This window comes from Humulus lupulus, chromosome 9 (genome assembly GCF_963169125.1).
Source record: "Humulus lupulus chromosome 9, drHumLupu1.1, whole genome shotgun sequence".
Taxonomy (NCBI): domain Eukaryota; kingdom Viridiplantae; phylum Streptophyta; class Magnoliopsida; order Rosales; family Cannabaceae; genus Humulus; species Humulus lupulus.
The window spans coordinates 53,037,911-53,109,999 of NC_084801.1; the positions used below are offsets into that span (position 1 = coordinate 53,037,911).

The 72,089-nt window shown below is 37.8% G+C and overlaps 3 protein-coding genes across 3 annotated transcripts in view; 2 read left to right on the forward strand and 1 right to left on the reverse strand.

Annotated features, from left to right (window-relative positions):
* The first annotated feature begins 33,364 nt into the window (after positions 1-33,364).
* On the forward strand, positions 33,365-34,646 carry LOC133799716 (uncharacterized). The gene is made up of 3 exons (XM_062237719.1): positions 33,365-34,110; positions 34,224-34,366; positions 34,597-34,646. Exons 1-3 carry the CDS (start codon positions 33,821-33,823, stop codon positions 34,644-34,646), a joined length of 483 nt encoding a protein of 160 aa, XP_062093703.1. The 5' UTR covers positions 33,365-33,820.
* A 2,939-nt stretch (positions 34,647-37,585) lies between these two features.
* LOC133799717 (T-complex protein 1 subunit theta-like) lies at positions 37,586-39,066 on the forward strand. Its single transcript, XM_062237720.1, has 3 exons — positions 37,586-38,063; positions 38,631-38,764; positions 38,955-39,066. Exons 1-3 carry the CDS (start codon positions 37,959-37,961, stop codon positions 39,064-39,066), a joined length of 351 nt encoding a protein of 116 aa, XP_062093704.1. The 5' UTR covers positions 37,586-37,958.
* Positions 39,067-70,777: 31,711 nt separating this feature from the next.
* The window catches only part of LOC133799718 (lysine-specific demethylase JMJ28-like), a 1,341-nt gene continuing 29 nt past the window's right edge, over positions 70,778-72,089 (reverse strand). The window contains exons 1-4 of the mRNA XM_062237721.1: positions 71,899-72,089; positions 71,659-71,791; positions 71,484-71,559; positions 70,778-70,811 (exon numbers count right to left, since the gene is read on the reverse strand). The exon at positions 71,899-72,089 is cut by the window's right edge and continues 29 nt beyond it. Of these exons, the coding sequence (XP_062093705.1) occupies positions 70,778-70,811; positions 71,484-71,559; positions 71,659-71,791; positions 71,899-72,012 (357 nt within the window). The 5' untranslated portion in view covers positions 72,013-72,089. The remainder of the gene's footprint in view (positions 70,812-71,483; positions 71,560-71,658; positions 71,792-71,898) is intronic.

Consider the following 72,089-nt stretch of genomic DNA (forward strand, 5'->3'; position numbering starts at 1 on the left):
AGGTGAATTAATAGCTGGAGAATCTCGTCAGCAAAATGGGACTTAAAAATCTTCCTTTCTGCTATGAATATATGAAATGTGTAAAGTTTGAAAATGAGTCTGTCGATGTATTCATATGGCATAAATCCACTATTTGATCCAACGGTCCACAATGGGGATCTCGAGATTATCCCCATCCGATGGTCCCGGAAGATGTAGAGGCTTTAATTGGCCTAGGCTTTAATTCATCAATCCACGATCCGCACCTACCTCATCCAACGGTCCATGTTGAAAATCTCAAGGTTATCCCCATACAACGGTTCCAGATCGTGTAGAAGCATCAAACAGCCCACTCGAGTACCCAATAAACTTTTTTTGTACAGACGGGATGCCTTGAGAATTACGTTGAAACCCATCGGTCACTTGGACAATCAAAAGGTTTTTTCCAGATCTTTAAGGCGCGAGTGGCACAGACGCACCATCAACCTGGAGATACGTGTCTGAAACATTGAGACTTTGAAAGGACGGGGATCGCCCAAATGGACCTCAAGTAAATGAACCCGACTTCTGGTAAACAAACCGATATATTTGGATTTGATCTGGGAGAGTAAGGGAAGTCTCCACCATGAAAACACGGATGAAGACTTGGGGGGTAAATGTTATCCTTATTTTCCACTCGTAACATGTGGCATGATCCAATGGGTCCATGGGCTCTCTTAAGGAGGTTCGGGCGCATCTTGAGCCTAATGAATAGAGTAACCCAATCATCATCGAGCCCAACAACGTTCGATGAGCGCGACCATAACGAGGGAACTGGGACTAAGATGCAGGCCTGACTCATCTTCCCGATTCCAACCTACCTGTATCCTCCGGGATGCCAATGAGGTGGCAGACTAACTAGTCGATGGAGATAGACCTTATCAAGAGTCCAGACGAAATATTTAGTGTCACAATGTCCGTCTTGGCAAATGAACTCAAGTCCTGGTGAACGAACGATGACCCCGGTAGGTAAACCGAGACATTATTAAACGAATTAGGACCATACGTCTGGATAGGGAAAACCTGATCTTCCCTGATGCTGACATGTCCCCGAGAAATCTGGAAGTTGGTCTCCTCAACTAACCTGCAGAAGAGGGTACGCATGGAACGCACACTATTCTTAAGAAACAGTATTGCCACTACTCTGACAGATCCTGTCCCCAGGATCCCCTTAGAAGCCCACGCGAACCAGTCTGAGCTAACGTACTATAGGCAGCTGTAAGGCTTGGCCACACCCAAGCCGGCCCAATGGGCCCATATTACTACATTTTATTATATAACATTATTTGTATTATGACTCCATTAGCGAGTAAACCGTGATTATATCCCTATTGAGCCTGGATTAGTCCGGCAAAAGCCCATTGCACTTGACTGCCTATAAATAGAGTCAGTAGTGCAATGTAGCATGGATTCCAAATTTTCTCTTGTAAGCCATTACTCTGCTAAAACTTGCAGAAAACTCTATTGTCAAAAGTTCTCTAAGGTTTAATACAGTAGACTCGTGTACTAAGGCTCAATAACGCCCCAACCTCGTAAAACCTTTGTTTGTTCATATTTTATCCTTTCTTTCCAACTCTTATTTCTTAATCTATTTATAGTTTCCAAAAAACTCGGTAAACATTTATCAATAAAATAAATGATATAAAAATGGTACATCTTAATCATTTTACACAAGGATAAATAAGTAATAAAATTTTCAACAAAAGATGAGTGCATTTATACATTTATAGGGTGCTAATGTAACTCTCCATTGATAATATGCAACGACCATCTCTAATAGATGATGTAAATATAGCATAAAAAATAGCACAAAAAATGATTAAATGTTATATTTGACACAATATTTGTAATTGTGTTCAATATAACAAGATAAAACTATAATTAATATTTATTGAAAAACTTAAATATATATATAACATTATAATTAATTTTGACTCTTAAATAAATATTTAACGGATTAAAAAGTCTCTAATTAATAAATGATATATATATAATTTAGTAATATTAATAACAATAGTATAAATGAAAAAAAATGCTACTTTCTGTTGTACAAAATTTAGCATTAAATTTGACACAAATTTTAATACTGTGTTTTAAAAATAAAATAAAATACTAAAATATAGCATTTAACAATCAATTTGACATCCTATTGGAGCATATTTATAGTGTAGCTATGAACTTCAAATATGAATTGATGATGAAAAATTAGTATTAAAAAAATGTTCAATAAATTTACTTTTATATTATATAATTTTTTTATAATGATAAAATTTTATTATTGAATTATTATATAATTCTAAGAGATTATAAAGACTTAAATTAATAGAGAATTTTTTTTAATTTTAAGAGAATATGTTGTTTTAGTACGTCAGAGTTTCTTTTCGAACTAACATAATACTCTATTATTTAATTAATACTATTTTAGTAACATGTTTATAGTAAATTAGTTCAAAATTACATTCCTACCAATTTTAAGAAATATATTTTTTTATAAAGATTTATAAATATAAAAAGAGTTTAAATTAAAAAATTTAGAGAATATTTATAAATTTTTCATCGAAAATATGTTGACTAAAATTAGTAGGAATTTACAATTTTGAAATAATATTTTAAATATAAGGTATTTAATTAATATTAATAAACCAATAAGATACTAAGTTGGTTCCAACAGAGACAATAAGATACTATATACGTCTATTCTTTCTCTTAACAAAAAAAGTTGTATACTCCTTTATTTTAAGTATAATAAAAATGAAGTGTACTAAGTCTAAAACTTTTATAGATAAAAATAAAGAAACTTAATAATATATTTATAATAATTAAAAAAGTAATCATGCGTGCGTGCACACAAAATATTATACACATTAATATAATGTTATTTTTAAAATATTAAATTATATTTTAAATAAATGTAATTAGTTTATTGAAAAAAAAAAATATTTTCGTACATATTTTGTATAATCCTATGATTGCTATAATTAAAAATAAAGAAAATATTGCATACAGTTTAAACCTTCCGCTACGCTGCTTACGACGGACGGAAAGGGTTCTTTTCACAACTCACATTAAACATTTATTTTATATTTATGTATTAGATTAGTAGGCGGCTTGCATCGTCACAGCCGGCTACTAATCTTGTCAATTAAATTATTATGGACTAATTAAAAATAATAGAACTCTTTATTTTCTGTTTTTTTGGGGACTAATATATATGACAATTTTTGTATAGGAATTTCACTTTAAGCCTTATTAGTGGAGCTCTCAGGGTTTCTCGTCCCGTGAACAGTTTTCGACGTAATTTTTTTTATGACCGTGTATATTATAACTATTTAGAGCATCCTGCAAATTTATAGAAAATTTCGAATGTTTATCGTACCGAAAACTAGGTTCAAACGTATTACTTTCCACGCACATAAAAAAAATTAGTCACGTGTGTAATAACATGTTTGAACTTAATTTTTGGTACTATAAACTATCCGGAATTTTCTGAAAATTTGCAGGATGCTCTAAATAGCTACAATATACACGGTCATAAAAAAAAACCGCGTCGAAAACTATTCATGGTTCGAGAACACTGAGAGCCCCACCGGTAGGGCTTAAAGTGAAGCCCGTATAGGAGAATTTCCCTATAAATATACATATATATATATATAAGGAGCGACTTCAATGCATCCCATTTTTTGCAACATCGGTGCATTTTTTTTTTATTTCGGCACCTGAATAGTTATAATCCCAAAAATTTTATATGATGGTGTATATTATATCTATCTAGAACATCCTACAAATTTTCAAAAAATTCTCAATAAATTATGGTACCAAAACAGGGTCTAAACTCTCTGTTAAACGCGTGCCTGTTTTTTTTTTGTATGCATGTAAAATTTGACAGTTTGAACTTTGTTTTCGGCGTCGCAAACTATTAAGAATTTCTTGAAAATTTGCAGGATATTCTAAATACCTATAATGTACATCGTTATATAAAAAAAAATTAGGATTATATCTATCTAGATACCAAAAATAGAAAAAATATGCGCTGATGTTGCAAAAAAAAAAATGGGTTGTAGTGATTTCATATATATATATATATATATTTATAAATAATCGCAAGTTGCAGGATACATCTAACATAACGTAGCATGTAAATAATCTAAATATGATATGAGGAATTGAGAGGATAATTATAAGGTGAATTATGAGAATATTTCAGGATTGTGTTTGATAAGAGAAAAGTCAACACTGAAATTATTTTTGTTTTCCTCTTGACCGAAATTTGATATTACCAATAGAGGAAGAACGTTGAATACAATTCTCTAAACTAAATACAATCACATAATAATAATAATAATAATAGAGAATTTTTTTTTTTGGTCCTTTATTTGTTTGGATTTTCTGTTTTTAAAACTGTATTTTTAAATTTCAGAATGTTATAACGCACTGAACTCATTCAAAAGGAACCATTCCCAAAGGTGAAAAAGAAACACCTTGTTGAACTCATGATAGGTTACATATGTAGAAACGGTCAAAATGTTAATTTTGTTCAATAAGTATGCGTCACTTCTTCCTCTGTACCTAAAAATGTGAAAGAATCTTGAATGACATGTTTCGATTAAGGCAATGCAAAAATAGTTAAAGCAATTCACTCTTAATGATGTTTTGACTCTTGTATCTAGGTCTAGTCACACAAATGTTATTGATACCAAATAAATTTATAAAAAAAAAGCTGATGAGTTTTGGTACAATAGTAAAAGATAAGACTAGGTTGGTAACACAAAAATATTAATTTTTTATTATATGTGTGTAGCGAAAGCGTCATATCTCATATCATAAAAATTACAAAATATTCTCATTATTTTGTATAAGATAATTCTCACTACAACAACCAGAATGAGAATTTCTCATCCACACGTGAATCTAACAATATAAATACCTCAATAAAGCCTTTGGGCGACATGATGTCATTCTAGAAATTTACCATATGAGACATGTCGCCTGGCCACCTTCAGCAAAGTGTTGATGTTGCAGCAAGACTTGCAACAAGTCACCGGTTTTGTAGCTCACATGCCCTCTTATGTGCCCAATTTTTTTTTTCAAAAATTGCAAAATTTCTTCCAACAAGTTTAAATGTGTTTACACTTTACACCCAATTTTGGTTTTGTTTGACCTAGTGTAGAAAAAGCTATTATCACATGCATGATTTGACAACTTCAAATCCTCTAAAATCTCTATGGCCGGCCACCTTTCATACTTACCCCTTTTTTTATATTTCAAAATAATTGCTAAAACTACAGCTAAAATCATTTACCATAAGTGGCATTTACACACTTTGTCATCCTCACATCAGTATCAGTTGACTCTAAATTAAAATCATACTTCGGTTTCATCCAATCATTTCCACAATTTAGCTTAATATGTGTTTTCTCTCTAAAATGCAAACTAAAACTTTAAGCAATTGTTTTTATCAAATATGCCTATGCCCAAAATAATTTTCGCCATTATTATTAATTTTCCACTTAATTATCCAAGAATTTACCCGACTAAGGTTTTTCAGTTTGGTCTGAGACCGAAAGTCTTAGTTTGACCACAAACCACATTTTTCACACATTGGCTAACACTAACAACATGAAACATGATTCCCAAGTATACATATTATTTATCAAATAATATTCATTACAGAGTTTCAACATCCCGATCTGGTTCCTCGTAGGTGCTCGAAAAGTGGGGCATTACAGTGTTAGGCACACAAATATGTGGGGGCATTTTTTTTTTTTACTTATAGACTACAATAATAAAAAGGGTCCATTGGCAAAATGACTTATTTTTTGAAGTCATTTTGCACTCTGGCCTAGTTTTATAATTTTTTGCAAAATGGCTGCAACGCCCTACTACCCTAGAGCCGTTACCAAGTGGATTTAAAAGTGTGATTAAATTAAATGCAAAGACTCGTTAAATGAAACTTTAATATAAAAGGTTTGGACATTCATTAAGGTCATAAAAGAGTTACAGTGGGATCCAAAAATATTGTTTAAAACATATTTACAACTCAAAAGTCATTGTACAGTCGACCTAGGTGACAAAATCAAACATTTACAAAGCGCTCCTCAAAACTACCCCAATTATGGCAGCCAGGTAGGCCAAACATACGCATTGCTCCATGCCCTCCAACTCATGCTTGGTCGGTCTTACCCTTGCCCTTACATGCACCATAGAGCACCCGTGAGCCAAGGCCCAGCAAGAAAACTCCACAAACATAGCATATAACAATTCATTTGAGTAATACATACCTAAACAAACATAACAGACAATTTACAACAGCGACCTAAGCCGATCCAGGCGCGTTACAAGGCACCAGGTTCACGCTCCTAACCGAGCGGGTGAGTACAACACCCTAGATGGTCGTGCCATGGCGGTCTGCATTCAACATGCTTATTGAAATTTTCGGCCCTTGCCGATCCATCACAAACATATACATGTCATAATAATTAGACACATTCACACATAACAATTACACACATTTACACATAATACTAAGCACATATAATCGGGCCATGCCATGCTCTACGGGCATAAGCAGTTGTGGATGCTCAAATTCCACCAAGGGAAAATATGGGGGTCTATCCTCATGTAGTCTCAAGCGATCCGAGCCACCCGATACCTTTCCCTCGGCCCGTGTCTCATAGGAAGACTTAGTAAAGACGCACCAAGAAATCCGAGGGGTCACGAGAGGCCCTGCCTCGCTCGGACATGCCTAGGCGCGAGGCCCCGCCTCGCTCGGACACGCACAGGCGCGAGGCCCCGCCTCGCTCGGACACGCACAGGCGCGAGGCCCCGCCTCGCTCGGACACGCACAGGCGCGAGGCCCCGCCTCGCTCGGACACGCCCAGGCGCGAGGCCCCGCCTCGCTCGGACACGCCCAGGCGCAAGGCCCCGCCTCGCTCGGACACGCCCCAGGCGTGAGGCCCCGTCTCGCTCGGACATGCCCAGGCGCAAGGCCCCGCCTCGCTCGGACACGCCCCAGGCGCGAGGCCCCCGCCTCGCTCGGACACGCCCAGGCGCAAGGCCCTGCCTCGCTCGGACACGCCCAGGCGCAAGGCCCTGCCTCGCTCGGACACGCCCCAGGCGCGAGGCCCCACCTCGCTCGGACACGCTCAGGCACGCCTCACTCTCAGCACGTCCACGCGAGGCCATGCCTAGGCCGCACGCACCATCTCACGTGCAATGTCTTGGCGCGCCCAGCAGCCTCGCGGGGGGCATCTCGTGATGGCCTCGTCTGAAGGGTTACGCATATATGGTGACCTCGCCCCAATGGGTCACGCCCAAAGGACCCGTGTGCGTGATGCCAATATTCAAGCTGGCCCACAAGAGACAAAAAGAATACGAACAAGGTACCTCTAAAGGGGTACGTACGTGCCTACAAGGATCATGGGACAGGCCTGACACCTGTACCCGACAAATAGTGGCGGTTGGGAATAGTACGAGGAGTGGCTACACCCCCACCACGTCTCTGACACCCGTACAAGGTAAGTAGTGAAGTCATGACCGGGTACAAAAGCTGAGGTGCTCCCACGAACTCTGACCATGTACCAGAGCCGACACCACTACCCCTGGAACCACTCTCCTCTTAGTGTACTCGTGTACCATCTGGTCCCCTGGACCACCATGTACCCAGGGCCATTAGAGCCCACTATAAAATGGACTCTAACTCCACCTGAAGGGGGGTTGGAAAATTTACTGTAGCAAGTGCACCATAGTGAATGAAAACTGATTTCACCATTGTTGTTCTGCAATTGTTCTTACAGTTGATACTTAAATTTCTAAGGCTTTTCTATTGATAATCTTTATTATGCAATTCTTTCCAACTGAACTTAGTTGACGAGTTCTCACCGTCAACAGTTTGGCGCCGTCTGTGGGAACGTAAGTACCAAGCTACTGTTCCACCATTACTTCTGGCAAGAAGAAATGCCAAGACGTTCAAAGCGACTCAAGTAACCACGAGATGTGGAGGTCCACCTTAACGGAGTCCAGTTGAAGGCCTCCATGAAGGATCCCCCTCCACTCAGAGAGGTGGAGCCCCCAAGGGACCCTGAGGTTCACGAGGGTGATAGAGAGGCCTCGTCACCGGCCGTTCCGCCTGGGGAGAGTCCTCCAAGAGCACCACCGGGAAATGCTAACGAGTTCCCTCTCCCTAAACCACCACAAGTACCGAACTCCGGCCGGCAGGACCCGAGCCCCTCTACGCATAGGCATGATAAGCATCCCCGGGTCCATTCCGTGAGCTCGAGTTCGAAATCTTGATTCTATGAAGAAGAAATACGTGAGCTCCATCGTAAGAACCAAAGGTTGGAGACCACCCTGGAGAACATGCAAGAGGTGCTAAATGGCCTGTTGTAGGGTAAGTCAAGCGTGACCTTGCCCAAGAGGAAGGAGAAAGGTCGGGAGGGGGTAGAGACCAGCGTACCAGTAGATGATGGGAAGACTCGACACTCTACCAGTAACACCCCCTGAGCGGAGCAATGCGAACATCCTGAGCCACCGAAGCAGGCCCAGGAACCAGAGCCAAGGACCAACGCTGCCCTTCACAACGAGGACGAGGTCACCTCTAAGAGGGCACCCTCAGATCTACGGGAGGAGCTCAACAAAAAGAGGGCAGGTAAAAGGACCATGCCCCCTATGGCGCCTGAAGAGGGCAAAGGAAAGGGTGATCCTAACCCGTCCACTTTAAAGGACTCCCTAAGCAAGAGATGGCAGGATCTGGACACAGAAATGAGGAGCCTGCGAAGCAAGATCGTCACCGCCTCTGGAGGTCAAATTTTTTAGGAGGAGTTCGACCATGAGTCACCCTTTGTTAGGGAGATCCAGGCCATCAGGCTCCCTGCCAACTTCAAAGAGCCCCACATGACCCCCTATGAAGGAAGCACGAATCCAAAATATCATCTAGATACATTTAACGACTTGATGAAGCTAAGGGGAATTGGCAGCGGGGCGAGATGTCATTGCTTCGCTGTCACATTAAGAGGACCTGCATACAAATGGTTCAAGAGGCTTAGACCGGGGTCCATCTGATCTTGGCAACAACTTTCTGATGAATTCCTCCAGCAGCATCACGCCGTGCGAGACTACACGATGTCAGGCACCAGCCTCGCCAATGTGAAGCAAGGAGAAAACGAGAGTCTGAAGAGCTATATCCACCGGTTCAATATGGAGGCAGCTAAGGTAGGGAGCCTGACCCACCGAGAGCTGAAAATGGCCATCACAGCTGGAGTACGCCCAGGGAGCAAGTTATGGGATAACATGCTCAAGAGAGAGGTCACAGACTTGGATGATTTCTACGAGCGGGCACAAAAGTACATTCGCGTGGAGGATGGTCACGAGAACCTCAAAGCTGGAAAAGGCCCATCGCCCCCGAAACCTTCAGCCCGGGAAAACCAAAGCGGTGCAAAGAAGAAGGGGGTTTATGAGGGGACGAGGGATGATCGACCCCGGAAGCACCAACGCTCTTATGAGCGCATATAGAGCCCATACACCTTTTACACAGACTTCACCCACGTGAGAGAGGATATTTTTGTTACGAACGAAAACTAGGTCCCTTTCAAAAGGCCCCCGCCAATAAAAAAAGATCAGTCTAAAAGAGACCCCAGCAAGTATTGCCAATATTACAAGGATATCGGCCATACCACCGCGGAGTGCAACCATTTGAAGGTGGAAATCGAGGAGCTCATCCGCAGAGGACATTTGGGCAGATATGTGTGCAAGGAGAACCAGAGGCCAATAGAAGGAGTGTCCCCGTCGCGGGCACGAGGGGCGGCCCCAGAAGTGCAGGGAGAGGTCAGGACCATCTTTGGAGGACCAGGATTCGGAGGTGATTCAAGGAAGGGGCGAGAAAAGTACGCCAAGGAGGCTAGACGAAGTCCACCACATTGCGTTTTAAGTTTGGAGCAACGTTCCCCGAAGAGCTTCAAGGGCAAGAATGACTCGATAACTTTCACTGAAGAAGATGCGCAGGGGGTGCATTTCCCTCATAATGACCCCTGGTGCTAACTGCCCAGCTTTCTAACATGAGGGTACATCGGGTCTTGGTGGATAAAGGGAGCTCTGTGGACATCTTGTATCGACCAACGCTGGAAAAGATGGGATTGAGCCTCCGTCACTTAAAGCCTTGCACTACATCTTTGTATGGGTTCACGGGAGATTCAATACATCCCCTGGGGGCAGTCGAATTAGCCCTCACTATGGGGGAGCAACCCAGGCAAACCACCTTAATGGCTAACTTTGTCATGGTGGATTGCACCTCAGCCTTCAATGCGGTATTAGGGAGACCCTCTCTAAGAGAATTCAAGGCGATCACTTCTGTGTATCACCTAGCTATGAAGTTCCCAACCCCGAGGGAGTAGCATGCGTGAAAGGGGAGCAGAAGGAAGCGAGGGAATGCTATAACATGTCCCTCCGCACAGCCACCAAACCATCTGTACCGATGGCAATGGTCGTGTATGAAGGAGTGACCCACACAAGTTAGACCCGCATAAGTTAGATCATCTCGAGAAGTGCTACCAGCGAGACTTCGGCACTCAGTGCAAAAATAACTTATGTTTAGTTTGTTCCTTGTTGTTTTAGCTTAAGCAAGTAAGAATCAAAGAGGCTACCTAGGTAACCTCCTAGTTAGATGTAACCCTTTTATTTACGAGGTTGGATGTAAACCGCATGCTATGAATGAAACTGTTTGCAACTTCATGTGTTACTTTTCTTCGCTACGCGGGCATCAGCCAAAGTGCCTACCGAAATAAATTTCACCAAACACTTAGGGGGCAGGACAGGAGGAAAAAACATGCAGCTAGCAAGGGGGACCTAAAAAGGGCTCCTAAACAGGACCCTCTAACGGAGGATCCTAAAAAGGACCCCTTGCCCTCCTAAAAGGACCCTAAAGAGGACCCTATCCACCAGGAGGATCCTAAAAAGGGCCCTCTATCAGGAGGAAGTGGCCCGTGAAGATAAAGCAAGAAACAAGCAGGAGAATCCAAAGAAGAGGACCCCTTATATCGGGGCCATAGGCGATGTCCTTATATATAGAAAATAGGGAGAGGACCTTGCAAGGCATCCCTTGGGTTCACAAGGATTAGCTACCCTTGTGAACATCAAGGAGGCCAAAGGGTCTTACAAAAATATATATATAGTAACAACACTAATAAGTCTAGAGCGGCCACCAAGCTGTCTAGCCAAAAAGGGTCCTAAAAGAGACCCTTGCAAATATAGTACTATGAATAACGACGAGAAGGACGCTTCTCGCAAAAAATAATAAGCGCGCGCAAGAATATATAAAAGGATAGCTAGGACCCAAGGGGTCAAAATATCCTTATAAAAGTAATCAAGAGGCACCAAAAGAGGTCCCAGTGAACCCTTTCACATGGGCTCCAAAGGACCTCCAGCCTGGTAAATAAAAGAGGGGAACCAACCAAACCCCATCATACAGGCTCAAAAGGACCTCAAATGCAGTGGAATAAGGGATAAATAGCCACACATGTATATATACATTGAAAATGAAAGTTTTGAAGACAGTACAAGATTTACACAAAAAAAAAAAAAAAAAGAGCATACACCCATAGCGGGCTAGCTGACAAAAGTTATGAAATAACAACTTTAGGGCTTCCCACCACGGGCGCTCCACACGGCCGCTCGAGCAACGGCGTGCTCACCGAAAGAAGAAAAATCAAAATTGGGATCCTGCCTCCACACGCTGTCAAGGGAGCGGTCAATGGACCTGTACTCAATGGCAGCCTTCTCCGCCTCCAAGGAAGCATTTCTCTCCTGCAACGAGGCGACATCGGCCCTTGCAGTCTGGAGTTCAACCCCGATAGACTCGACTTCGGCCTCTAAATAAGTAACCCTCTCCTGGGACACTGCCGCGATATCCTTGGTCACCTGGAGTTCGCTCTTCAGGCTGGCAACTTGGTCCTTCAGCTTCTTGGCCTTGGCAACCGCCTTCAGCTTCCTTCTCGACGAGTCAGCAAGTTTGGTCCGGACCCTTTGCAGATCAGCCTGAGTGTTCTCAAGCTCTTTCTCAAGCTCCTGGATCCGGGCCGTGAGGCAGTCCCTCTCAGTAGTAGACGCAGAGAGGTTGCTAGACGAGTCGGCAAACTGCAGAGCCATGGTATAGGCCTGCATAAGAAAGTTAACGACAGCAACAATAAGTAACAAAAAAAAAATAATGCATGTACATCTATACATAATAGGGCCGACGCGAGGTGCGGGAACTCACCCAAGCCATGGTGCGCCTTAGGTTTTCCCCAAGGTCCGGCAAAGCAACATTCCCAAGACCGTTCCAGTCAGATACGGGGAGGCCTGAGGCAAGTTGGATGTACCGCTGCCTGTAAGACGTCGCCATCCGAGTCACCCAGGGCTCCCCATCCGCACCAGAGGCACCTGGCTGGGTGAGGACAGATGACCCGCTCGCCGAAATGGGAGGGGGCGCGGTGAAAGTGGAAAAGTGAGGCCCCGGTAGATCAGAGGGAGGCTCCGGAAGATCGGCGAAATAAGTCCCCGATGGTCCAGGGTCGAGAGGAGCCTGAGTGAAGGCGTCATAGCCATCAGGGTCAGGGCAAACATAACACCCCGGAACGGCCTGCTGGTCTTGAGAATGAGGGTCTATGTCTGGATCATAAGAGGCACATGGAGGGCATCCCCCAGGAGATGGAGGTAGCTGGTGAGATCCCCCGCGGTAAAGGGGGGCTTCCTCCGGCTCTTCCTCATCCTCATCGTCATCTGTGCAAGGCTCGGCCAAGACCCCCTTCATCTTCATGGACCCAGAGATGGTCCACAGCAACTTGGGGTCTGAGATAGGGGACAATTTATGGCAGTTCAGATTCTTCACGATGAATAGGCACACTCCCTTTTTCATAGCGGGGTTAGCGCTGAGGAATGTTCTCATGTCTCTCGCTTCCGACCCGACAACTGTGGGTTCGGCGAATTGCTTTGCATAATACACGCCATGGTCAATATGAACGTAAGTCATGAAGCAATAAGTTGTAAGAAAGTAAAAGAGAGAAAGTCATGCTCAGGGTACTTACTGAGAGTGGCTCGGAAGTCCTCGCGGACAGAGAGGGGGCCTTCCACGAAGAAAAAGTCCTGCTTCCAGGACCCCGAGTTGGACACTGAGCCCTCTATCAAAGAGGCCTCATTGTTGGATTTTTGTAAATAGTAAAAACCCTTGGACTTGGGAAGGGGCATGAGGTTGTAGAGGAAATGCACCTCTGTCGCCGTAGGAGCGCGTTTAAATAGCTTCGTAAATGCAACGAAAAGGCAACTTAAAGTCAGCCAGCCATTGGGAGCCAGCTGAAGCGGGGTAAGGTCGAAGTAGTTGAGGACCGCAATAAAGAACGGGTGTAACGGGATGGTACCACCCACCTTCAGGATATGCTCGCTGAGGGCCACGAAGCCGGGCCTAAGACTGTCAGACCGGCATGTCTCCTGAGGAACATATAACGCGTACTCCGGAGGGATGCGATAGTGATCCACAATGTCCCTCAGTTTGTTTTAGGACACACGCGACACCAGTTCGGTTGCCAGTAAAGGAGCATCGTCCGGTTCATTGGAAGCCACCTGTCGTCATGCCCTCGGCATATCTGCAAAATCAAAAGAAAAATGTGAGGAAGAGGCAGAACACTTGACCCTCCATTTTTTTTTCCTAGCAAGAGTCTTCCATCGAGGGAGCAAATGCGGAAGTGCTGAGCTAGGAAAAACCGAGACTAGGGGCTGAGGAGAAGCGGAGGCATCCCCATGGCAGTCATCAGGCGAGGATGGGCTGGAGGGCTCAGGCGGAAGGTGTCCCTCCATAAACTCCAACTCTCTCTGCAACTCTAAAAGGGTCACCCTAAGGCTCGCTACATGGTCACTAAGGTCTGGGGGGAAAGGTGCTCCGTCTCCTCTCGACACCGAGTCCATTTTGCTCTCCACCACCCAAATTTTACGCCTAAGTTCAGCCATGTGCTCAAGATGGTGGATATGGGCCTGCCTTAAGGAGTCATAGTCCTGGTAAGGGATTTCCTCATGGGACTCTGAGACTGAGGACAGGTCAATAAACTCAACCCCCGGAGGTGTGTCGAACAGACCATCATTAGCCATGAGGCCTCAACTTGAAGGCAAAAAGGGGTTCACATGTAAATGAGGGGATGGCTACAAAACACAAAGGAATGGGCTTAAAACCTCTAGATGTAAACGCCCTAGATGATTCACTACGGGGTATAAAAAAGAGGGGCATGCAAATGGGCAAACTCACTGAAAACTCAGGCCAAGGTACCCCATCCCGAGTAATGCTAATTTGGACTCAATGAATATGAGGAGAAGAGAAATATACCTCAAGCAGATAAGATGGAGCGTTGTCGAGGTTGAAAGGAGGTCGAGGGCCAAAAGCACCAAATGGTCGAATATATGCGTTTGCAAAAATAGACCAAAAGGATGTGTTCGCCTCCAAATAGACACACCAAAAAATTAGCTCATATGTAAAAAAAAAATGGTGAGATGAAAAAATAAAATGAAGGAAACTATGGCAAAAATGAGGGAGTGGGGGATTGAACCCCTTACCTCTTGGAAGGGGAAGGATTCTCAAAACCACTAAGCCAAAGAAGTGAGGTGAAAATAATGAGCCATGCATGAAGGCCTATTTAAAAGAATTAAGGAGAATAGTCTACAAGAGCACCTGAAGGTCCTCTCCTAAACTGGGGGGCAAGTGTGGATGCTCAAATTCCACCAAGGGAAAATATGGGGGTCTGTCCTCATGTAGCCTCAAGCGATCCGAGCCACCTGATACCTTTCCCTCGGCCTGTGTCTCATAGGAAGACTTAGTAAAGACGCACCAAGAAATCTGAGGGGTCACGCAAGGCCCTGCCTCGCTCGGACACGCCTAGGCGCGAGGCCCTGCCTCGCTCGGACACGCCCAGGCGCAAGGCCCCGCCTCGCTCGGACACACCCCAGGCGCGAGGCCCCCACCTCGCTCGGACACGCCCAGGCGCAAGGCCCCGCCTCGCTCGGACACGCCCCAGGCGCGAGGCCCTCACCTCGCTCGGACACGCCCAGGCGCAAGGCCCCGCCTCGCTCGGACACACCCCAGGCGCGAGGCCCTCGCCTCGCTCGGACACGCCCAGGCGCAAGGCCCCGCCTCGCTCGGACACGCCCCAGGCGCAAGGCCCCGCCTCGCTCGGACACGCCCCAGGCGCAAGGCCCCGCCTCACTCGGACATGCCCAGGCACGACTCACTCTTAGCACGTCCATGCGAGGCCATGCCTAGGCCACACGCACCGTCTCGCGTGCAACGTCTTGGCCCGCCCAGTAGCCTCGCGGGGGGCATCTCGTGATGGCCTCATCCGAAGGGTTATGCATATATGGTGACCTCGCCTCAATGGGTCACGCCCAAAGGACCCGCGTGCGTGATGCCAATATTCGAGGTGGCCCACAAGAGACAAAAAGAATACGAACAAGGTACCTCTAAAGGGGTACGTACGTGCCTACAAGGATCATGGGACAGGCCTGACACCTGTACCCGACAAATAGTGGCAGTTGGGAATAGTACGAAGAGTGGCTACACCCCCACCACGTCTCTGACACCCGTACAAGGTAAGTAGTGGAGTCATGACCGGGTACAAAAGGTGAGGTGCTCCCACGAACTCTGACCATGTACCAGAGCCGACACCACTACCCCTGGAACCACTCTCCTCTTAGTGTACTCGTGTACCATCTGGTCCCCTGGACCACCATGTACCCAGGGCCATTAGAGCCCACTATAAAATGGACTCTAACTCCACCTGAAGAGGGGTTGGAAAATTTACTGTAGCAAGTGCACCATAGTGAATGAAAACCGATTTCACCATTGTTGTTCTGCAATTGTTCTTAAAGTTGATACTTAAATTTCTAAGGCATTTCTATTGATAATCTTTATTCTGCAATTCTTTCCAACTTAACTTAGTTGACGAGTTCTCACTGTCAATAGTAGTTTTCTTACCTTGAGTCCCGAGCTAACAGTACAAGGCGAACCCTATCACGATCCCTAATCCCGAGCACGATCCATTCCATGCACACAGGCTGCGACACTTGAAGAACAGCGCTGCGACTCGAGCTCAAAACCCATAACTCCCATGCGTTTTCTCAATCCAATTTCACTAAAATTAATCCTAATCAAGACCCAAACCCTGAATTACGTCTAGAACTCATATCATCACAACATGGGCATCTTAATTACCTTAGAAACTACCCCATACTCTCACCAAAACCCAAAATTAGACTAAGGTTTAAACCTCAAGAAAACCCTTAAACTACAGCAGAAAATCCACCAAAATCAGAGTGAAAATCTTACCTCCACTGAGAATTTCGATCCCCATGAGTTGTTCCAATTAATCCTAGCTTCAATCCCCAATCTTCAAGCTTTTTCTTCTCAAGAAATCAAACTTCCAAAGTCTTATAGAGAGAGAGAAAGAGAGAGGGTTACACGAGAGAGAGAGAAAGTGAGGGAGCTTAGTTTTTGGTTCCTTTTGTATTCCTTCTACAGAGTCCTAATGGTTAAGTCTATCCCTTTTCAAAAGACTAAAATGCCCCTAGGTTAACTCTTATCCCTTTAATGCCTCCAAGGGAAAACCCGTCATTTGCCACATTCCCGCTAATTTCTCGAGTAGTCCTATAAATCCCCAATTAATCCCGACATACTCGGATAACCGCTAAATGAATACTTGTTACCCAATCAACCTCGAATACACATTACATTCCCAAAATACCCCTAGGCTCATCCCAAGCTGGGTATTTGACCCCGTTGTGACTATTCTGCTAATCCGCTCACTAGGACCACCTCGAGCCCAATATCGCAAATACACCAAGATAAAAGTGTGGTCTCAGTCATAACACACACATAATTACATTTATGCCATTAACGAGCCAAAATTATAAATATGCCCTTATTAACAAGAATGAGCCAACATGCATGTTTAATATACCTAAACATGCGTATATATTCATATTGTAATATAACTTAAGTCATCAAATAATGATACACGTATATCATGATTAATTCACCTAATAATACAATTAAATAATTTATTTCCCTCCCGACACACTAATAAAGACACTAAGTCTTATTAGTAAATTTGGGACATTACAACTATCTCCTCCTTATAGAAATTTCGTCCTCGAAATTTACCTAAATTGCACGGGACACTTATCCAACATATCAAACTCAAGCTCCCAAGTTACCTCCTCTACTTTGTTGTTTCTCCACAACACTTTCACTAAGGAAATGGTCTTGTTCTGCAAGACTTTACTTTCTGTCTAGAATCTGGATGGGCTGCTCCGCATAAGATAAATCTTGATCCAATTCCAGGTTTTCATAACTCATCACATGTGCAGGATTTGATACATACTTCCGGAGCATAGACACATGAAACACATTGTGAACCCCTGATAAATCTGGAGGCATAGCTAATCGGTAAGCCACCTCTCCAACCCTTTCCAGAATCTCAAAAGGGCCAAAAAACTTGGGACTAAATTTGACTTTCACTCCTCTCAAAGGAGAAGCTCTGAGGAACACATGATCGCCTACTTGAAACTCTACAGTTCTACGTTTCAAGTATGAGTAACTCTTATGTCTACTCTAGGAGGCGAGCATTCGAGCTCTAATCTTCTCAATTGCCTCATTAGTCCTTTGAACTGCCTCAGGACCTACATGCGCCCACCAATCTCATCCTAATGAATAAGCGATCTGCACTTCCTCCCATACAACATTTCATATAAAGCCACTCTGATAGTTGCCTGATAACTGTTATTATAAGAAAATTCAATCAAACAGAGATACTTACTCCAAGATCCCCCAAAGTCCAACTTGAATGCCCGCAACAAATCTTCTAGTATTTTGATCGTCCTCCCAGATTGTCCATCCGCCTGAGGATGATAGGCTATACTGAATCTCAACTGTGTGCCCATAGCCTTCTGCAAGCTCTCCCAAAACATAGAGGTGAAGGTGGGGTCCTTGTTGGACACTATCAATTTTGGAGCCCCGTGGAGACGCACGATCTCCTTTACATACAACTCAGCATACTGCTCCACCGTATAATTTTTTTTAATAAGCAAAAGGTGGGCTGATTTGGTGTACCTATCCACAATCACCCACACTGAATCATGTTTCCCCACTGTTCTCGACAATCCAACCACGAAGTCTATGGTAATATCTTTCCACTTCCACTCTAGAATCCCTAAAGGCTGCAGCAACCCTACTGGCCTTTGGTGTTCAACCTTCACCTGTTGACAGGTTAAGCACTTGGCCACATAATCCACCACGTCCTTAATTCTTGGCCACCAATACAGAGTCTTTAGATCTTGTTACATCTTCGTCGTACCCGGATGTAGAGAATAAGGAGTGGTATGAGACTCATCCAGAATCTCTCGCCTAATACCAAAATCCATCGAAACGCAAATCCGATTTTTATACCTCAACAAACCTACCTACGAAATAGAAAAGTATTTAGCAAATCTAGCTAAGACATTATCCATTTGCTTCCTCAACCGAGGATCCTCCTTCTACGCCTCTCTGATTCTCTCAATGAGTGTGGACTGAAGAGTACTGTTGGCTAGCTGACCAACTACTAGTTCAATTCCCGCTTTCGTCATTTCTTCAGCTAGCTTTTCTGATATCTGTATCAAACTGACCAACTACCCTGGACCCCTCCGGCTCAATGTGTCGGCCACCACATTGTCCTTTTCTGGATGGTACAAAATCTCACAATCATAATATTTTACCAACTCCAGCCAACGCCTTTGGCGCATATTCAAATCCTTTTGAGTGAATAAATACTTCAAACTTTTTATGGTCAATGTATATTTTGCACTTTTCTCCATACAGGTAATGCCTCCACACCTTTAGTGCAAATACCACCGCTGCCAGTTCCAAATCGTGAGTGGGATACCTCTGTTCATAATCCTTCAACTGTCTAGACGCGTAGGCTATTACTTTTTTAGCTTGCATCAACAAACAACCCAAACCCTTTTGCGAAGCGTCGTAGTACACCACAAACGTTTCCCTATCTGATGGAAGACTCAATACCGGTGCGGTGATTAGTCGCCACTTCAACTCCTTGAAACTGTTCTCACATCTTTTCGTCCAGATAAAATTTTTCTTCTTACACGTCAGCTCAGTCAATGATGTTGCTATTATGAAGAATCCCTCAACGAATCTTCTATAGTACCTTGTTAATCCAAGGAAGCTTCTAACCTCTGGTACACTAATCGGTCTCAGTTATTCTCTCTCTGCCTCTGTCTTGGTTGGGTCTACCAGAATCCCCTACTTACTCACAACATGGCCCAGAAATGTTACTTGGGGTAACCAAAATTCACACTTACTAAACTTAGACTACAGCTTGTGCTCCCTCAACCTCTGTAGTACCAAAAAGAAATGTTGCTCATGTTCTTTTTCTGATTGGGAGCACACCAGTATATCATCAATGAATACTTTTACAAACTTATCCAAAATAATCCATGAATACCCTATTCATTAAATTCATGAAGGCTGCTGGGGCATTGGTTAACCCAAAAGACATGACCAAGTATTCATAATGTCCATACCTCTTACGGAATGCAGTCTTTCATATGTCCTCCTCCTTAATCCTCAGCTAATGGTAGCTAGACCGAAGGTCAATCTTAGAAAATATTGTCTTCCCTTGTAACTAGTCAAAAAAATCGTCAATCCTGGGCAGTGGGTACTTATTCTTAATAGTCAACTTATTCAGCTCTCGGCAATCGATGCACATTCTTACAGACCCATCCTTCTTCTTGACAAACAGCACTGGAGCACCCACAGTGAAAATCTGGGTCTAATGAATCCTAGATCTAGTAATTCCTGCAACTGAATCTGCAGTTCCTTTAACTCTGCTGGAGCCATTCTATAAGTTGTCCTCGATACTGGTTCTACTATTGTTGCTAATTCTATGACTGTAGCGCCCTACTTCCCTATAGTCGTTACCATGTGATGTTAAGATGTGTCACTAGATTGCTAATCGAGGTGTTTGACCAAAAAGTGTGGTTAATTAAAATGTAAACTCGTTTAAATAAGATTTTGTGGTAAAAGGTCGGTCATTCCTTTAAATCATGACATGGTTACATTGAGATCCCAAAAATACTATTTAGAAACATATTTACAACTCAAAAAGTTACTTTACAGTCGGCCTAAGTGACAAAATCAACATTTATAACCCGCTCCTCAAAATGCCCCAGCCGTGGCGGCCAGGTAGGCCAAACATGTACGCACCGCTCCATGCCCTCTAACTCTTGGTTGATCGATATTATCCTTGCCCTTACCTGTACCACAGAGTACCCGTGAGCCGAGGCCCAGCAAGAGAATCTCAAAGCACAACATACTACAATTTATCTCAACAAATAAATACTTAATCAAAGGCAATAAACATTCTACAAACTTTTATTAAAATACGCAATGGCACGACAACACAACAACATCACATCATGTCAGCATAAAAGCACATAAATACATCAACATAGCATCATAGCAGTATATCAACACATAAGCACAATAGCATAACATCTTAGTAATACAATATCACAACAACAGTCTCCTCCACTCGGGGTGCGCTTTCAGGCATCAAGTATGCGGTCTTAACTGAGCGGGTATGTACAACACCCTTAGAGGGTCTCCCCCTAACGACCTCCATTCAACATGCTTAACACCGATCCCAGCCCCTTGTCGCTTTTGACTCTTGCCGCTCCTGTCTCTTGCTGCTCCCGGCTCTTGCCGATTAGACACAACCACATGTTTGACATAACAGTTATAAGCAACACATACAACACAACACACCACGTAGCTCTACGGGTACAAATAGTTCTCTTACCTGTGTCCCGAGCTATTTTAGTCAATGTGATCCCGAGAACAGTCCTCTAATCCGAGCTTCATTGAAAACCTAATCACAACGCATTCAAAATAATCATCCATCAAGTCCTAAACCAATAAATAACTTTGGAATATTAACCTAGCCTCCGGAACCTTGGATTCTACCAAACTGAGTAATAGAACCCTTCCCAAGCCTTAACATTTGGGTTTCTAAGATTAAAACCCTCAAACGACCCTTATTTGCATTTGAGATGTGGCTCGCCCCCTTAAGGGTCGCAGCGCGCTTAAGTTAGAGGCAAAATGCCTATCAACTGAGGGACATGTGTCGCGGCGCGCCTAGGCAGACAGAGGCTTTCCAGCCTCCTCGAATCACACGGGCCGCAGCGCCTAAAGAACAGGGTCGCGAACCGAGCCCCCAAACCCATAAATCTTAGCTATTTTCTGTGTTTTTCCTCGAGCCTAAACCCAATTTCATACCTCAAAAACCAATTCAACCCAGAACCAAGCCTAGACTTCCCTTACACATAACCTAAACATCATAACACAACAACAAACAACTCCACACACTCATCAACACCCAAAATCAAACTCGGAATTGAACTCTCATGCAAACCTCTAATCCTAGAAGAATTCAGCAAGAAGATCAAGTCTAAGAGCTTACCTTTGAATTGTATTCAACCCTGAGCTGATTTCAATTGCCACAAAATTCAGATTTCCTAAAGCTTCAGCCTCAAATCCATAGCCTCAACCACTTGAATTTTCCCAAAAGCTTGCTTAAGTTCCAAGAGAAAGAGAGGTGGAACCGAGAGAGAGAAAGCTAGAGAAATTGGTTGTTTTGTTTTCTTTTGACTTCCAAGATGATGTGGTAACTTAGTGTAATCCCCCAACTGCCTATGTCCCAAAATGCCCCTAAACCTATCCTCAACCGTTTAATGCCACTGAGGACAATCCCGTCATTTGCCACATCCCGTTAAGTCCTCGAGTGTTCCTATAAATCCCCGTTAATCTCAACATGTCCATAAATTACTGAATTATTACCCACTACCCGGTAAATCCTGAACACCAACTGTGTTCCCAAAATACCCCTAGGCTCCTCCCGAGCTGAGTATTCGTCCCCTTTGTGACTATTTAGCTAAACTGCTCCCTAGGACCGTCTCAGAACATGCATCACAAATATATCACCATTCACTCGGGGTATCAAACACAATATCCACATTTATCACATTTATGCCCTCAATTGGTTAAAATTACAAATATGCCCCTTGTTGACCCTTGATTTGGCCAACGACACGGAGTCAAATGTACAACAAAAGATAAAACAACAATTAAGAAAGATAATCCAATGGAAAAGAAGAAAACACCAAGGATTTATAGTGCTTCGGCCCCAAAGAATGGTAATGACCTACGTCCACTTAGTGCTATTATTATTATTGAATCTCAAAGCCATGATCAAAGAAGTAGGGTTCTTGAGTTTCACAAACCTTGGAAGAAATACAATGAAACGATGGATAATTGCACTATATCTCTCTTTCTCTCTCTATCTTCACAAAGAAATTCAGGGATCAAAAGTCCCTTCCTTGAGCTATTTTATGCATATTTATAGGCTCAAGGAGGGTTACATGGGCCAACGGGTCATATCTTTCCTTAATAACTGCGTATCAAGGTAATAATGAGGAAATATTCAATGCAATTATTATAAGATTACAATCTTAGAAGGAAACAAATCAAATTATACGACCAGCCTAGTCATATCTAAAAGTTAAGCCTTTATGAAGCAATGTGCCTCTGGTCGATAGTCGAACATCACATCTGTCACGTGTCAAGTCATCAGTAGCCATTTTTTGGGTAAAAATTTGTCCCCAAGTTTATTTATTGCGACCAGCAATAACTAAACTTAGGAAACTGACCCTTCGAATACCCCACAAAATCTGTCAGAGCTGCCCGTGCTTTCTTCAAAAAAGTGATCAATCATATCCAATCAAGTCTTTTTGGTTTCCCAATAACTTGTCTGACGGCCATTACACTTCCCCATGCTTTTAAAAAGGTAATTCATGATACTTCTTCTACCATGTCGCAGTCACTATAAGTAATACCCCAAACTCACATTTTTACTTTTCACTTGCCATCTGCTCTCCAAGAACTTCGAAGAACTTCCATCTTCAGAGCCCATAAATTCTCAGGAACTCACAACCAGACACTCGAAAGCTTTTGCATTCAAACTCCGTGTTTAGACTCCGTTCTTCATCTAAGTAAGTTTCATGAACTTCTTAGTAGTTTGAGTTGACATGAAAAACTGTTTCATACTTATTTTTATCTCTGAACCTTTGCATGTTCTTGGCTGAAACTGTTATGGGGATTGTGCGTAGATCAATAGATGTTTGATAGGGTAGTGAAGTAATGTTTTGTAGGAGTTAGGAGCCAGTTTGGTAGTCGAGATTGTAGATTTAGGGCGTAAAATCAAAGTAAAAATTCAATTTTTAGGCTAGTTGAAAAACTGGGTTTTTCCCGCCCCTTCGGAGTCGAAAAAACTTTTTTCCTGAAAAGCTTTTTACTTCCGTTTTTCAATCTGTTTTTCAAACTGCTCGTATAAAACTTAGTGTTTTCGCTAGAATGCTGCTGGCCGTATAAAAGATTAACTTTTATACGCGAGCAACGTTATTCTAACTCTCAACACAAATTTTTAGGTTTTATGTTCTCACCTCCCCCTTTCTCTATTCGCAGCTTTTCATGCAAGGTCCGTGGGGAGATGAAAGGCCTATCGATGATGACTTGCTTGCCCAATTACTTGAAGACAAGGAGAAATTGTCGCTGTTGATACCATAAATTCCTTTTTCTCGAACCCCACCCAATAGACCTCAGTCAAACCTTCCAGCCATGGGTAGAGTAAAATCCACTGCCCAGAAAAAGAAACCTTCCAACCCTTCAAATCAGCCTGCTCCTCAGGCTGGAATTCCCTCGACCAGTGGTCGGGAAAGAAATATCCCTGACCCAAACATTCAAACTCGCCCTCAGCCTCGAAACTTCGTTCAACCAGACGTTGAATGGTACGTCGTCCCTTCTAGTCGAGTAACGATCAGGATGACCGCTAATTATATTAAATAATATGGACTTCCTGGGGTGACACTAGTCCAACCCACTCAAGACCAATGGGCGAACTTGCTTGGAGGCGCTTTCAGCGCCTGGTCGAGGTACCACATCGAGGCAAGAACGATCCTGCCTCTTCATCCTTTTTTCTAGGGGTGGCCAATTACTTCGGGGTCGCCCCTTTTCGAATAACTCCCAACGGATATAGAGCTGCACTCTTTATCCTATATAGCCATAAGAAATGGCCCGTCCCCATGCCACATGATGTCAACTATCTGTTCGACCTTAAATCCAACCCCAACCCGGAAAACACGGGGTTTTTCCACTTCTGTCACCAGGAAACAGGTCGCACTTTCCTGATTGACACCACTTATATCTCGAATGTGGGGAAGTACCATCTGAAGAACTTCCTGAGGACTGACATGGTCGCGAACAATTTGGCCTTCACACAAGGAGGTAAAGTCTTTGTACCACTGGTCGTTTATCTTTCTTCAATTTTTTGCTGCATGTCCCTTAGAAATTTAGTGCGTTTCAGGCCCACGGTTGCGACCAGATCCTACTCCAGACATGGAGATCCGATCAGCCCTCCTGGCCAGCATGACCGACATAGAGAAAAGTGTCAAATAGCTGGTCACAGAGGCCAATCTGAGACTGGTCGGCCTTTTGACCCCTCACCAGGATGTGAGGGAGTCAACAGCGTGAAGTTCCACTGGTGGAGAGGTTCCCGAGTAGCACCCAGATGTGTCACAACCCCTTCCAAGGAGGGTGACTAGAGTGACAATCAGGGAACCCTCCAGCACCCCGCAGGCTACTGCTCCCCCCGCCCCAACAAGAAAGGGAAAAAAGAAAGTCATCGAACCTCTCGAGCCCCTCGATGAATCTTCAGATGAGAACGATAGTGATCTCTTGCTCTTAGATAGTTTGCCAATTCCCTGTCACTTATTTGACGGGGACGTCAATTTTAAGTACGCTCCCAATTTAGATTCAGACTTCTTCATGCCAAAGAGTGAGTGTAACACTAGTAGAGTATATAATGTAGCGACTAGTAATGATAGCTCGGGTATTTCACTTACAATTTTCTTTGTTTCATTTCCTAACATAACATTCTCAATCGTTTATACTATCTCACTGTTCGTGTATTTTCTTTTCTTACAGACATGGACTTCGAGAATGTGTTCGACATATACAGTGCCCTCGAGGCTCTTGAAGCTCCCTCGAGCAAGAAGAAAACGAGCAAGCGGCATCCTGGGGAAATCAATAAAGCGCCTCAGGCCAAGAAAACCTGTACTGCAGGACCTCCGGTAGACGGACCTTCAACAAATGTAACACCACCTCCTTCTCCTCTCGAGCAACAAACTCCTCCTGCTCTTGTCAGGTTGACACCTTCTCCACCGGCCCCAACCGACCAGACTAAGCAGGCTGCTCCTGCTTCCACAGGGGGCGACATATAGAGTCGCGCCTTAAAATCGGTCAAAGACAGGGTGGCCAAAATTTTGAAGCACGAACGTTGCCGAGAGGCGATGGATTCGACGGAGACGATGAACATCGACCAGATCTTAACCTGCGCATTAAATGAGTTTGCCAGTGTAAGTTATCTTTTCCTGTAGAGACAACCCTTTTATACTCTATAGTCAGTTTAACTTTCGCTCTGATCGCAGGCAATGATGACCCTTACTACCGGCCGACTCTGCTCGGGTGCTATCACTGAGCAGTCCAGGCCTTTGGAGAAACGACTTGTTGAAGAACTCAAAGTTGTCGAAGCAAAATATGCTGAATAGCTTGAGGCAGTGCTTGAGGAGAAGAACAAACTGGCTGAGGAGTTAAGGGAGAAGCAGACTGCTCTAGATAAGGCCATCGAGCAAAGAGACAAGTTCAAGGAGTCTAACCACGTCAACTACCATGAGGCTAAAATGCTCGAGGAGGAATTGACCGAGAGCAGACAAGAGAATACAATGTTGGAGGGCCGGATCGAGAAGCTTGAAAAAGCTAATGCCAACAATTTGGAAAGGTACAAGAGTGCCATGGTTAAGTGTTTCTATGACTTCAAGAAACACAACCAAGAGGCTAGTTTCAGCTATCTTCCCGAGCACGCAAGGCATGCTGAGCTAGCCCGCTGCATTGCTCGATTGGTGGAAGAAGAGAGAGCAAGGGTACCTGCCTCGCCCGAAATCTCCTTGGCCACTGGCGTGGACGGGGCGGACAATGAAGCTACAACTGTCGTCGATCAGGGCACCCCTCAAGATCCTCTAGCATCGTAGTTTGCTATTTTTCTTTCTCTTTAATCTTTTAAGTACATGGCCTACGGGTTGTGATGTAAAGACACTTTTATTTTCTAGTTGAATATTTATTGCTGCACGGGTAGCTTTTACATTAAATTGAACAATTACATCCGAGCAGCGACTGCTCGCGGTGTAAAAGGATCCATTTTGATATTATAATATATTTTCATCTTATTATAACATTTGTTCGCATGACCGAACTTAGCATAGTACTTTGGTTTGATTTAACAAAATACAAAATTTTGAAAAATACTCTAAGTACCCTAGCATGCTTTCACTTATTTTGCTCATGTGTTTACATACCATTCGATATGCTTTGCTTACTAAATACCTTATGTGCCCCCCAAGTGATCAAGGAGCTTTAGGTCCTTGGTCACTTGGCTTGACCAAAACCTATTAAAAAAATACTGCTCGGAGCAAAATAATTAAAATTGTAATACAGCAAAACAACACACGTAATGAGCAAATACTTGTATAAAATACAATAATTGGCAAGAATGACTGGCTGCGCATAGTCCCTTATATTTCTCGTAATAAATGGACAAAATGTGTCTATACGAGTGATAAAAAAGATCTTACACTTATAAGCGATTAGTCACATAAAATAACCTACCCTTTTTCATAACTTGTAAAAAGTAAAATTAATACAAGCCAATCCTTTAAGAATGATTGTTCATTGATAGTACTTGCACAGGTGTTCTCCATTCCAATAGCGAGGAATGAGATCTCCATTTAGGTGAGCAAGTTTGTAGGTGCCTGGATGGAGGACTTCTTCAATCTGGTAAGGCCCTTCCCAATTAGGTCTGAGTACTCCAGTAGCTTGGTCGCGGGTGTTTAGGAAAACTCTTCGAAGTACTAGATATCTAACATTGAATTTCCTTTCTTGCACTTTAGAATTGAAATACCGGGTGACTTTTTGCTGGTACGCAGCTCCTCGGAGTTAGGCTTGCTCACGTTTCTCATCAACTAAGTATAGGGATTCCATCAGTAGTTGGTTGTTCGAGCCTTGATCGTACGTTATTCTGTGATGCGAATGCGGATCTAACTCAACCGACAACATAGCTTCATACCCATAAGCCAGGGAAAATGGGGTATGACCTGTCGCTGTTCGGTGGGAAGTTATGTCGACCAAAGGACTTCAGGCAATTGTTTTTGCCATGCCCCCTTAGCTTCTTCCAGTATTTTCTTCAGAGTATCCTTTAGCATTTTATTGACTGCTTTGACTTATCCATTTTCTTGGGGATGAGTGACTGAAGAAAAGCTCTTGATAATCCCATGCCGTTCGCAAAAGTCCATGAATAAATCACTATCGAACTGGGTGCCGTTATCCGAGACAATTTTCCTTGGCAATCCATAGTGACAAACGATGTTTTTGATCACAAAATCTAGCACCTTCTTGGTCGTTATGGTTGCAAGCAGCTCGACTTCGGCCCATTTAGTGAAGTAGTCGACGGCAACCACAGCATACTTAACGCCGCCCCAAACTGCAAACAGCCACAAACTTTGCATCTGTTTAAGCTCATTAGGGGCTGCTCGTGGGATTTTGGAGAACCTCTGACACTTGTCGCACCTCCATACAAACTCCATCGAGTCTTCATTCATCGTAGGCCAGAAGTATCCTTGCCTCAGGATCTTCTTTGACAAGCTTTGCCCCCCAGCGTGGTCTCCACAAAAGCCTTCGTGTACCTCTTTCATCAATTCTTTGGCCTTCTATTTTGAAATACATCTGAGGAGTGACATTGAGTATCCCCTTCGGTACAAGATTCCATCAACCAAGATATACCTAGCAGCTTGCCGCTGAAGGGTCCTAGCTTTGTTTATGTCCGTTGCTAACACGCCTTGCGTTAGATACTCTATATATGGCGCCATCCTTGTATCTGCCATTTGGATCACCATAGTGGTCTCCTCTGCTCAAATGCTTCGAATAGACAGCCGCTCAACCAGTACTATATTCAGAGTATCAGCATCCTTCGCACTTGCTAACTTGGCCAAAGCATCAGCATTGGAATTCTGGTCACGAGGTACTTGTTGGAGGGTGTATTTATCGAACTGAGCCAATAGATCATTTGTTTTGTTTAAATAGGCAACCATCTTTAAACCTCGCGCCTGGTATTCTCCCATGACATGATTCACCACCAGCTAAGAATCACTGTAGATGTCGAGCACCTTTATATTCATGTCCCTGGCTAACCGCAACCCAGCGAGTAATGCTTCATACTCGACCTCATTGTTAGAAGCAATGAAGTCAAACCTGATTGCGCAGTGAAATTGATGCCCTTTTGATGTTATCAATATCACTCCTGCTCCGGCATGGCACTCGTTAGAAGAACCATCTGTAAATAATTTCCACAAGGGAGCTTTGTTTTGAGACTCAGGCTCATTAGACTCTTTAGTCTGCTCACGATCTGGAAGTTCAATGAACTCTGCAATGAAGTCAGCCAAGGCTTGCCCTTTTATTGTTGCTCATGGCAAGTAAGATATATCGAACTGCCCTAGTTTGACTGCCAATTTTAACAATCTACTGCAGCCTCTGGTTTTTGCAGGACTTGCCGTAGAGTCTGGTTGGTCAAAACTGCGATTGGGTGAGCTTGAAAGTAAGGCCGCAACTTCCTAGAGGCCAAAATTAAGCAATAGGCTAACTTTTCAATAGGTGGGTACCACAGCTCCGCCCCAATTAGCCTCTTGCTTACATAATAAACAACATTCAGCACGCCTCCTTCCTCCTTTACTAAAACGGTACTAGCAGCATATTCCGTGATCGCCAGGTAGATGAACAAAGTTTCCTTATCGACCGTCTTTGACAAGATGGGTGGTTGCGCCATATGAGTTTTCAATGCTTGAAAAGCCTACTCACACTCCTCCGTCCATTCAAACTTTTTGTTGCCTCTAAGTAGATTAAAAAATGGAACACACTTGTCCGTTGACTTCGAAATGAATCTACTGAGAGCGGCAATTCTTCCGGTTAAACTTTGAACGTCCTTAATCTTTGCTAGCGATTTCATATCGATCGGGGCTTTAATTTTCTCGGGATTGGCTTCAAGTCCTCTTGAGTTAACTATAAATCCCAAGAACTTCCCTGATCCTACTCCGAAGGAGCATTTAAGGAGATTCAACTTCATTTTATATTTGTTCAAGACGTTGAAGCACTCCTACAAATCCTTTATATGCCCTTCTGACTTTTTCGACTTGACTAGGATGTCGTCGACGTAGACCTCCATGTTTGTGCCGATCAGGTCTTTAAACATGTGGTTGACTAGTCGCTAGTAAGTCGAACCAGTGTTTTTCAAACCAAAAGGCATTACTTTGTAATAGTAAAGCCCCATATCAGTCTGAAATCTAGTGTGATCCTCATCAGGGGGATGCATGCTAATCTAATTATACCCGGAGTATGCATCCATGAATGAGAGAATCTCATGCCCTGCAGTGGCATCGACCAGCTGGTCAATTCTTGGGAGTGGGAAAGAATCTTTGGGGCAGGCTTTATTAAGGTCTATGAAATCCACGCACGTGCACCACTTTCCATTTGGCTTGGGAACTAGTACGGGATTAGAGACCCACGATGGATAAAACGCCACCCCAATGAATACATTCTCCTTCAGCTTTTTGACTTCTTCTTTTAATGCCTTTGATCTATCTTTGTCGAGCAGCCTTCTTTTTTGTTGCACCGTTGGAAAACTCTTGTCGATGTTTAGGACATGACTTATGACTGCAGGGTCTATTCCGACCATGTCTTTGTGCGACCAGGCAAAGACTTCCTGGTTCCTCCTTAAAAACTCCACCAGTGCTTGTTTTGTTGTTGTCTCTAAGATTTTACTGACTTTCACAAGCCTGGTCGGATTTTCTTCATCGAGTTGGACCTCTTCAAGGTCCTCGATGGGTCCTATTTCTTCATCATAATCCCCAAAGTGAGGATCCAAGTCTCTATCCTCACTTTGGGCAACGCCCTATTTGGTGACATTATCACCTGAGTGGGCCTGAGCATCAATTGCCACTTGCAACTCTTTTCTGGGAACATCTCTCGATACACCCTTCTTTGCCTTGGTGATCGAGGCGTTGTAGCACTCCCTTGCTTCCCATTGATTTTCCAATACGCATCCTACCCCTGTGTCTATTGGGAATTTCATGGCAAGGTGCCATTTTGAAGTGACGGCCCGTAGGTCAACCAGAATTGGCCTCCCAATTACAGCATTGTATGCTAAAGGACAATCAACTACTATGAAAGTAGTGAGTAATGAACTATTATCAGGTGTGGTACCTGCTGTAACTGGAAGCCTAATCGACCTTGTTGGGGCGAGCCCTTCACCGAAAAAACCATAAATGGTTTGGTTGCATGGCTCTAGGTCTTTGATGAACAACTTCACTCTTTCCAGTGAAGACTTGTACAGGATGTTGACCGAACTTCCTATGTCGACCAACACCCTCTTCACCATCATGTTGGAAATTTGTACATCTACGACCAGCGAATCGGAGTGTGGGAATCGCATGTGCTGGGCGTCGTCTTCAGAGAAGGTTATCAATTCCTCCTCTATTCGAGCCTTTTTCGGTGCTTAATCCTCCACACTCATCATCTCGATGTCATATTCGTGGCGTAGGGTTCTAGCGTATTGTTCCCTTGCCTTCCCACTGTCTCCTGCAAGATGTGGGCCTCCGCAGATGGTGAATAAAGTGCCTGCCATAGGAGCTGGTTATAGAGGTGGCTAGCATTGGAGTGCAGGTGCCTGCTCGTTGCCACCTTGAGCCTCTCACTAAGACCCTCCTACGGCTCGCACATATCTTCTTAAATGTCCCTGCCTGATCAGGAACTCAATCTCATCTTTCAACTGGTTACATTCATTGGTGCCATGCCCGTAGTCGTTGTGAAAACGATAGAACTTTGTCGTATCTCTCTTGGAGATATCTTTCCTTATAGATGTGGGTCGTTTGTAAGGCACGCTTGAGCTGGTCGCCTGGTTGACTTTAGCTCGGCTTTCGACAAGGGTCATGTAGTTGGTGAATCTTGGCTCGTATCGATTGCCTTTGGGGCGTTTACTCTCATAAGCTGAGGGTTCATTGTTCGCCCGCTTTCCACCATTCCTACCACTGCCATTCCCATTACCGTTGCCGTTGCCATTGGGCTTTTTCGACCCGTTGGCGACTTTGGCGAGTTCTTCCTTGGGCCCCTTGTCTTTTGTTTGCGATTTCCCTTCGTTGGAAATCCTGTCTTCGAGCTTGATATATTGATCAGCCCGATCCAAAAGCTCTTGGGTACTTCTTACCCCATTCTTTCTGAGGCTACTCTAGATGGTTGAATGGCGCCTAACCCCAGCAGTTAGAGCCATCATCTTACCTTCATCGCCCACTGTCTTAGCTCCAGCTGCTGCTCGCATGAAGCGTTGGACATATTCTTTTAAGGGCTCTCCTTCTTTCTAGCGTATCTTGACCAGCTGGTTGGCCTCTGTGGGGTGTACACGACCCGCGTAGAACTGTTTGTAAAATTCCTTCATGAAAATTTCCCAAGATACTATACTAGCAGGAGGGAACTTGGAGAACCACTCTTGGGTGGTGTCAGACAGTGTCAATGGAAAGATCCGACAGCGGGCATCTTCCAACACTTTCTGTATATCCATTTGTATCTCAAACTTATTAACGTGAGATACCGGGTCTCGGTACCCATCAAAGTTCGACAATGTTGGCATCTTGAACTTACTGGGGGTTTCAGCCACAACAATCCTTTGTACAAAGGGAGTGCCCCTCCTCCTATCGTACTCGATATGGGACGTTCGTCCCCCGACCAGTTACTATACCGCCTGGTTCAGAGCATCAATCTGAGCCTGAACAACTTCTGGGACTGCTGGGGCCACTGGTGCCGGGGGAGCGTACTCGTCGTGCCTCTCACGGCAGTCGTTAAGTACGTCCCTTAAATCATCGTCTCTACGTCTCTGCTCGCTAGCTCCTAGCCGACTAAAGACATTCTGCTGCCTGGGTTGCCCCCCAGCGTTGTGGCTAGCTGGCCTATTTTCTATAGGTGGGGGCTTCTGCCTCCACCTCTTTCCTCATTTCTCCAACCAACATTTCTTCTGCCGGAATCAGCTTCATTATAGTCATGGTCATCTCTGAATTGTGGCTGACTACGGCGTGACCGGCTGTTCACGCTATTTCCTCCTCAGGCTGGAATTTCCCGAGCGTCAGGGGGAGGCCTGGACTGGTCGTTGGGGCCCCGTACATTGTTATGCCGTTGGGGGCCCCTGACTCGGTGTTCCTCCTGTTTGTAGAAGGACACACTACACCAAATACCCATTTCCATAACACATGAATATAATAGAAATGAAAAAGTATTATGGTAAATGTTATATATGTAGCAAATGAAAAAGGCAGTAATATTTTGGGAGCCTGCCACTTGTACATTTTTTTTCAGAAAAAATCACACCAATTTCGGACTCACCATTTTGTTCTTCGGCTAAGCAAAGTTTGAACTCTATCTTCGGTTTCATCATCCCTGCTTCAAATCTGAGCTCACATCTTCTCCATCCCTCAAATCTCAGCCTCCATCCCTCATATCTCCTCCATCTCTCTCTCATCTTTCTCTATCTCTCTGTCAGTAGGGTTCCATTCGTTGGGTTGTTTCACTCCTCTTCGGTCTTGGCATGCTAGGTAAGAATATATAGTTTTAGGTGTTATTGATTTGGGTCATTGGTTTTTTATGCTAATCGAGCTTAATTTGGGAATAAATCTAATGGGGTTGTTTGATTTTCTGTTTCCCTCTCGTGTCTTTCTCTCTACCTCCGGCCTCCCCCGACCTCTGGTCTCACACTCTCTCCATATTTCTCGGCAACAGACAGTCCAGCAAGCCGAGCAGCGGAGGAAGCAGAGCACCCACCGACGGCGACTTCTCGAACAGGCTCTCACCTCGCTCTCTCTGACTAGCAGCAGCACAGGAAGGGACTCCTCCAACAGGTTCTGTCAGCTCTCTTCTTTCTTTGTATTCAACTTTTTAATTGTTATTATCGAAATGATTGAAAGCTGAAATAGTTATTATTGAGAAGATTGAATGCCGAAATAGATAATATAGAATTGAGCAGTGGGTTTATACTTTATATTTTTGTGAGTAATTGATGTGGTTACTGGTTTATATATTTCTTAATATCTTGTTTCCACTTGAGAAGATTCATTTGGACATTTGGTTTCAAATCTTTTATTTTGCTCAGCTTTTCATTTTTAAAGCACACAAGTGTTTGGCAAAATGTGTCAGAGAATATTAAGAATATTTGATGTTTTGAACTTATTGTTTGTTTCACAAAATGTCTCAGAGAATTATAAGCATATTTTAAATGATTGTTTGTTGGAATAGTAAGAATGTCTCAGAGAATATATATATATATATGTCATGATCTTTGTAATCAATCTCATTTTTACACACTAGAAAAAACTAAGATCAGTTGGGCAGTTTACAATTGGATTTTTGCCACCCGAAATATACATTGGTTTGGTTGAACACTATAATATACATGTGTACCTATAAGATACAAAATAAACATATAAGAATCTGATCTCACTTGGCTAGTGGTTGCTCACTTTTTTGTTCTGTTACCAGAAAAAATATTTGGACATGGAAGTAGTGTGTTCGAAAGTTTCAAACTTTGGATTCTTTTGGCTTTTATTGATTATTGCTTTTACTAGTAGGCAGAAGTTAGGCCATGTAGATATTGTTGGGGGCTGCTATTTGGTCAGAAGGCACAGACAATGTTTCAATCCGTTGGTGACCCATAGTAGAAAGAATTGTTTCCCCGTGGTCAATAGTCAGAGGAGTTCAGATAGTGGCGCCAGTTCATCTGAGATTGATGAAAGATTGGTTTTTAAAGATGAGAGTTCTCTTGACGGTGGAGGCAATGGTGCTTCGTAAGACTACTACTTGATGTGTTATATGTTTTTATTTTTATGAAATTTTCAAGTCTGCTGCATTTTATACACATTTTCTTGACTCATCAATGGTTCTCGTCTCTTTATGATAGTGAATTGGCAGAAGTTCCTAGCGTTGTATTACATTCTCCGGATGTCAAGCGTGAGATAATGATGCTTTCTATACCTGCTATTGCAGGGCAAGCACTTGATCCTTTAGCACAGCTTATGGAGACTATTTACATTGGTAGATTAGGTATGATTCATTGATTCGTTTAAGATTCTCACTACCTCTAGATTGCTTGAGATTTTGATTTCATCTGACTGTTTTTCTTCTCCTCTATGGTTTTGGAATTTTGTTCTTAATTCTTTGTAGTAAAATTCTTAATGCTTTTAGTCTCAAGAGTGAATTTATAGATATCCTTAGGTCTACTCTAGGTGATATCTTGACTATTCCTTATGTTCTGCATTTTCCTTTTTTCTTAGGCTCTCTGGAGTTGGGTTCAGCTGGTGTTTCTGTGAACATCTTTAAATAGATTTCAAAGCTATTTAATATTCCTCTTCTCAGTGTTGACACTTCTTTTGTTGCTGAAGACATTTCAAGAAGTGAAAATAATTCTTCTGCTTCAGGTAAATTCAATGCCCTTGTAATTTATTATTTTATAGAAAAGTATTGTTCCAAATTAAAGATTGAGATAGAAATAACTATCCTTCTATTTTTTGAACTGATTGCTATGCAGAGACGCACTTTCTAAACAACAGTAGCAATGGTAGTAGACCTTTTGATGTAATAGCAGAAAGAAAACAATTACCATCTGTGTCCACAACTTTACTGCTAGCTGTTATGATTGGTACTTTTGAGGCTTTAGCCTTGTCTTTGAGATCTGGCTTGTTTCTAAATATCATGGGAATATCATCAGTAAGGCCCTAAACACTCAGCATACTTGGCATATCGGCTAATAATCTGGTTTCTTTTATCTCTGCAAGAAGATATACGCATAAATGCATATTTGTTAGTATTATTAGGTACTCCATATACTTTTGGTTGCCGTAATATACTTGTATTTTGTTTAATTGGGTAATGTCATTCTTGTAACGGCGGGGATAATTTTGCTTGCTTTTGGAGGCCTTTCAGGCATTTTTTAGTTTTCTTTTTTCAAGTATATAAATTTCAATTTAAGTGAAGGAAGAGGAGTTTTACAATTTAAAACTGGATTGATGTCTGTCGTTAAGGTGTGTGCTTAGTTTGAAATGGATAAACTTCACTTCCAGATTTTTAGTCTGTTTGTTTTGCATTCTATACACTTCGACAATAATATTATATTTGCCATATATTTACTTTTTATTGTTTCCAAAATTTTAGCAAAAACTTGCAAAAAAGGAGGGAGGAGTTATAGATAGAAGCCAAGACATTGCTCTTTTGCAAGATTTCTACAAACTCTATCGAGAGCAGAATGACGTGGAAAAGTTACAAGAAGAAGAGTTGAATTTAAGGGAGACTGGGGCTTTCAGTGGAGACTTGGGCGAGTAAGTATTTCACCCATTTGAACTCAAATAGATGGCACTTTTATTTATTTGCTTTTTTTTCTGTTTATGCTAATACTGTAGTTTTATTTTCTAATCTACCTATAAGGAGAAAAACATAATTATGTGAATGTGACTTTCAATTTTCTCCTTTTGTTTATTTTTGTCCCTTGGTTTATTACTAATTTGAAAACCTTCCTTTAACTATTAGGAAAAGTTTGATTTGTATATTCCTCTATTTTTTTGGCCAGCCCTTTATCTTTGGTGTTAAAGGTATTTTCTCAGTTTTTCTTTCATGGCCATCATATTGATCTATTTATTGATTACTTTTTCCAGGTTGGAGAGAAAGACAGTTAAGAGGAAAAGAGTTTTTGCTCAAACATATTGTTCACCTTCTTGCCAATGAGCAATCACAACTTCGTGTTCTTGAAGAAGTTGAACCCGTAAGTTTAATCTCTTTAATGTTCATGAATGTTTGATATATTTTGCTATGTGAGTATGTCATTGTATTGTCTTTAGATTGCCATTAATCATTATGTGGTGCACCTAAATATTTTATACTAAATTGTCTTATTCTGAAATTCTGAAGTGAGATTTGTGAAATGTATTTGAGATTATGTTGATTTGGTTTCACAACTAGCTATGTAGAGTTTTTCTTTTTCTTTTAAAGCTGTTGCTTAGTTTATTATTTGCATAAACTTGTGAGGATGAGTTCTATGTAGAGGTAGAATTGCGTATTTTATTGAAATTTTATGTAATGTTCATGTAATTTGTTGGTAATAGTGTAAACTATTAAACACTTGACATAAGGTAGAGTAGATTATATATACATTTAAAGTGACTGGTAGATTATATATATTTAATGTTCATGATCATGACTATACGTTTAATAGGCCCTCTCTTATGCATTTCAGAAATAGTGACTTTTGGTAGTCTAAACTGTTGCTTGGAATATCAAACTTCTTCTGATGTGGCCCCCAGGTTAGCAAGAATATATACAGAAAATTCGGATTGTATTTTACCGTTCAAAACATATATATTTCACATGGAAAAAGTAAACTATTTCTTACTTTTGAACTTGGGAGTGGTACAAAAATACACACATATGTTTAGACAGTTCAGAACATATATATTTCACACAAAAATAGATAATATGATTTTGTGATTTCTTATATTCATGATTTTCGATTACTACTCCAGACCTCTTTGATTTGATTAAGTCTTTCTCATTAATATTGCATTCCAAATCCTTAAACTTGTTCTTGGATAGTGAATTACAAGAGGTATATATACACATAAAGAGGTTGATAATAGTGAATCATTCTCTTCTGCTGTTGCTGCTTCTTCTGGTTTGAGCTAGAATTACAATAGGTATATATACACATAAAGAGGCTGATAAAGAGGCTTATTTTTATTACTACTTTGTAGGTTTTTGCTGTTTAGTTCTGTTGATGTTTAGCTCTCTGTTTGGTGATGTTTTGTTGTTTAGGTTTTTGTGTAGCTGCTACAAACGCTAAGTTTGGTGAGCATGTTTCTAACACTACTTCAGAACTTGGATTGATGGTATGTGAGACTAATAGCAACAATGTTGAATAGCTGATACATTTTATTGAATTTTTTTATGTGAAATCTGATATTTATGATATTGATTGGGTGGGGATGTTTGTGTTATTATTACTTAGTATGTAATGGATTATATTGCAGAGAAGATATAATATATCTAATACAGATTGTGTCTCATAAGATATAATAGCTAATTATGTATTAAATTCCAAGTAAGATCAAAGGTATTTAAGATAACCTCTTACCCCATTTCACGTTTCCTTGTCTAGTGCCTCATAATTGTCATATATAGAGTGTCTTCAATTCTATTATTTGAAAATTAGATTAGCTAAATTTTATACAATTTTGGTTGTATTACTAAAAGGGGATCTTGTTTCCCACTCTTTAGGATTCCATAATCTGGTTTGTTGAAAATTTAAAAATTGCATTAAGAAATGGTGGGGAGTTTATTTTCATGTTAAATGATGCTGAGAAGGCTATTTCATCCTATGCTTGCAATTTTTTTTCCTTTGATTAAAATTGTCTCAATAGATTTTTTTTAGATTTTTGCTGATTTTTGGTACAACATTCAGAAGTAGGGTCTTATGTACTGCTTTTTAAGCTACTTTTTTTTTCTTTTTTTTACAAGTATATTGGTAGCTACTTATTATTAATATTCCTTTCGGACTTCTATAGTAATTAGTAGCTTTTTAACCCAACAATTTTTTTTAATACTTGTATTTTTTTTATGTGAAATAGCATGTCTACCTTTTTAAGCTTGTATGTTCTATTATACCTACTTCATTCAAGTTGCTGTATTTGTTGGTGGTGTGGATACCTCTACAACTGAGACAAAAGGAATAGTTCTAATTCATAGTGCTGACCAGGTAAAATTCTGAAATGGATATTTTTTGCTTGTTGTTATATGAACGTTTCTCTTCTTATTCTGGCTTGCTTATTCACGAGGTAGCCAATATACTTAGCAGTTATTTTCTGTTTTATTTTCTTTATTTCTTGCTTTTTATTTGCATGCACTTGCAGTTGCCTGTCTGTCAATGCCTTTGTTGTTGTGCCTAATTTTGATCCTCCACGTAACTAATGTATTGTGCAAAATTTTCCTTCATCTCATATTAATGTTTTGTGGCATCCATTTTTCTGGGTTCTTTTGGTTGTTTAGTTCATATTTTCTCCTTAATGAATGATGAATTAAAAAAGAAAAGCTTTTCTTGCTGGACAGTTTTGGGCTTGCAATTCTATTCTTTCCCATGATATTGGTGGGTATTCCTGACTCAGGAATGCCAAATGACACCATCGTGAGAATACTGTTCTGCTTTGTTCTTGCTCCAGTTGATATAAAATTGCTTCTTAATATCTTGGCTTGTTATGTTATCCTTGACATTTTTATGTATTATGTGCCTTTAAGTAGTTCTCATAGTTTTTTTAATATCTTGTAGCTAGAAAATTATGCGAAAACTGAAGAAGCTAAAGTTGAGGAGCTTATAAAGGCAGTTGTTGATTCCGGTGCCAAAGTAATTGTTAGTGGAGCAGCATTTGGGGAGATGGCACTTCATTTCTATGAGCGCTACAAGTATAACACCTTCTATTGTGTTTTTTTATTAATTAACTTACTAATTTTCAAAACATACTTGTGACTGTTATACATATCTAAATGCTTTTGATCTTTTATGAAATCTGTCAAAAAATTTCAAGTTTTTATTATTCTATTAAGATTTTTCTTAGCATATCTGATAATTTAATTTGGGACTTTTTCCTTGCAGGCTTATGGTTTTGAAAATTAGTTCAAAATTTGAATTAAGACGATTTTGCCGCACTACTGGTGCTGTTGCTATGGTAAGTCAGCTAGCATTTAATAGTACTCAATTTTTTTGAATTTTTTCCAAAACTCTCTAACAATATTCTTATTTGTGTTACAGTTAAAGCTTAGCAAGCCAAACCCAGATGACCTGGGACATGTTGATTCAGTTTCAGTAGAAGAAATTGGTGGTGCTAGGGTGCATAAATATTTTGTGGATCAGGAAACGATAACAATTGCAATATAAGTATCCGGGTGTGACTCGAACTTCAGACTTTGTGTGAGCAAACCAAAGGCTAATTGTTTGAGCTACCACCCTTGGGTATTTTGTTCCTGTTGTTTTTATTATTTATTTTTCCTTTTAATCTCATTAACATTTCCCATAATGTAAATATAGGTCATTGTTGTGAAGAATGAAGAAGGTGGGAACTCCGTAACCACTGTTTTATTGCGAGGAAGCACAGATAGCATTTTAGATGACATTGAAAGAGCAGTTGATGATGGAGTAAATACTTACAAGGTAATTTGGACTAGTTTTTCTTTGTGTATCGATCTTTATTTAGAAGCAACATTTGTCTTTGTATGGTTCAGATTAATAAGACGGATTATATTCATTCCTATTGCTCTTTGTAATTAGTTGGTCAATCCACATTTTCCCATTAGTGCCACCTAGAATTGAAACCATGTCATTGATATTACTTTTTACTACTCAATTTCTCTATCAGTAGTAATTTCTCTATCAAACTAGGATTTAAGAAATATTGTGGGACTAAAAAATAATATAAACCCTTGTTTTAATAAGGAGTTACATTTTGCAATGGTCTAGCTTTAAACTTGTTTATAGTGGATGTATTAGTGGCCAGAGAAGTGTTCTTCAGAAGAAACTATAATTAGTGAGAATCACAATAGGCAATAGTCACAACTAGCCATTTATTGGTCTCTTTCTGGGCTACTTTTAATGTGATTGATCAAGATAATACAGATGACGATGGATTGGTAGGACTCTAGATATCGGAAAAATTTGGTACTTTTAATTTGATATTATTGTTTTCCATGCGAGAAATCAAAGCAACACACATGTTAATCAATCACGAGAATACGTAGTGTGTACTTTGTAGTTTTTTCCTTCTTAAACTTTTGAAGTTCTTGTACTTGCTTCTTCTGCTTTTTGATACTTTTTTACTTGTTTATAAGAGAAAAATGGAAAAGAAAAGAAAGTAAAAGTTAACGTTTTGATATATTTAATATGCTAATTTAAACTTATCTCATACCGAAAAGGTGGACCAAATATATTCAGTAGTAGTGGTCCAGACTAATGTCATTACTAACATCATCTTTATAACAATTTGAAATCCACATTAACAAAACTAGCTAAGACAAGACAATTTGAATTAATAATGCCACAATCTTGGCAAATTTCAGCTTCAAATTCAACAATTTCATAGAGATACTCAATTTCTACAAGGCATGCATGCATTAATATAACGCTCTAGAGGCACATGCATTAATGTGTGTATATATTTTTTCCCCAAATTTTAAGATCGAATTAGATAAATTTTGGATTTCAAAGGCTGTTTTAATATCTATTGACAAATTTTAATTTTGTATTAATCTTTTAGGTATAGATTATATTCTTTCGGTTGTGGATCGAATTGGCAAGGAGCATTGCAAAGTTAATTTGCAAGAGGTACGGAATTTGTTCTTTTAAATCTTATTATTAATATCTTAAAAATGTTAGAGGAGTTTGAATATCTTAAATATTCATCCATAGAGAAGTAGGTTCTGAGATTAAAATTGTGTGCTGCGGTGATAACGGAAGGTTGAAAACTTGTGTGTATTAGAGAAGTAGGTTCTCGAAAATTTGTTTGTGTGCTGCGGTGATATAAGGAAGAAAACTTATTGTGTGTTGTTTGAATTTTTTGACTTGGTATTGATAGATGGTTAGGTAAGCTTTTATATGTATAGATTAGATTTTCATTATATGTATAGATTAGATTTTGCATTTAGTCATATTGTTTTCATTATTTCCATATGTATATATTAGATTTAATTGCCATAACCCAAGTTAAAATCTTGTCTTTGATCCAAACCCAAATAGTTAGTGGCTACCATTTTAGAATCTGATTTTTAAATTAAAAAAAAAAAACACTAGAATCTCTTGAGTAGATATTGTAGACTTGTGTTAAGAGTTGTCTGGGCTGTTAGGTTGGGAAGATATTGTAGATAGAGAGTGAGATTTACTTAGAGAAGAATTTGGCAATCTTTGGGAAAGGGGATCCCCTCAATCTAACTCAACCTTGTAATGTTTAAGGTTTTGGTCTATACCAGCACTGGCTATTAATTAATAATGAGGAATTTCAGTAGTTCTCTCTAGATTTTGGTTCCTAAAAAACTACTATAAGGTTTTCAAACAAAGGAAATTCTATCTAAAATAAGTGAAACTGACTCTGCCTTACTGATTTCAACATAAATCTCCATAATAAAATGCAAACAAGCTTTTCAAGCCACAAAAACAAAAGTAATTTACACATTCAGACATTGTACACAATATTTTACTATTTATTATCATTAATATTGATCTCAAAATGAATCCTTCTCTAATTCTTTAGTGCAGCTGAAGGAGAGCATTAACTAAACTATTTGTATAGTTTTTAGTTAAAAGAAACTGAATACAGAACTAAGACATAGAGCAGGATTCATTCTGAGATCAATACTACAAAACTTGCATAATAAGAAGACCAAAATCATCAGCAATCCCTTACAATCGTGTATAGACAGAGAATATAATATAAAATCTTACTCAAAATTACAAATCTATGAAACAAGTATTAGATAGTGTACCCCACAGAACCCCTTTGCTAGCTTGAAAATCTTACCCTTGTTCATTGTTGAAACTTCCTTTTACTGCAGAATCAAACACACAAGCACTTCCTACAAATTAAAAACAGTCAAAAAGTCTGAAGTTCCTTAAGTAAGAACTTTGAGGCAGTTTCGCAATAGACTGCTAAACCAAACCAAAATATATTCCTAAAAATCAACATTCATGCTCATTCCATAAGAAACAGGGGCTGATATGATTAGTATAACAGAAAATAGAAAGCCATAATTTAAAAGAAAACCAAGAAATGAAATGCTTTTATATATTCAAGAGAGTAATTAGCTCGTAGAGGGAAAACTGCCAAGACTAGAGGGAAAAAAAACTGGTAAGAATATGATGGTATGGTGGAATAAAATTACAACTAAAAAGTGTAATTTCTTCAATTAATTATAACCCAAATCTGAAAGTACTTAGCCATATGATGGTATGGTGTATTATGATTATCTATATAGCCTATAAGTAGGTCCAAACAAAGTGAGTACAATAGATTGAATTTATAATGTATACTAACAGAAAATGGTCACATTAACAAACAGATGGCTATGTATGCTTCTTAAATTGGCCCTGAATTGTGAGATATATGACACTTGTTTTGTTAAAAATGATGTTTAAATGCATGCTCATTTGGTAATGTTTTGTTAAAAACAATATATCTTTGAAATTTTTTGTATTTAAAAGCAGTCCAATATTTGGTAATGTTTAGGGTCAGGGAACGTTTATCTTTTTCTAAAGATTGCTTCTTATTCATTGAAAGGAAAATGATTTCAACAACAAGTTTCTGGGTCAGCCATTTCTTTTTATTTGAAACAAGTAAATAATAATATGCTAAAATTAGTACATATGTAAGAAAATAGGTTCACCATAATCCAAGTAAAACTTTACCACCATTTATATTCTTGCTCATAAAAATAAAAAATAGGAAGAGAAATCAGAGATCATAGATGGAATATTATACAAAGACAAAAATCTAAGTCTGACCATTGATGATACTGAAAGGTTAAATATTTTTGTTTATAACAGAAAAGATGGTGATGAGGCTAACATTCTCATTCTTCATGTGATCTATTCTATCATACAAAAATAGTCCACACTCCACACTACACACTCCACAAGCTGCTAACATGGCAATGGAATTTTGGAGGGGACCACTCTAAATACTAAGAAATATAATAATAATCTTGAGCAAAAATATAATAACAAAAAAAACAAAAGAGATCAATGTCTTTTCATTTTGGTTGGTTACCACCATTTGGATCATATAACCAATTATTTTTACAGATTTAAAAGACTGAATTAATCATATTATACTCTCAAGGAACAAGTTCTTAAGAGCACATGATGTAGAGTCTGCTGCCCACTAGACATAATATCCTTTTTTTTCTTAATCAAATTAAAAGGGCCAGTGCCCACTAGGCCTTTCAATTGATATATTTACAACCCACAAAACAATTGAGGTCGAAAATAACAATATGGTCAACTTCTCTATTAAACAACATTGACTTAATGACCTTTCTTTTCTTCTTCTTTTTCTGCAACTAACCCCAAAACAATAAAGGAATTCTTCCATTTTTAATCATTCATAGGATAAATAGCAAATATAGGATATTTAGCTGAAGAAAAGGATCTTTTTAACTGGTATGACCTGAAATTCTCTTTTAAGATGACCTAAAATTCAACCAAGGCATGTTTTTTTTAAAAGCATGTGTGTTAATGACCTTGTCATGACCCTGAAATTACAACCGCAAATAATGTGATTGTCTTGTGTAATAGTTGTTAAACCCAGAAAAAAAACAAGATTTTATAAAGAGAACAACATCAAATTCAAATTCATTGGAGATGGATAAAAGATGGATCCAAAGATAACTGTACATGGAAAGCCTCTTGGACGAGACTTTATGTGAGTAAGGGTTGATGTTGATATTGTACCAGAATCTTACTTATTTCGTCCTAATCATGCGATGCTTACAATACAAGAAGCAGTTGGTTCCACAGTTGCATGGCCTTCTAAAAAAGTTATTCCAAGAGGTACATTTTCATACTAAAAAAATAACCAATGTCTTATAATTTAGTGTTTGGTTTCTTTGTTTGCTTTGGTGTAGTTGTGAATTCATTATTTTGTATGTGGTGTCCTTTCTTGGATATAATTTCCATAGCATTTTTCTTGAAGTAATTTGTGATGCTAGATAATAACAATAAAATATTTCTTTGTTTATTTTGCAGATGTGACAAGCGAAGTAGAAAAGGATACTTAAGACCCCTTGAAAGTAGTAATTTTGTTTATTTCTTTGTGTTGAAAGTAGTAACTTTTAGATTCCTTGAATACTTAAAGAACATTTTGTTGTTGATGACAGTGTTGAATGTTTTAAACTAATTTGTAGATTGTTAATACAATGTTGAATGTTCTTACTTTTTGTTATTTGAAAATCAAGTTCATTTGATGATGCTAGTATATATTAGACAACTAATTTTAATTATATAAAAAAAAATTAAAATATAATAGAATAAATTAGTGTTATATAAATAAAATATATAATGAGAATTTAAACATATCTAAATATAACAATAATACGAAAATTGTGTTATAATATCTATTACAATAACACTTTTTATGCAAAGAATTGTGTTATGCAAACTTCATTATATAACACAAATAATGTGTTATACTAAAGTGTAGTATAACACAAAAAATGTGTTATACTAAAGTGTAGTATAACACAAATTTATAAGTATTGAAATGTGTTATATAATCGACTATAAATAACATAATTAAACACTTATCTACATATTAAAATAACACAGAAAGTGTGTTATCGTTGACAGTATAATAACACATCTGTATAACAATGATAAAGTGTTATGTAAAGTACCCTGACCTACGATAACATAGTCGATCTTATCCAAAAGTGTTATGGTATGTTTTGATAACACATTTCGGTGTTATTAAAAGATTTTTTTTTTGTAGTGACGCTGCCCCCTGCTCGGTAGATTTGGCTCTTCATCCCCGGGGCGTCTAGGGCTGCGGGGCAGTTACCTGGCCCTAGTCTGCCTCGGGCGCTGGGGATTGCCTCGACTAGCCTGAGATGGAGGCTGCTGCTCAGGATCCTTAGGTAGGACATCATCCTGAGCCACAGGCGGTTACTCCAGCCTTTGAGGGCTTGCTAGCTGGAGCGGAGGGCTTGGATTGGGACCTCTTTGAGGTGGCGCATTCGGTGGCTGATCTGGCTGGGAGGTTGCCACAGCCTGAATCCTAGCCAATTAGATGGCTGCTTCAAGGGTGACCATGGCATCCCTCTGCCGACGATCCATTTCCGCCAGCCACTCACTTAGCTCCTAGCGCTGGCGTTCTAATTCTCTTTGCTGCAGCGCCATCGTCTCCGCAGCACTCTCTTGATTGGACCTCAGATTAGCCAACACATCTTACAGCACTCCTAGCGTTGCCCTCAGTGCTTCAGAATCTAACTCCTCCTCATCAAACTCCAAATATGGTTCATTCTCGGCCACATTTGGGGAGGAGGTTGGGATGGTGCAGCGCCAGCGGCCTGTCCAGTCTTCTTGGATGTTTTCGTCATTAGATTTTCTCACAGTTTTTTGTCAAACTCTCAATGAAAGCACCAGAATGTTGACCCTTGATTTGGCCAACGACACTGAGTCAAATGTACGACAAAAGATAAAACGACAATTAAGAAAGATAATCCAATGGAAAAGAAGAAAACACCAAGGATTTATAGTGGTTCGGCCCCAAAGAATGGTAATGACCTACGTCCACTTAGTGCTATTATTAATATTGAATCTCAAGGTTTGGGTAAACACCCCTAATAGCCACGTCATGCATATTTATAGGCTCAAGGAGGGTTACATGGGCAAATGGGCCATATCTTTTCTTAATAACCGCGTATCAAGGTAATAATGAGGAAATATTCAATGCAATTATTATAAGATTACATTCTTAGAAGGAAACAAATCAAATTATACGACTAGCCTGGTCGTATCTAAAAGTTAAGCCCTGACGAAGCAATGTGCCTCTGGTCAATAGTCGAACAACACTTCTGCCACGTGTCAATCACGTGTGAGAAATCATTGCCACGTCATCAGCAGCCGCTTTTTGGGTAAACACCCCTAATAGCCAGATGGGGCCCACATGCATATGTAATTCACCTAAACATGCATTTCTAATCACATAATCATTAAATTCACATATTAGCACAATTAAATCAATTATTTCCCTCTCGACATGCTAATCAAGGCCCTAAGCCTTATTAGCAAATTTGGGACGCTACAATGAAAAATTCGATCTCTTGATGTGGTGGCAACCCTGGCAAGTCTTCTAGAAACACATCAGGTAACTCACACACTAACCTAGTCTCTCCGGGGCCAACTGAAACAACCTTAAACGTATCTACGATGTTTTCTAGGAATCTTATGCAACCTTCTTGCAATAGGTCTCTAGCTCTCAATGTAGATATCATAGCTCTATTCACTGTACCCACAAACACAAATGGTTCCTCCCCTTCCAGCTCAAAATTTACCATCCTTCGCTTGCAGTCTATCGTCACCCCATACTTTTCCAACCAATCCATTCGCAAGATCATATAAAAATCATCCATCACCAGTTCGATCAGATCCACAGACAACTCCCTACTGTCTATCTCCACTTGTAACGCTCTAACCCACCTCCTAGAGACTACCACTTCCCTAGTTGGCAACAAAGTTCTAAATCCCCTAGTATATAGATCACAAGGTCTACATAGATGGTCTATCACTCTAGTAGATACAAATGAATGAGTAACTCCTGAATCAATCAATGCAATAAACGATGAACCATCACTAGAAATCTGACCTGTCACGACCGAGGGACTAGCCTTAGCTTCGGTCTAAGTCAGGGTATACACTATGGCTGATGTGAGGTTGTCGCTCCTCTTTGGTTCCTCTTTCTTGACTTGTGGGTAGTCTATCCTCAAATGACTGACACTCCCATAGACAAATCATGCTTTGACTCTGCACTCTCCCATATAGCATCGCCTACACTGTGCACACTCTAGGTAGCTTCTCCAGTTCTCTCCCTCTCCCTGACGGCCACCAAAGGCACCCTGTGCCCTCCTATCTGGACCAGGAGGAACAAAAGAATCTGGGGCCTTTCTCTTATGCTCACTGGGGCCACAACCTCGGTTAGATACAGTGAAGGAAAATACCATCCTCCGAGCATCATGCCTTGCGACACCTTTATTTCATATCTGATCTTCAACACCCTCAGCAGTGAGGGCTTTTTCCACCATCTGAGCATAGGTAGTAGTCGTTGGATCCAGTGTTATCTTGACATCCTGGGCTATCATTACATTCAACCCCCATACAAAATGATCTCTCCTTGCCATGACAGTAGACACCAAATCTTGTGCGAACTTAGCCAGCCGGTCGAACTTCAGAGCATACTCTATTACAATGATTCTATTTTGAGTTAGGTTAGTGAATTCATCCGCCTTTACAGTTCGAACTGCAACAATGTATTACTTCTCATTAAAAACATTCATGAATTCATCCCAAGTCATAGTAGTCACATCTCTCCTCTGAGTACAACTTCCCACCAGATGCGAGCATCATCCCTCAAGTAGAACTGGCACAAGCCACCCTCTCGTTTCCTTCCACCCTTATAAAATCTAGTATGGAAGAAATCATGTTTATCCACTGCTCTGCCCGCAGTGGGTCTGGACCGCACTCAAAGGTGGGAGGGTGCTGCTTCGTAAACCTCTCATACAGAGGCTCCAACCTATTCTCCAACACAGGCTGGGCTGGCACTAGTGCCACAGCCTGTGGTGCCTGTAATCCAACATCCCGAGGAGGAGCCTGCAGTCTCAGCTCTCGAAGTTCATCTTTAGTTCTTTGAAGTCTAGCTTGCATTTGTGCAAACATTTGTTGCTAGTTATGTGGGGTAGGTGGAGGGTCCTGACCCTGGTTGTTATCTTCAACCATATTGCCGCAAAATCTATTTGATCGCCGAGGCATAACTTCAATATGCCTGCAATCAATGGCGTTGCACATCAGGCACGATAACAACATCCAAAGAAACCACCTCCCGTTCAACCGATCAAACACAAATAACAAACCAACACAATGCACACACAATATAATCATATAACAATCAAAGGGGACATACCCTAGCATTATAGACACATCGTGCTTTATATATATCAACAGGCAGATAAGAAATTAAACAAATATTTCACTTAATACCGCCCAACCCTAAGTCGAGCTTGTCTCTGGCAGCGAGCGTACATATTCGGTCAATCTCAGGAACCATAAACCTTGGCACGCTTTGATACCAAGTTGTAACGCCCTAGTACCCTAGATTCGTTACCATGTGATTTTAAAATGTATATTTGACTCACTAATCGAGATATTAGACTCAAAACTGTGATTAAATTAAATGCAAAGAATCGTTTAATGAAACTTTAATATAAAAGGTATGGATGTTCATTAATGTCATAAAGAGTTTCATTAGGATCCCAAAATATTGTTTAAAACATATTTACAACTCAAAAGTCATTATACAGTTGACCTAGGCAAAAAACTTAGACATTTACATAGCATTCCTTAAAACTACCCCAGTCGTGGAGGCCAGGTAGGCCAAACATGTACACACTGCTCCATGCCTTCCAACTCATGCTTGGTCGATCTTACCCTTGCGCTTACATGCACCATAGAACACCCGTGAGTCAAGGCCCAGAAAGAAAACTCCACAAACATAGGAATATAACAATTCATTTTAGTAAATGCATAACCAAACAAACACAACAAAAAATTCAAAACATCGACCCAAGTCGATCCAGGCGCGTTACCAGGCATTGGGTTCACGTTCCTAATCAAGCGGGTGAGTACAACACCCTAGATGGCCATGCCATGGCGGCCTGCATTAAGCATGCTTATTGTCGTTTTCGGCCCTTGCCGATCCGTCACAAACATATACATGTCATAACAATTACAAACATTCAAACATAACACTAAGCACAGATAATCGAGTCATGCCCTACTCCACGGGCACATACATTTTTCTTACCTTGAGTCCTGAGCTGACAGTACAAGGAGATCCCGAGCACGATCCCTAATCCCAAGCCTTAGCGGTAAAACCTAGTCAAAACGTAATAATAAATAACCATCCCAATCTAAACCAATTAAAAGCTTCAGAATAATATACTAGCCTTCGGGAACCCGAATTCTAATCAACCGGGTAGTAGAATCCTTCCCGAGCCCTTACGTTTGAGTTCCCGAGCTTAAAATCCTATTTAGGCTATTTTCTTTAATTAATGTTGCGGCCTAGCCCATAGGGCTGCAGCGTGCTACAAGTCAGAGAGCCCAAGCCTCTTTCCTGGGGGACATGGGCCGTGGCGCGCCCCAACCTGTGCCGCGATGCTTGTGCAATTTTAGAGAATCGCCAAGCTCCTTCAACGCACATGGGCTGCGGCGCATGAAGAACAACGCCGCGACTGGAGCTCGAACCCAGAACTCCCTTGCGTTTTCTCAAGCCAATTTCACTAAAATTCATCCTAATCAATACCTAAACCCAGAATTACGTCTAGAACTCATATCAACACAACATGGGCATCTTAATTACCCCATAAACTACCCCATACTCTCACCAAAACCAAAAATCAAACTAAGGTTTAAATCTCAAGAAAACCCTTAAACTACAGCAGAAAATCCATTAAAATCATAGTGAAAACCTTACCTTCACTAAGAATTTCTATCCCCCTGAGCTATTCCACTTAATCCTAGCTTCAATTCCCAATCTTCAAGCTTCTTCCTCTCCAGAAATCAAACTTCCTTTTGTATTCCTTCTACAGAGTCCTAATGATTGAGTCTATCCCTTTTTAAAAGACTAAAATGCCCCTAGGTCAACTCTTAGTCCTTTAATGCCTCCAAGGGCAAACCCGTCATTTGCCACATTCTCGCTAATTCCTTGAGTAGTCCTATAAATCCCCAATTAATCCTGGCGTACCCAGATAATCGATAAATGACTACATGTTACCCAATCAACCACGAATACACAATATGTTCCCAAAATACCCCTAGGCTCACCCCGACCTGGGTATTTGACCCCGTTGTGACCATTCCGCTAATCCGATCACTAGGACCGCCTCGAGCCCAATATCGAAAATACACTCACATAAAAGTGTGGTCTCAGTCATAACACACACAGAATTATATTTATGCCCTTAACAAGCAAAAATGACAAATATACCCTTATTAACAAGAACGGGCTCACAAGCATGTTTAATATACCTAAATATGCATATGTTCATATTATAATATAACTCAAGCCATCAAATAAAGATACACATATATCATGATTAATTCACCTAATAATACAATTAAAACGACACACTAATCAAGGAACTAAGCCTTATTTACAAATTTGGTACGTTACAATGGCCTTCGACACTCTAGACATCTGGTCAAAATTTTAGAGAGAAACTATTTTGCAAAACATTATCAAAACTAGGCTAGAATGCAAAATATCTTCAAAGAGATACAATTATTACCAATTATTCTAATAAAAATGACACAATAATAATATCGCTAATTTTATATACTTTAAGATATACAAAATATATCACATTCTAAAATTAATCAACCATAATCAAAGGTGTTGAATATTGACTTTCCATTTATATAATGATATCCTTTTGATGATGGACACCAATTGTTTAAGATTTGATTAACATAAATATATTAAAAATGACACAAAAACATTATTACAATCTCCCATCACTTTTACAATCAACCATTACCCCAAAAAAAAATGAAACCAGCCATTACTAGCTGCATAACGTTACACGAACACAGAAAAAAAAAAAAAAAAAGAATTCTCTTCATATCAACAAAAAAGTATAATTTTGTTGGGTTCTCTATACAGATATATTTATATATATATATATAAGTAACGTGTAAAAATTATTATTTTTTATTATCATTTAAATTTTAAACAAATAAACAATGTCATATATTATAAAAAAATAATATAAATATTTTTTTTTTAAAAATTAAGCTAAAACATTATCTATAGTCTTAAAAGAAATAAATAATATCATAATTTTTATTTAAAAATATAGTTAAACCAAAAATCTGTTAGATACACAATATACATATAAAAATATGATCTAATTTTAAAGTAAATTATTTGATGTTGTTTAATAGTTTAAATTTAGTGTTCAAAATCATTTAAATTTTGGTATTTTTTTTATGTTTGCATTTATATATTATATATGGTAATTTTAATTTTAAAATTAAATAATTTTTTTTCTAATTTTCATTTAGAAAAAATAGTCAATATAATAAAATATTAAGAAATTCTAAATTAAAAGTATGAATTTAAAATTTTTATTTTATCAAATTTTAATTATTTAATTAAAAAATTGATGCGAACAAAAATTTATATACAAATATATATTATTTAATTAATGGCTAGAACAATTAAAATAAGTAACTTCTCATTAAAAATGTAAAGGACAAAATAAGAAATATGCATTTATGTCTTATGTCATTATTACATATATGTTTGGATAAACAAAATATATTAAGTGACAAAATGAATAATTAAGAAAAGAAAGAAAAAAAATAAATTTAAACACATATATTTTTTAAAACATAATTGATAAGTAGTAATTTAAATATTTTAAAATATATGATGATAAATTATTATGGCTTATTTATTATTTTCAATTTATTTACCTTATTTAGATAACTTTATTATTATTATTTATTTTTTAATCAATTTACATTATTTACATGGCTTTAAAACTAATAGTGTTAAAAAATAATAAAAAAAAGTGTTAAATCTAACAAAAACCAACAATTTCCATTAAACTCATATTTATAACTGTTGTACCCCAAAAATACGGGTTGAATTACTCAAGGTGGGGTACAACTGGCAGACAAGCGCATGAAGAAAATATACATATAGAGAGTATTTTATTTTAACCCTGGAGTGATTAGTTTGAGCTTACTTGACAGCCTATGACAACCAAAGTCTCCAGATCGCCTCTTACGCCAACAACTTAGTTCGAGCTACACATCGTCCAGATCGTCCTCGTGAAACTCCAAACATGACCCACGTCAGTTCACATTGGTCCTGCAACACCCAGCTCGAGGAGTGCGTTTAGCTCATGGAATCTTAACTATGACACATAGTGAAGGATCCCAAAAGACTCGAAGATTCCTTATACACCTAATAAATGCCCAGATTTTGTTATGTATTTATTACCCGATATAACATGTATATAATTAATAGACAATCATGTATTTATGTAACTGGGAAATTACCCAAACTTTTAAGTTACCATATTAATGTACGATTACCCTAAACTGTCAATGATGATCTCCTATAAATACAAGGGGATTGGACAGAAAGAGAAATCGACTCTTTGTATGCCAAAACTCTGCTGAAATTGTCATAAACAATTTCATTAAGTGTCCAAAACACATCAATAAGAGTGACTCGTGGAATATGTGGATTTTAACCACTGAACCACGTTAAATCATGTGAGTATTTTGTGTTCTTGTTTTTTAGTCATTTCTTTCTATTCGGTTTATTAAAAGTCTAGTCGCTCTATGGCCGGATTTCTAAATCCTCTATTGCCGAAAAACTGCGTCAACAAATTGGTGCTTTCATTGAGAGCAGATTAGGCTTGAATTCTCACACAAGTTTCAACCCAACAATCATCATGGTGGTCATCCGCTCTACGCACGACAACAAAATGGAGCAGCTGATGATCAGGGAGGTCATTGTACGACCATCCCCACTGGAGAAGGTACATGTGCACAATGTCGCCCTGGAAAACAGCATGTGCATTAGGACGATGCTAGAAGTTTGGCTTCACGCCCACCAAATCCCAATCCTGGATACCCAACTTCCATTGAAATGGAGAATGCTCAGCTAAGGAGCCACCTTGCTCTAGCTAATAGGCTAATTGAGGAGATTTTAGCTCGATTACCCCCTCCTAAACCGATGCTAAGGTCAGAAGGAGGAAAAGTGGGTCCCACAGGAATAATCGACCTATTTCTGTCGTTCTGTCTGAACTGCGACCTCGAGTTCCGTACCTTCTAAACGAATTCTGCGAAATACTCAACTTTCCAATCCTCATAGGAATAATCGACCTAACGTCGGTTGTTTTGTCCGAACTGCGTCCTCGAGTTCCGTACCTTCTGAACGAACTCCACAAAATACTCAACCTGCCAATCCTCACTGGAATAATAATTTAATTCACACTCCCGGAAATCAGCTTGGCCAGACAGGGCATGTTGAAACCAACTCAAGGAGAGGAGACATCCCAACAAATCAACTTGTGCCTCGACCAATAGCTCAGGCACGAAGGAATGAGTCTGCATTGCCTCCAACCTGGGAAATTGGAGTAGATCAAGGGAGAGCTAATCTAGTGCGTCTCCATGGAACAAGGATAGCCTCATCAATAAGGCATCCTCCTTTGCCAATTCGACATTTGACTCCACCTGGCCCACAGAGGAATGCTCCAACTCGAGTGGACAGCAGGGGAAATCCTGCGCCCTCAGAAGACGCTTATGTCCCGTGATCTCGTGCCAATAATCTAGATCCTCGACTCCAACCACGAAATGTAAACTTCGCCGAGGGGCGCTATTGGACAGAGAGCCAGCATAGGGTCAAGTCCAGGAATGCTCATAATACAAACTTCCATAGGCACGAGAGCGACCTTAGGAATCAATTAAGCTCCTGTAAAATGCCCTAAACTACTACTTTGCAAAACGTCTCCATACTCATAAATTTACAGAAGAAAACCAGTTAACATATGAAATCCAGTAGGGCCTTGATAAAACATGCAAATTGGTCCCAATAGTTTAAAATAAAAATAAGAGTAATTATGCAACGTTTAAAATAAAGAAAGTTTAAGTCCCAATGATAGTTTTAAAACCTAAGTCCATAATATCATTGTTAAAAAAATTCGATGTTTAAATTGATCGTTTATTCGTCCATAGGATACCCCCACGCCATACACACTCTGACATCGAAACTCCTCACATCACAACGTGTGCCAAGAGAAACCCTATTTATTACTTGAAAGGGGGAAGTGAGGGGGTGAGCTTAAAGCCCCGTAAGGAAGTACAAGCAGCATACAAAGAAAACACAACAAAAACATAATCATATCGTAAGACTCATACAACATCATATCCATACATTATCATACATCATACTTAAACGTTATCATCATACATTATACTTAAACGTCATCATTACAATTGACATCATTATCATATTCACGCATCATCAGCATATTTAAACATCATCATCATATTCTTTGTGAAAATGGTCCCTCTATTGTCCATGTAACATCTTGAGGTAAACAGGAGGCTCTGGTCCTTGAATAACCTCGGCGCGTCCGCTCTATGAGTTATGTCATACCTTAGTAACTCGGGTTATGTCTTATATCCTTAGTAACCCCTTTGTTATGTCGTGTTCAACATGCTAACAACCATCTGCTTTTTCATACAACATACAAAACACATGATATCCATTTCATATGAAGACAAAGGAAAATACATGTTGCACACACATTCATTGTAGCGTTTCATAATAGATTTCAATACTTCATATTTCATAGTCCATCATCATACATAGCATATCATTATTCTCATAACAGACCATTCTTACCATTTCATAGCATAAACATAGAAATTCTATCTAACTTCCTTACCTCAGGTCCAAGCAAAGCAAAAATGAGAAAAAATTCACAACGAGCCCATAATCATAATAAAATAGTTCTCTTTAGAATCACATGAGATTTCTTATGCTCAACACTTATACCCCATGTGTTCATTTGCCATGCACACATGGTGCAAATTTATCATAAATTTTAAACATGCACATTTTTCACATAAAATCACAAAAGAATAATGTCAATTCTACCTATTATCCATGCATGGTTACAAAGTATACGTGGGTAGCGTTGTTAAAAAGTGATGTCTAAAACGATAATTTTTTTTAAATTCAAGGCGAGGGCCTACATGTGCAACTTCCATTTATGCCACTCGAGGTCGGAAGGATCCCAGAAGCACTTCGTGGGCCCCTCAGTGAAATGGAAAATCACTTGATGGACCACGCCAATAAATTTAACATCAAGGACCTAAGATCTATAAAGGAACATCCCTCAGAGAATGTCTTGGACTATAAAGCACACCCTAATTCTAGTCTTTTATAAAAACGTCACTTAAGTCATAATTATTAGGAAAATACCACTTAAAGGAAAAACTCAGTGGGGCCTTGATAAACACATGCAAGTTTGGGCCCAATAGTTTAAAAAAAATAAAAATAATGTATCTTTATGCAATATACAGAAATGAAATAGAATTTTACGTCCCACTGATGTAATTGAAATAAAAATCATAACATAGGTTCTTTCATTATTGATGCTCAACTTGATTGTTGTTCATTCATAGGACACCCCAAGCCATACATACTTAGACATCGGAACTCCCCATGTCACTGTGCGTGCCAAAGAGAAACCCTATTGTTTACTTGAAAGGAGGAAAGTAAAGGGGTGATCTAAAATCTCAGTAAGGAAGTACAACAATTACAACAATATCAAAGAAAATGCAAGAAGAGCATATATCGTAACTCAGGGCAAAACATATCATCTTCATAATCATAGTTTATAATCATAAACGTAATCATAGTCATACATCACAATCTGACAACATAACCATACTATTTGTGAACATGACACCCTATTGTTCATGTCACATCTTGAGGTAACCAGTAAAACTATAAACTGGTAAGATCTCCTCTATGAGGTAAACTAGAGCTGTAGATATGGGTCGGGCTTTCTAGCACGACATGCAACCAGCACGAGCACGACACGGCACGAAAAAATATGGGCTTGGGCCAAACACGACACGAATTGAAAATTGGCATGACACGGCACAACACAACATGGGCCTAACCACGACACAACATGAAAGCACAAACAAACTAACCTGAAAGTACGACACGGTAAAAAGCCCGATATTTTGACATTAATATTGATAATAAATTTTTATTTGTCAATTATCTATAAATTAAAATGATAATAAAAGTCTATTATTTTTCTCAATGTTTATATTTTTATAATTATATTAATTTATTTTAAGATTTGTTAGTTAAAATTTTTAGCATTTATTAGTAGGTATTCAAATTCTAATAATTATCTTTGATATGATTTTGGGTAAAGTATTGTTAAAAAGTATATAAAAATATCTAAACCTATAATTTTAAAAAATAAATGTATTTGGATTGGTGGTGAGTCCATTGATTGTTAAAGATGAGGTGGAGGCTCCAATTCTCCATCCTCACATTTTTTGGCAATAATAAAATGAGCCGAAATAAGGAAAGTGGACTAGCCCAAATAAGGAAAGTGGTCCGACCCGACTTGGGCCTGACACGATACGAGCACTGCATGACATGGGTCGGGCCTATGGATCGTGCTGGGCTTACTCTTTCAAATATGGGTTGACCCAGCCCGACACGAATTGAAATACGGGCCCGACCCGACCTAAATTATTTTGAGGCACGAAAATGTGGATCGGGTTGGCCCACATTTACAGCTCTAAGGTAAACATGATCTCAGGTCCTTGAATAACCTTAGCGAGTCCGCCCTTTGAGTTACGTTATATTCTTAGTAACTCCTTTGTTGTGTCGTGTTCAACACGCTAGCAACTTTTTCTTTTAATTCATCATACAAGTGCATATGTCACAGTTTACGTCAAACATAGAAATTACAAATTCCATAGCACTTGACTTATCATAACATAGAAATTTCACATTCCATAGCACTAGACTTATCATGACATATCAAACATAGAATATCCACTTTCCATAGCACTTTATTTCTTGCAACATAACAATTCATACATTTCATAGCCTAATATATAGAAAATTCTATCTAACTTCCTTACCTCAAGTCCGAGCAAAGTAAAGTGCGAATACGTTATAACAAGCCTATAATCATAATAAAACATTCATCTTTAAAATCACGTAAGAATACACACGCCCAACATACATACCCCACGTGTGCACGGGACCCATGGCACAAGTTGCACTACAATTGTAAACATACCATAATTCCACATAAAATCTTAAAAGAATAATGTTAATTCTACCAATCAATTCTTCATGGTTACAAAATAAAAATCATATGTTTGAATAATATGCGCATGTTTGAACATAAAAATAAATTTGCATGTGACATGCATACGTGGGAGTATTTTAAAATTTAACGTTTAAAGTCGATAATTTCTACATGCTCATTTCATTGTCTTTTCTTAAAAATTCTGTAAGCATAAATAATTTACCACTTAATTATTACCTCATCATTTCTTTGAACCACATATTTGTCATTCAAAAACTTTATTACAAAATTTTAATTTACTAAAATAATTTATTTGCTTTTAATTTCTCATAAAATAATAATCTCATTTATTATTAAATAACAATTAAAATAATGTGACAAAATTTGTAGTTACCTATAATTACTAAATGGCTTTCTTGATCACCTTTAGAAAAAGAATTTTACTTATCATAAAAAAAATCCGCATAATTAAAGTGTGGAAAAATAACATTTATCATATATAAAATCTAGGACTTAATTTATTTGAGCACATGATTTACTTATCTTATTTAAAAGACATTTTCTCTTAATAAACCAAACATTCCAGCAAGCATATTATTTGATTAAAATCACTTTATTGAATTAAAACCATATTTCTCTCACAAAATATATAAAAAAACTACATGTGCTTATTTTGAATAAAAGTCTATTATCATGTGAAATAAAATGTCTCTTATTTATATAAATCAAAACATCATTTTGAGGCTTCTCTTATGCATTTTAAAAATATTTATTTACCATTACCATCACAAAAAAAAAAAAAATCATAAAATCACCTAACATGTTTAAACAATGCTTATAATTCTTTTTTATCAATTTAACATTTTACCTAACATGTTTTCTACATTTTGGACACCTTATAGTACAATTAGCATGCAAAGTTAACAACAACAAAAATCAAAACAACTCCAAACCACAATAAACACTTATGGCCAAAATCTATATAGCATAATAACATGAAAATACTACAATCACCCACATGCTTATTACTCAATGATTTAAAATAAAATAAAGAACCAAAAAAAAACACTAAAACCCATTTTAATACCCTTGGTCGAACCATACTCTTAACAAATTAAGAAAAAAATTTCCAAATTTTATCATGCTTTTATCCAACACATCAAAAGAGAGTTTTAAAAAAATAAGACAACAATTAGAACCCAAAACCTATATAGCATGGTTAACCAACTCAAATCTCTTTGCATGCTTACAAGAATATAAAAGAAAACAACATAAACCCTAAAACATGCATTTAAGTAGAAACACACATCAAATTTCAAAATAAAATACAACATCAAATAATTCTCACATGCTTTCTATGAACAAGATTAAACCAAGATACAACAACAATATAAATGACCATCTCCCTTGCCGAAACCCATAGGAAATTAGAACCCCAAAGAAATATTCCAAACTTATAACAACATTCTAAGCATGCATCTAAATAGATATCACCATAATTCCATCAATTCCATAAATCTTGTAACCAAAACAACAACTTACCATTATCAACATATATTGACCAACCTTCAAATATTACACAGCCATAAACAAGAATCAATTAATCCAACAAACATAGATTGAGAGAAATCCATTACCTTCATTGGTAGAAATCAAAGACTCAAAATAGCCACCACTTTTGATTTACCTAGGGTTTCGAAACCCAAATCAAGAAAGAGAAGAAAAGAAAAAAAAAATGTTCTTAGAAGAAGAAGAAGAAGAAAATACAAGAAATCATCATGAACCAAGGCTTACCCCTAGGAATTTTTGAATTTCCTATTCCTTTCTTCTTCCTTTTTCCTGGTTCCTTTCTTTATCTCATTCTCTCTCTACCACACGAGCTCTCTCTCTCCCCCTTGTTCCTCAATGCAGTAGACCACATTCCTCAAATGAGCTGGAGGTTTCTTCTTCTATTCTTTTATCACTTATAGTTGAAACCCTAGGGGATTATTCTGTAGCGCACCAATTTTTTTTTAATGTTATTAAATTTTGTGATTTTTTTTATTAAATTGTTAAGTGTTGTGAATTTTTTTTATTTTATTTGTTTAAATTAATTATTATAATTGTTTGGTAGAATTTTGTGAATTTAATTGTTAATTGTTATTTAACTATTTATTTTAAAAATGTGAATATTTGAGTTTTGGTTGAATGCACTAAGGTGCATGGTAGATAGTGATGCACCCTAGTTATTGAGTGTGTGCATGTGCATGGTTGCATGGTGCACATGTGTAGAATTTTCTACACACTTTATAGTTTCTTTTATTAGATTTATTTATTAAATTAATTAAACAAAATAAAGGAAAGGGAAACAAGGGGAGTGGACGACATAGGTGGGAATGTGGAGGATTTGATTTTTCATTTTTTTTTGTCAATCAAATAAATTAGAGTAAAGGAAAAATAGCAAGAAGAGGAAACTTACCATTATGTTTATTAGGTTCTTTTTGGCCAAATTAGAATAAAAAGGGAAGAGAGAAAAGAAGAGGCCATTTGGATACTTGGAGCCATCGGCCTAGAGAGAAGGCGAGAGAGAGTGGGCGAGCTAGAGATAGAAAGGGAGAGAGGGGCTGCCATTTTCTAGAGAGAAGGAGGAGAAAGCAAGGAGAAAACGTGAAGGAAGAAGAAGAGGAGGAAGAAGGGATCGAGGTCTCTAATGTATGGGTTTAGATTGTGATTTTCTTTTTTCCTTCTTCTTGGTTCTAATCTAATGGAAGTCCTTGGTGGTGCTAGGTTCTAATCTCACAATTGGTTAGGGTTTATTGTTAGGGTTTCGGCCAACAAGAGGGTAAGGGTGTTTTAATTTCCTAATATTGATATATGTGAGATTTTGGTTGTTTGATCTAATGTTTTGGTGGTAACAATATGGTGTTGGAGGCTAGCAAACAAGGTGGTGACTCTAGTTTTGGTTCTTGATTATTATCAAGAGAGGTATTGGAATTCCTCCCTCAATCTATGGTTGTTGTTGTTTTATTTTTTATTTTATTTTGGAGAGATCATGGCTGAATGTGGATTGGTGTTTTGGGTAAGGATATTATGTTTGTGTCGCTTTGATATTGATGGATGTTTTCAAAAATCATGTTTTGAGAGAAAGCTATTGTTTTGATTATTTTGGCCTTGGTGTATGTCTTGCACTATTGTTATGATGGCTTGATGCGAAACATGTTAGGTGGTTATATATTTTTGGATTCAAGAGTATAAATCTCATATAGGTCTCACCCAAGGCATATGTAGATAATACATGTGAAGTTTTGCTTATGTTTCTTTTGATGTTTATATGAATTTGGTCATGTTATTTGGGAAATAGGAACATGCTAGGTTTCATGTGAAGGCATATACGGATATTGGTATTTTATGTTATTGATGCATGTTTGACATTCTTATTTCATTTGATGTCATGTATATACTCATTAGAAACATGATAGGGTGTTTGTAAGATTTTAAATGGGTATATGTTAGTTGTGTTTTCTTTTGGATTACTTGAATGATAGAGGCATGCTAGGGTTTGTGTTTAATTATGTTAATTAAAGATGCATGAGTAATGTGTGAATTTTGTAAGGCATGATGAAAGTGATGAATTTCATGATTTGAATTACTTGCTGATTTTATATATAAATGGTGTCAAATATGATGAGAATAATGTTTTTAAATGCTTAAATAATTTTTGCAAGTGCTATGATGTTTTAAGAAATTAAATGAAACTTTAATATGCATTAAAATGATATTTTTACTCAAATAAATACCTACAGATTTTTTTTATATTTTTAGAGAAAATATGAGTTTTAAAAAAAATCAAAATGGTGATTTTCAGGGTATATATTGTTGTTGGAATTTTGGTAAAAATGAGAAGTTATATTTTTAAATAAAAGGAATTTTGTGTGTATGTTGAAATAAATTAATACCCTAAACTATGTATATAGTAAAAATGGTATTTTTAAATATAATCATGAGTGTTCATTTTAATAGATATGATTTTTCTTTATTTTAATTAAGAAAATGTTGAGATTAATTTACTTGTGATTTTTAAATAAATTAAATAGTGGCAGAAAGTTTAGTTAAAATATTTTAAAAAAATAATTATTGGATTATCACTTATGAATGTATTCTACTTAAAATTAAGTCTTAAAATAATACAAATAAAAATGTATTTTTCTCACACCTAAAAATTATATTTTTCTCACACCAAGTTTGTAATTTTATTAAATTGGATTAAATTGTTATTTTCTAAGGAAACATGCTAGTAATAAGTATTTTAAATAATTTCTAGCCTTTATTATTTCTATGTGATTTAAAAATAAATAATGGAATTATTATATTTTTAAATGGCTAAATAAATTATTTTATGAAATAAAAATAACGTTTTAGAGGTTTAATCAACTTAGCGATTTTAAATAAAAAAATAATGGTAAGAAAAGTATGTTACTAAATCATTATTTTCAAAACAATAGAAATAAGTGCGTATGAATTATCGTTTTTAATGTCACTTTTTAACAACGTTCCCATATATGCATGTCGCATGCAAATGCACTTATACGTTAAAAAATATGTCTAATATTCAACCATATGATTTTTATTTAAAAACCATGCATGTAACATAGGTATAATTTGCATTATTCTTTTGGTGATTTCATGTGTAATTATGCCTATTTGGAAATTATGAGTAGTTTTCACCATGTGTGCATGGCCCATGCACACATGGGATATATGAGTTGGGCACAAGAAAGTCTTATGTGATGCTAAAGGATGTTATTTGATTATGGTATAAGCTCGTTGTGAAGTTTGTCAGTTTCGCTTTGCTTGGACCTGAGATGAAGAAGTTAGATAGAATTTTGGTTATTTATGTTGTGAATGGTAAGGTTGGCATGTATGAATAAGAATGTTATGTATGATGATACCTTTTGCGATAAGAATTATGATATGCTATTTTGTGTTGATATGACTGGATTGTAGCAATGTTGTATGTTATGTAATGGTTGTTAGCATGATGAATGCGACACAAAAAAAAGGGGTTACTAAGGATGTGAAGACGTATCCCGAGTTACTAAGGATATGAAGACGTAACTCATAGGGCGGACGCGCCGAGGTTATTCAAGGACCAGAGATCATGTTTACCTCAAGATGTGACATGGACAAGTTAGCGGGCCATGTTCACAAAGATATGATGTTATGTTTATGATGACTATGTATATGATGTTATGTTTATGATGACTATGTATATGATGTTTGTGTTATGATGATTATGTTTATGTGTATGATGATGATGGTTACGATAATGACGCTTATGATGTATGACGATGTATGAATATGAATATGTTTTGTTGTGTTTTACTTGTCTGTTATTTGTACTTCCTTACTGGGCTTTTAGCTCACCCCGTTACTTTCCCTTCCAGGTAGCAAATAGGTTTTCTCTTTGGCACGTGTGGTGATGTGGGGAGTTCCAACGTCAGGGTGTGTATGGCATGGAGGCATCCTATGGACGAGAAAACAATCTGTTTAACGCCAATTTCTAAAGAATAATGTTATGTTTATTTTTAATTTTCAGAACTTATAAGTGGGACTTGAACTTTAATTATTTTTATAACGTTGCATGAAAACTATTATTTTCTTTTAAACTATTGGGCCCAACTTGCATGTTTTAGCCACTACAAGAACAAATGCTTTTAATAACACCAAAAATGTGTTATCAAAACATACCATAGCACTTTTTGATGTGGTAAGACCGACTATGTTATCGTAGGTCAAGGTACTTTACATAACACTTTATCATTGTTATACAGATGTATTATTATACTGTCAACGATAAAACACTTTCTGTGTTATTTTAATAAATAGATACGTGTTTAATTATATTATTTATAGTCGATTATATAACACATTTCAATACTTATAAATTTGTGTTATGCTACACATTAGTATAACACATTATTTGTGTTATATAATGAAGTTTGCATAACAAAATTCTTTACATAAAAAGTGTTATTGTAATAGATATTATAACACAATTTTCATATTATTTTAATATTTAGATAAGTTTAAACTCTCATTATATATTCATTTATATAACACTAATTTATTCTATTGTATTTTAATTTTTTTATATAATTAAAATTAGCTTTCTAATATATACTAGCATCATCAAATGAACTTGGTTTTCAAATAACAAAAAGTAAAAACATTCAACATTGTCATCAACAACAAAATGTTCTTTAAGTATTCAAGTAGTCTTAAATATTCAACATATTGAAAAGTTACTACTTTCAGCACAAAATATTATACAGCTGCCCAGCACAAAGCCTTCAAAATTAAGTATCCTTTTCTCCTCCAATTGATGGAGAAAGAGATATTTTTCTCCTGCAATAGTAGATAAAAGGTAAGGTATATGCTTAAAAAAATTAAATAATATCAATCAAATAATAAAACTGTATACAATATAAGACCTAGCAAGCAATACCAGGTGAACATACTTCAAAATTCAAAATATTGCTATCACACAGTGAATAGATACATATTACAGTAAACAAACATTAACATTTTCAGGTTAAAGGGGCCTCAATTTCACCCTAAAGACATCTCTGGTTCAGGTGCTTAATTACTGAGACAACATGTTAAAAGTTTGGGAGATTTGAGTTACAAAAGCATTTAGAATGATACTATTATTTCTAGGGAAGATCCATCGAATCTCATATCTCATTTAAAGGAGAGGTGTAATAGAATATGGAGCTCAAACAGGTACTAAACTCTAGACCATAAGTTATTTGGGCACTAACAAGTAATTACAAAATAGTGATACATATTCGCAGTCAATTACGCTGATATAGTACAGTGTAGTGTTTACAAACGTACAGAAATTACTATAGAATCCTCAACCCAATACAAAGAAATAAAGAAACTTACACACATTCTACTAGCTAAGTTCCTTCAGATAGGGATGATAAGAGGCGAATAAGTTCCACAGTCCCGAAGGGAAATTCACCTTCTAGGTTACAAAGAAGACACCGAATAAGACCATCAACAAAACTTTCTCTGTCCCAAAACTGACTGCGAAGTGATTCCTAAAAATTTTAAAGCAATAAATCCAATCAAAAAACTTCGAAGGAAAAGAAAAATGTCAACTTTAAAAGAACCACGAATGAAAAATCAACAAAATAATCAATAAATGACCCTGAAAGACAATCATTATGCAGCCAAACCTCTCCCCGATAAACTTTGCAAAGAATATCCAATATCAAATTAAGGGTACTGTCTTCCAGCTGCAACATAGACAAAACATAAAATATTAATATAAATAAAATAAACAACTTGAAGTCATTCAATATACTTAATCTAATTACTTGAATATTGATCTCATAAGATGTAATAAATGCATAAATAAAAGTTCTCAATACACTTCGATAACCAGCAACACGACCCTAAGGAACCAAACAAATTGAAAAAAGATCACGGACTTGGAACTAATATTAAACTGATAAAGTGATGGAAAAAAAAAAGAATTCGCATATTAGGTAACTAACATAGCTCAACTTATTACATAGGAACCTAGATAAACTAAAATAACTTACATCTGATTCATTTAATAAGTCACTCTCGAGGATCTCAAGAAAAAAATCTCAAAGATGCAGCTTCAAAAGCTTGACGAACATAGCTAATATACAACGTTAATTAAATACTATAACAATATAGTGCAGGGGGGAAAAGAAAAAGCCAAACTGAAATGCATCCCATTAGAACATTGTTTTCTTCTTTTCTCGGAAGTGATGAAATTAGACAAAGAAACACTGCCCATGTTATAATTAGTGGGCCTGCTTCCTTCGTTTCAAAAGCATTAAAACTTGACACTATTGCATCCATCTCTTGGACATCAATTAAGGAAAAATGAGAAGAAACCTACCTGAAGAATAGTGCAAGTGTTTTGCAATAACGAAAGGCAAGGTAAAAAGAATAGTGCAAGTGTTTTACAATAATAAGAAAAACAAGAAGAATTAGTCTGACCCTTCTGTTACATAGAGGATGATATTGAAAGTGATTGAACCCTTTAATAACCTGCCAAGAACACCAACAAAACGAACTAGATAAAAGAACAAACACAAACAAGAAATAATGCCAGAAACAGAAACAAATCACAAACTTTAATGAATGATGGAAACAGTAGTCAAAAGAACACCACAATATACATGGTTCAGTGGAATTGGCCTACATGAGTTTTCACTATGATCAATCTAGAATAATTACAAGGCTTCAGTACAAAGAGAAAAGTTCTCAGTTTTAGCTTTCTTTGAACAAGCTTCTCACAAGAACTCCAACCTCTATAACTCACTGAACTCTCTCTTTCTCTCTTCTTTTTCTCTTAGTGCTCTCTAAATCTGTGTACATAAATAATGATGCAAGGTTCACTTATATACGTGCACCAAAATATGGATATTTTGATTAACAAACAATCACTTTTTCACAGAATAGTTGCAGCTGTGAAATTTGAATTTTTTTTGCATGAACTCAACAAATGTAACCAGTCTAGGATAGAGAAAAAAGAGCTAAGCTGAGTGTAATGGGATGAGACAAAAACACAATAAAACAAAAAGTAATGAGAAAAAATACTTGCCCAAAAAGGAGCAACTCAAACCATATTTTAAACAACTCAAATATTAAGAAACAAAAACTGGGAATAAGAAACTATTATGCAGGCACCACATTACTTCAAAAACATAAAGCATGCATAAAGTACAACATAGTATTATTGTCTCATGAGCAGTCTCCTGAAATAAACCATCAAAATAACTTATAGGGGCAAAGGATATAGAAAAATTGTTGACAACATAGTATTACTGTCTCTAATTCTCTACTCATACAGTAATAAGAAAGGAAAAAGAAAATTTTGGATAGCTAAATTATTTCATCACTGATGTTACATAAGATTATATTTAAAACAATTGATATTTTTTCTAATGGGGAAAAAAGAAATGAGGCATTTCTAACGTGAGGAATATATTTGATGACTGTCATAAAGACTTGGATTGAGCTGAAAACGGAAAGAATCAGTTCCAAGTCAGAAAGTGAATCAATAATATATTTTATAGCAAATGGAATTTAGAAACCTGAAGCTAATTATGATAAAGCGATTAAGCCAATAAATTGAAGCAAACAAATGCTTTTATCATCTAGCTTTCCAATGTTTTTTAATCGAAATGAATTGTTTGAAACTCAAAATTCAGAACAAAAGAAAAGGAAAGGTAACTAAAGAATGAATCTTACTTAAAAATGTTAATCAACCAAAGCCAGGAATGGTTTGGAAAAGCAGTGAAAAAGCAAACTCCAGCAGCTAACCAAACAATAGAGACAATTGCTAGAGTAATCTTAGAGACAGTCCAACCTCCACGCTATATAAATACAAAGCCATCATCACCAACTAAAAGGTAAAATTCAAAAATAGCAATGCATAACAACATAATTACCACACCAAAACAATAAGGCTCCTCAATCAAGAAGAAGAATATTACTTCATAGATTGCAATTTGTACTATGGATCAAAATTGAAAACAATAGCTAAAAAATTCATCTTTTCTTTTTCCAAATAAATTTCATTAAAGTTACAATAGAGAACTCTAAGTATTGATTTAATTCTACATAAGACTCCCCATTTTGTATATCACAATCAACGTGACTAGAGTGCAAATATTTAATCAAATGTACTTTGTACTTTTCACACTTGTGTTTATTTAGACATCACACGAACAAAGACAGCCAAAAATTTATAGAACATACCAGCAATAAGAAAATAATGGGTTTAGCGAGGTTTTCCTGCTTTTTAAGTTTTTCAAGTTTCAAGACACGAATGTACAATTCCTCTTGTATCAACTAAACTCCTTAAAGCTTTCTAATGCAATGAAATTCCAGCCAACAAACTAAACTACCAATTCCCAAGATCAAGTTACTAACAATTGCTTAAGACATAAAGTGATGCAACAACTACAGTATATTTTATCTTTTTCATTCTTGCTAAAATAAAATTTTATTTTTGACCAAGGAAAACAAGCTCCAGAAATTCAATAACAACAAAAATAGAAGTAGAAACTCTACACACCTTGAAACACCCACCATTTATCTTTGAATACCTTGTCACCCCATGATTCAAGAAACTCTGTATGTCTCAATGTCTTCATTTAGGTAAAATGAAGAAAATTAAAGGAGAAACTATATAATGAGAAGTAAAATCATGTTAATTTCAAGGAGAAACTATACATGACCCTGAAATTTTCATAGTATTTAAACAAAAGTGACCTTCAAATTTGAAATTCAAGTTATAAATGCTAACCCAAATGCTGAAAAACAAAATCATATTTACAAATTAAAAAAATAAGGCTTGCTCTCTAATAAAAAATCAGTTCTATTCATACTAGTCTCAAGAATTACATGCTACAAAGTCTATTGTTTACTTGGTAAATTATTTTATTTTGAAAAATAGAGCATTTATAAACTAAGCAAAGTGATAGAAGTCAAAGATAAATTAAAGCATAGTATTTACATCAAGTAATATTTGATAGAAATTGTTCTTTTGTGTTGTTCAAATAAGAATGCTAATAGCCCAAAAGATAGCATTGTGTTAAACCATCAAAAAACACAAAAGAGAAACAATAAGCTAAGAGATGAACGAAGAGAAAATTCCACTGCCAAACAGAGTATCCACTATCGCTGAATTCCAAGACCACTAACAATAGAGGTACAAAACTAAAAATTAGCTTATAGGGAAAAAAACAAAAATAGAATAGAGGTTCTTCTATTTTTGTAAGCAATTAGTAGATTAAAGCAAACAAGGTTCAAAAATAGATCCCCACTTTTTAATTATCTTTCATTCCAATACAAAATAGCAAATCAAACTCATAGACACGCTTCAACCATTATCAAATATAACCATTATAAATAAGTAAGCAATCCAATTCACCAACATGCATTACAGTAGTCATTATGTATAGTAAGTACGCATATGACACCATTAATATGTTTATTAGAAAAGCTCTAGTATGCTTTAAAATAAGTTCTACAAGAAAATAATATAATATCAAGATCCTTAAAAGAAACTAGAAGGCAGCACAAAGAGAGATGAAGTGAACCAGCAACAAATTTTTAGTAGTCCATATAATATATTCAAGAATTTCATTCTCTGCATTTCATGAAATCACCACAAGCATTTAAAGCATTGGCTCCCAAGAAGCTTCTCATACACTTGAAGCAAATACCCATTTAAACTCAAACCAGTAATCAAGAATCAAGCATACAAAACAGAGAGCTTGTGCTAGTAACAGGAAAATAAAACTATTGTATTTAGATAGTTAAATGCACACGAAAACAGGACATAATGATTGAAATTGTGTACTCAAAGCTTTCTCGGTACTTAACACTGTCTTGTATAAACTTTCAAAGACACTGATTATAAATAGTTCTCTAGCATATGAAATTGGTTGAAAACTCTACACCTAAAGATGCTGACTTCTAGCCTTCTAGTACTCATTTAGCAAGCCAAATTGTATTATTCAAACTCATTGGTAGAAGAAAGAATATCATAGAAAATACCATTTCACCTTAAATAGATAATTATCAATAGTATTAAGATGAAAGTATGAGAACTCAGCCCTGCTTTATCAAGGTGAGCATTACATAACTATCATTATCAGCTTTCTTTGTTTAATATAAAACTGCATTTTAATTTTTTTTGCTCATTCTACTCTCATGGCTTGCTAAACTTCTATGGTGTATAATTTCGTTATAACTTTCCATTTTGTTTGGTGAGGGAAAACATTTTCATAATTGATTATAGTGGAAACCAGCTATGTCATTTGATTGATTATAGTGGAAACGAGCTGTGTCATTTTCATTTCTACATGTTTGATTTTTCATATCTGTTTTAGTAACCATATTTATTGTGTTCTAAGTTTTGTGCTTAATTAGAAAGTGTGTGATCTTGAAGTGGTGTGTATGTATGCAACAGAACAAGAAAGAGAGGTTCTCTACTGTGTTTAGGTCTGAAAACCCATGTAATCACAATATGTAATCACATAGATATTCACTTATATATATATATATTGAAAAAATAAAACAAATCAAATGAAAGACACCCTATAAAATCATTAATGTTGAATAAACACACTGCTCCCTCCTTGTTCACTCCTCCTCACCTCTCCACTATTTTTAACGGACAAAAAAAGAACATAAATGAAGCAGCAATGCTGAAATTACATCATTTTCCGGAAAAAAGGAACTAGGATTCCATCTATTATATTGAAATGAAACCATTGAATGAATAAAATACATACACATTTTATGACATATACGTGTGTGGTTGACAAACTCTTTATTCCATTTTCCCATCTTGGATAGTCAAGAAATGTCCTGTTTTTTGACAGACCATTATTCTGGTCAAATTCTTCAATTTGAATTAAAAGGATTCATTTTTTCTTTACTTAAAAACCATAATCTCACCTCCTGGAAGCCTAAATTCCTATCCCAATTAATTATTGTATCAAAAATCAATAATAATAATAATAGACATATAAAAATTGGAGAAAGAGGAAGATGAGATAGTGACCTTGAAATCTTCATTGGCGATGAAGAAACTTCTGGAACTAGTATTTTCTAGTTTCCAAAAAAAAAAATGCTACCTGTGCAGATAAAAAGTTAGATAAATAAGATTACATGGTAATCAAGGGTTCTAACCAAAACTAGCATAAATTATTGCACTAAGAAATGCTTGTCTGCAATCTTATACATACAAACAGCAGTATATACAAGTTGAATAAATCTTTACAAAGCAATAAAAAAACTGCAAAATTGATCAAAAAGCATACAAGTCTAATATGGACACAAATGTACATACTCGCATTAAAACATTTTTCATGGCTTTAACCTGTAAGTCATGTCTAATGAAACAAATGCACAAATGAGGATACAAATCTCTTGCTTTTATAAAGATTTAGTACATGAAAGGATTATCCATCCTTGCAAATAAAGATAAAAAAACAAGCATTATTGAGATTCCAAACAGCAACAACAATATATCAAACCTTAAGGGTATGTTGAAAAGCACTTATTGCGGACCTTCTCATATATAAATATCCAAATCTCCTCAAACTTTTCATGATGTTTTAGCACAAACTTTCAGCTACACTAAAGAATAAATGAAAACCTATTAGTTAAGAATTGCATTTTTGATATGACATGGAACCAGTATCCCAAAGCTAACATCTTCAGTAAAATTTTCTTGCTAATCTTACAGTTTCATATAAGAGAACAGATCTACCAAGCTAATTTTTTTTTATGGAAAATCACCAAAATAAGTATTTGAGCAATCAAAATTATGTATAAAATTATATACATATTTTATCGATCAAGCACAAGCATCAAAACATGAATAAAAATAAAAAACAGATAGAAAGCAATGATAATCGTTGGATATCTGTCTAAACTTCCCAATATTTGGTAGATAACAAGAGTGTGTATAACCTCAGCCTTTCAGACAAACATCTTGTTTCAGTAATGAAGTCACAAAATTCTCTACTGAATATATTTATTTTATCATAGTTCAAAAAAAAGTTTGAGTTCATGTAATCTCCTAGGTCTTTAAAAAATGTTTGTTATGACCCACATCTCTCTCTCTCTCTCTTTTTAATTACTTTGGCTGAGACAACATTCAATAAAAGAAAAGACAATAAACATTGCAAACGTAGATAACCTGAAACAAATTTCGTTTAAAAAAATTAACAAAGAAAATCATGAAGAGTCGAACGAAAGCATAGCAATCAACCTTAAAAATGGCAAAAATACGGTATAAAGGGAAATGAAAAAGGACACCTGAGAGATAATTTGTTTTGTTGAATTCTACGATTATTTGAATAACTTTTTTTTATAGTTAGCTTTATAAATAGATCTCTTTTCTTTTCTCATTTTGAATATGCATATAATTAAATAATAACAATTACTTCTTTCATTAAGAAATCATCTCTTTTAGATTCAGACCATCCTATTATTTCATATTCTATCAAATTTTTCCAGTAAAAGAAAAAAAAAGCATAACACACCAATAGTCATTGGTGTTCAGAAACAAAGCATTTCATCAATGAAATAAACTTATTAGATAAGTTATGGAAGTATAAATATAAAATATATATATAAATAAAAATTATGCATTGATTTATTAACTAGTATTGTAAGCTAAATAACACATATATGTAACACAGATACGAATTATGAACTAACAAATACACTAAACAATTATTTTGATAGAAATAGAATACTTACCCCTTTTTTTCAACTCATAAATGATTAATTCCATAACCTCGCAAGGAGACAGAAACTCCAAAGCATTGTCGAACAAAACAGACCCCTGACAGTATTAGCAGGAAGAACCACAAATAAATTGGCCAAATTAGGGTATGCACATAGTCTCTGAAGAACTAGAGAAAAGAAATGGACATACCATGATACGTACCAGCAGTGCTGCTTACTGCATTCAGTATTAGCCTGTTTTATATGAAGATCAGATGGTTTTTGTCCTGTTACATTAAAAAAAAACAAGCAAAAGTCATTATGAACTAATTTCAAACAATTGATACTCAGAACATCAGCAAAGCAATTACCATAACTGGCACTACCTCTTATTCTTGCTTCTATTTCTAGTTCATCATTCTGGTCTTTGTTTATTTGTTTCAACACAGGAAGAAGCATACAAATCAAATAATGGAAACACAGTATCACTTCAACTTCATGTTTATCCCCCAAGAAGTCCTGAAAAAACAAGGTATTTGTACAAAGTTTACCATCACAATTTAATTCATAATATTAGTAATCCAGATCACAAACCAGGCAACAATGATGTCAAACTCAGACCTTACTTTCACTGTCTTTAGATGGATTTTCCAAGCAGTCCTTACAAGTACAAATTTTGTGACAAACTGGACATGCATCTTTGACTTCCTGCGAGTTGAAGTATCTAAGATTTGAAACATCGTAATTATCAGTATCCCTTATCAAGTAATCTGACCATAGAGTTCAAACCAATGCGCTATGGAAGACTTTAGGCAAA

What these genes read in the sequence shown, in the direction of transcription:
- LOC133799717 (XM_062237720.1), top strand. Translation starts at nt 37,959, where the DNA reads ATGTTCTATTATACCTACTTCATTCAAGTTGCTGTATTTGTTGGTGGT. An exon ending in TAATTCATAGTGCTGACCAG is followed by an intron (nt 38,064 to 38,630) that starts GTAAAATTCTGA and finishes AATATCTTGTAG; the next exon opens with CTAGAAAATTATGCGAAAAC. An exon ending in CATTTCTATGAGCGCTACAA is followed by an intron (nt 38,765 to 38,954) that starts GTATAACACCTT and finishes TTTTCCTTGCAG; the next exon opens with GCTTATGGTTTTGAAAATTA.
- LOC133799716 (XM_062237719.1), top strand. Translation starts at nt 33,821, where the DNA reads ATGGAAGTAGTGTGTTCGAAAGTTTCAAACTTTGGATTCTTTTGGCTT. An exon ending in GGTGGAGGCAATGGTGCTTC is followed by an intron (nt 34,111 to 34,223) that starts GTAAGACTACTA and finishes TCTTTATGATAG; the next exon opens with TGAATTGGCAGAAGTTCCTA. An exon ending in TATTTACATTGGTAGATTAG is followed by an intron (nt 34,367 to 34,596) that starts GTATGATTCATT and finishes CTTTTTTCTTAG; the next exon opens with GCTCTCTGGAGTTGGGTTCA.